This window comes from Phocoena phocoena, chromosome 13 (assembly GCF_963924675.1).
Source record: "Phocoena phocoena chromosome 13, mPhoPho1.1, whole genome shotgun sequence".
NCBI lineage: Eukaryota > Metazoa > Chordata > Mammalia > Artiodactyla > Phocoenidae > Phocoena > Phocoena phocoena.
Window position 1 is genome coordinate 88,780,108 of NC_089231.1, and position 72,089 is coordinate 88,852,196.

At 47.2% G+C, this 72,089-nt stretch overlaps 1 protein-coding gene across 1 annotated transcript; it reads right to left on the reverse strand.

Annotated features, from left to right (window-relative positions):
- Positions 1-30,813: 30,813 nt before the first annotated feature.
- STX2 (syntaxin 2) lies at positions 30,814-60,175 on the reverse strand. The gene is made up of 9 exons (XM_065889662.1): positions 60,107-60,175; positions 55,202-55,301; positions 43,546-43,620; positions 41,770-41,843; positions 41,011-41,119; positions 39,000-39,073; positions 38,498-38,635; positions 36,132-36,242; positions 30,814-30,891 (listed from the first exon to the last, which is right to left on the reverse strand). The coding sequence occupies exons 1-9, from the start codon at positions 60,125-60,127 to the stop codon at positions 30,814-30,816; spliced, it is 780 nt and encodes a 259-aa protein (XP_065745734.1). The 5' UTR covers positions 60,128-60,175.
- Positions 60,176-72,089: the final 11,914 nt, after the last annotated feature.

Sequence of the window (72,089 nt, forward strand, 5' to 3'; positions counted from 1 at the left end):
CCAGATACTTCAAGGGATGATTTCTCTAAGTGTGGGGTTTTTTTTTCAGTCACAAAATTTTAATCAGTTGCTAATTGGCACTGTGTACTTACTTTTTAATTTTTATTGGAGTACAGCTGATTTACAATGTTATGTCAGTTTCAGGTGTATAGCAAAGTGAATCAGTTATACATATACATGTATCCACTCTTCTTTAGATTCTTTTCCCTTATAGGTCATTACAGAGTATTGAGTAGAGTTCCCTGTGCTCTACAGTAGGTCCTTATTAGTTATCTATTTATATACAGTAGTGTGTCTATGTCCATCCCAATCTCCCAGTTTATCCCTCCCCCCTTCTTCCTTGGTAACCAGTTTATTTTCTACATCTGTGACTCTATTTCTGTTTTGTAAATAGGTTCATTCGTACCGTTTTTTTAGGTTCCACATATGAGCGATTATCATATGATACTTGTCTTTGTCTAAGTGTTTTTAAGGCCACATGAGCTGTGGTTGTGTGACACCCCTGGAAAGAAGCTCTTCTTACTCCCCAGGACAGTGGGATGGGCCCGCTCCTGGGGCACTGTTTTGAAATCCTGGAACAGGCCTTCCACGGGAATGCTCTGGTCAACGAGGATGGTCTGCAGGGGTTGTCACGAAGCTTCAATACTGAGATGAGCAACAAATGTGGAGCGTGACATGTCCTGTGATGGACCCTCCTGCAGAGGGGCAGCTCCGTGTTCTCCACGGGTCCAGTTTCAGCACCCCAGAAGCCTCTCCCGACTCCTCAGACACTGGCTAACCCAGCATCCTTCTTACATATGGGGAGACCGAGGCCCAGAGAAGAAAGCAGAGTCAAGAAAAGATACCATCATCAAAGCGACGGTGATGGGATGAAACGTGTCTCAGAATCTATGAAAACCGTTCAACCGACCTCAATCAAGCTCATTGACGGAGCAGGCAGTGAAAAAAGGCAGGTGATGTCATCTGAAACTGTGCTGTTCGAGACTCGTTTCTTTGAGGGGAAGCCTGGCATCTACCTGTTCAAATGAAAATACGTCCCCAGTAGGGTTTCAGCTCCGCAACAGCCAGGCCCCATCCCAGCTTCTCCCTCAATGGAGACACCTGGTCCTTCATCCCCGGTACTTGGTTGGTCCCCTGGTTCTGCCAGCGCTTCCTTGTAAACACCCCTGTGTCTGTCCTCTCCCCCGAAGCCCACGGCTCCACCCTTGGCAAGCCCCTGCCGCAGACTTCTGGAGAACCCCAGTTGCAGTCTCTACGGTTACAATTCGTATAGAGACATCACAGGGAAAAGCCATCACTGAGAAGGTCAGTGGCATTGTCCGGAAGAGGGCAACGTGGACGCCCCAGTGGGAGCCGGGCTCCCTCCACGACCCGTCACGTGAATGTCTCAGCTCCGCCCTCTGGGTTCTGTATAAGGTGTAGGGCCAAGTGTGAAATTTAGATGGGGAGCAGGAAAAGGTGCCGTTACAGACACTAACATAGGACACTGCCCCATCTGCGTGGTCTCGTTCTCGACCCCTTTGGTGGTTGTTTCTCTTTTATGAGTCTTTTAATTCATTATTATTTTTTTACTTGAAGTATAATGATTGACAATGCTGTGTTATTACTGCTTACAGCAGCGACTCAGTGCTACACATACTTACATTCTTTTCTTTATACTGTTTTCCATGATGGTTTATCACGAGATACTGAATACAGCTCTCCGTGCCATACAGTAGGACCTTGGTGTTTGTCATGGTGTCTTTATTTGCTACTTAATGTCATGCTTCCTGGGAGATGAAGATACTCTCGAGGTGAGAACAGACCTGCCCAGATTCTGGGGGTCCCGTCCCGTGACTCGGCACGCAGTCCACCCTCCAACAGCCACTGGACCCAGCAGGGCCACTAGACCCAGTCCCCTTCCCCAGGGACCCACTGACCCAGCCAACATTGGATGGTAACCCCCCCAAAAGCTGGCAACCTCCACGCCAGGATGCACTCGGTACCTGGGCTGGGGCAGGTGAGGTTTCACTGGCTGAGTCACCCGCCAGCCACTGCCAGGCCCTGCCTGAGACCCTGCAGCATGTGTGCGCCTGGCCCTGACCCCCTACGCTCAGCCCAGCCCCCGAGGAGGACGGAAGGCAGAAGGCTGCGTGTCACAGAGTGAGGGCGAACAGGGAGGGCCCAGGCATGCAGGGTGGCGGGGGTGAGGCCCGGGCGCCCGAGAACCCATCCCAGGAGGCAGAGGGAGCAGCGCCTGAGGGCACAGCCAGCCCCCCAGGGCAAAAGCTCCATTGTCCCATCGGACCCACAGACACCCGCTCAAAAACAAAAGGATTAAGAATTATAAGATGGCAAGTGTTATTGGCCGAACTGTCCCCTCCCCCCAAGCACCCAGGACCTCAGAATCTGATCTTAGTTGGAAATAGGGTCCTTGCAGATGGAATTGTTAAGATGAGGTCATCCTGGGGTTGAGTGAGCCCCTAACCCAGCAGGATTGGTGTCTTATGAAAAAGGGGGAATTCGGACACAGACCGGAGTGCAGAAAGAAGAGTGTGAAGACACAGGGGGGCACAGGGCTGCCTGCAGGCCAAGGAGAGACGCCTGGGATGGATTCTCCGGGCGGAAGGAGCCAGCCCTGCGGCACCTGCCCTGTGAGACGATTCATTCCTGCTGGTCAAGCCGTCTGCTCTGCAGTGCTTCGTCACGGCTGCCCCGGGACACTTACAAAGAGACTGCAGTGCGCTGAACCCCCAGCACAGGCCCTCCTGAGTATGGGGCCTCGTGTGACCACACCGGTCTCACCCAGGAGGCCGGCCTGCTGGCTTCCGAGTCCCACTCGCGGACGCCTCCTGATTTTGCCTTCTGAGCGTGCATTTCCCCTCTTCTGCTAATGGCACTCCGATTTGGGTGGGAGGCACCCCCAGCTCACCATGTGCATTCTTTGGGGGGGGTGCCCCAGCTCTGGGCACCAGGCTATCCAGGTGGCCATCACCGTCCCATCTCCCCGGCCACGCTTAGCAGACACAGGGATGGGAAAATGACCCGACCTGGACAGCGCCTGGGAGTTCTGCTTGATTCGAGGGGCAAACAATGAACTTGGAGATGGCCTGACCGAGAAAGAACTAACAGAGGGAGGCATTCTTAAGCTCTGACATGTTTCAGGATCATCTCGGGGGCTGAGTGACACGCATGGCTAAGCCGGTCCCCGAAGTCCGTGGGTCAGCAGTTCTGGGCTGGGACCAAGAATCCGCGTCTCCAGTGACCTCCCAGGCGATGCCGATGCTCCTGGCCCAGGACGCCCGCTTGGAGACCCATCAACAGAATGGAAAGCAGAGCCCAGAGTAAGGGCAGGAAGACCCGGCCGTGCCTGCAATCCATCCTCTCCCCGGGCTTTTATGAACGTGAGCTTCTCTCACACTCACGGGAGTGGGTGTTTTACCTCCTCCGTCAAGAGATTCTAACGGATGCCTTCTGAATGACCGGCCCACCCCTCCTGCCTCATTGCACGTCCTCCCCAGGATGCTGAGGAACTGCGCCGCTCCCTCCGAGCTCGCCCGTCATCCCTCCGACAGCTGTCACAGCCTCTCCTCCTGGAACCTTCTCCCCTCTCGGTCTGGCAGTCACATTCCCAGAATGTTCAAAAGCCCGGATCAAGCCATGTGACCTCAGAATTCACCAGTTCGGCTATGACTGTACCTTGATTGTCCCAGCAGAGCCGGGAAGTGCGGGGGCCTGGCTTTCTCCAACCCGAAAGGGATGTTTCTCCAAAGGTTTCCCGATTGCGGGCTGGCTCCGGGTGGCTGCTTTAGGCTGCGGGGCAGGATTGTGTTTCTGAGAAGCAGCTCGGCGTCGGGGAGGGGTGTGGTGACCGAGGGCATGGGGGCCGAAGCCGAGGGCTGTGGGCTCACATCCCACCTCTGGGACGTGACTCCCACGCTGAGCTCATAAAAGGGGATGCGGCTTCTGCCTGGTGCTGCGGACGTGCTCACTCAGATCCAGCCGCTGCCATGCTGTGCGGAAGCCCAGGACACACACAAAGGCCACGTGCGGGTGTCCGGCCACCACAGCCACCAGAGGTGAGGGGGAGGGAGCTTCCGCACTGCCCCGGGCATCGCCTGATGGCAGCTGCGGAGTGAGCAGGACGGGAACCCCGGCGGAGCCCTGTCAACCCCCAAATCGCGAGAGAGGATGAAGAGATGACTGCTGTGGTCTCAGGTGCCTGGTTTGGGGGTAAACTGTTACACAGTGATAATAACAGACACACAGGAAGGAGGGCACTAGGTGACGGCAAAGGGGGCCTGTGTGGCTTTCACTGCCCGACGTCTTAGTCCATTCAGACTTCTGTAACGAAGCACCACAGACGGGTGGCATTTCTACACGGTTTTCTCATGGTTCCGGAGGCTGGAAACCCAAGGTCAAGGTGTCTGGCGAGGACCAGCTTCCTGGTTCATAGTCTTCTCACTGTGTCCTCGCCTGGCAGGAGGGGCGAGAGCTCCCTGGGGTCTCTTTTATTTGCTTTGTTTTTTTGCGGTACGCGGGCCTCTCACTGCTGTGGCCTCTCCCGTTGCGGAGCACAGGCTCCGGACGCGCAGGCCCAGCGGCCACGGCTCACAGGCCCAGCTGCTCCGCGGCATGTGGGATCTTCCCGGACCGGGGCACGAACCCACGTCCCCTGCATCGGCAGGCGGACTCTCAACCACTGCGCCACCAGGGAAGCCCCCTGGGGTCTCTTTTAAAAAGGCACTCATCCCATTCACGAGGGCTTCCCGCTCACGACCTCATCCCTGAAGGCCCACCTCAAAACACCACCACAGTGGGATTACGCTTCAACGTGTCAATTGGAGCGGGACACAAACATTCCTTCTTTTGCAGCCAATATCCATTCTGCTTCCTTCTGGAAACAGCTTCCATCTTCCCTCTGAGAACCACCGCTGTCACCTTCCATCCATGAGCGCAGGGGGTGTCGACCCCATCCCCAGCTCCAGGGCTGAGCACATGACCCAGGCGGACAGAGCAGAGTCCCCTGGCCGCGGTGCTGTGTTCAGAGGTCTGACCGGGACTGAGTCTCAGTCCCTAGAACTCAAGGTGCAAGAGGTACCACAGTCACAGGGTGGCTCTCCCGACAGGACGCTAGCCTGGAGTCGTCGGTGCCCTTGGGAGGGGCTGCAGGAGCGAGGGGACCCAGACGGGTTGGGGGAGACGAAATCAGTGGCCAGAGTCGGGCCCTTCGGGGTCTGGCCATGTCTGAAACCAGGGCTCCCCTTCGGGCTTCTCAGTTACGTGAGCCAAAAAAATCCCCTTCTTCTGCTGACGCCGCTTTGACTCAACTATTTGGCCCGTGTAGAACTAAAAGATGCCCTGAGTGACACAGACCAAATCAGGGAGAGAGAATGTGGGCGACCGGGCACCGTCTGGGCGACTCATCTCGCGGCATCCACACCGCATCCCGCTCGCTCTGGGTTTCCAAGACGACGAACCAGACGCCAGCTGCCCCTTCCCGTTTCTACCGTGCCCTGTCATCCTCACCACTGGCAGGCCCAATATAAATGGAAGAGTGGCTGCAAGAGGTTTTAGGGCCACCGTAACAAAACACCCCAAACGGGGCTTAAATCACCAGCGATGTCTTCTCTCACAGCTCTGGAAGCAGGAGCCCAAGGTCAAGGTGTCGGGTGTCGGGTGTCAGCAGGGCAGTCCCTCCTGGGGGCTTGGGGGTGGAAGTTCCCTCTTCTCTCCGGCCTCCCGGGCTGCGGCATCCTCAGGCCCCTCAGCTTGTAGGTGCGTCACTACGGCCTCCGCCTCCACCCTCGCCCGGCCTCCTCCCCGCCTGTCTCCTCTATGCAGGCGCATCTGCGTCCAAGTTCCCCTTTCCTTTCTCTTACAAAGACACCACTCGTTGGACCAGGGCCCACCCTACTCCAGCGTGGCCTCCTCCAAACTTAACCATCTGCAAAGACCCTATTTCCAGATAAGACCACGTTCATGGCTACCAGGGGCTAAGATATAAACTTATCTTTTTAGGGGATGCAGTGAAACGTTCCACACTGGCTGTGAAATGCCCACCAGTCCATTTCTTCAACTTCCATCCATGCTTCCAGGAACAGAATGCTGTCCTGACTTCTCCCTTCTCATGCAAGTTTAAAGCTCAGCGAGGAAGACGCTCAGCTTGGACTGTGTCCAGCTCTACGGACACTAATGGCCTCCCCATGACTTCCCGTGTGAAACGGGGCCCAGGCCTGGGGTCACCAAGGTCCCAGGGACCCCGTCTCCCGGCCCCACCATCCTTAGCATGCAACCCCGTTTCCATGGTTACAAGAGGCTGCAGGAGGGAGTGTGGGAAGGGTGAAGGACAGAGAACAGAGCCAGGAGCTGAGCCTGCCCTCTGCGCTCTGCCCAGACCTTCCAGAAGCCCACCTGGCATCTCCTGCTCGCCTCTCGCTGGCCAGATGCGTCAGGTGGCTGACCCTGGCAGGAAGGAAGGCAGGGACGTGGCCTGCCCCCTCCAAGCAAACCAGCCCCATTAATACAAAGACGGCAAGGCTGGATTTGGGGAAGTCGACATCTTCTCAAGGGCTTTTCTGGGTCCACGGCCCTTGTCGTCCTGCCAGCCAGCAGCTGCTCCCCAACCCCCCAGAGCGCCCCAGGTCTAATCAGCTGGTCCCACCCGGAAGACAGACTGGGCAGACACAGCTCTCCTGCTTTTCTTGCTCTCTCCCTCCTCCTGTCCCCATCCGCCCACCCAACTAGTCATCCTGGCAAAAATAGAAAATGTTTAGATGGAGACGGGAAGGGAGGAAGCCTTAGGTCTGGTGGCCCAGAAACCCCAAGACCCTGGCCCCTCAGGAGATCAGGGCGCTTCTGGGGGCCAAGGAGACAGCAGGATGGGGAGAAGCCCTCTGTGTGAACAGTCGCTGTGCATTTTGTGTGTGCTTTCATTTGCTTAGCGTTTCTGCTCACACAGGATACAGTCTCCCTTTCTGGTACCCAGCGCCCTAACTTCCCACCTGCGACCTCCCCAAACCGTCTCTGGTCCATTTGAGTGGAGCTGATACCAGCCCCACCCGAAATCGTTATTTGGTGAATGAATTAACTAGTGAATGGCCCATCCGGGCTCTGGAGAAGTCGAGCACATCACTGCCGCCGCCCCGCCCCCCCCCCCCCCCCCCCCGCCCACGTTAAACAGAGACACGCCCCCCCCAGCTCGCTGTGGCCAGCGCCCTGCACACGCTCAGCATCTCCCCGCCCACAGCTCATCTTCGCCGCGCTGGCAGGTGTGAAGCACGGCATCCCGGCGCCGCCTCCCGCCAGCATGGTGCCTGGTGGGAAGCAGGTGGCCACAGGCATCTGTCGGACTGCTACATCAAGCCAGGTGCGCCCGCCCGACTAGAGACAGACCTGGAGTCCCCAGAGGGGTCTGGGGACCGGACGGGTCATTCACCCCGTTACTCGCACTTGCCTATTCATCAGCTGAGCAGTATTTCATTCACTTCACAGCTACGGAGAACCCACCAGGCACCAGGAGGTGGAGCCGGCCCAGGGACAGAAAGGTGGCACCTGCCCCTTCCTGGGGGTCCCGGCAGCCCTTGCTGCCAGGGTGGGACTGTTCCAACGGGGCAGTCACAGCCACACGCGGCCCCTGAGCACCTGCAGGGCGGCTGGCTCAACTGGGAAGCTGGTTCTTATTTTATTTTATTTTTATTCTAATAGCCACCTGTGGCTAGCAGCTTCCCTATTCGAGCAGATGTAGGAGGAAACAGACACAAAAACTAGAAAATGCAGTAGAGAAATTTCAGTGCTATTTCATTCCTTCTGTCTGTCCGTCCATCACAGATATTCCAGTGAGCACCAGCCCTGTTAAGAAGTACCGTGAACGAAACAGAAACAGCGCCCACCCTGGTGGAGGTTACATTCCAGAGGGAAAGGGAAGACAAGAAACTCGTGAACGAATAAAACAACTTCCCACAGAGACGAGCGCCGTGATGACAAACTGGGTGGAAGCGTCGGGGGCAGTGGCTGCTTTAGACGGGGTGGTGGGGAAGGCTGCCCTGAGGCGGTAACATTTAAGTGAGGCCCACGTGATGAGAAAGAAATGACCATGCAAAGACAGAAGGGAAGAGCATTGTAGGCACAGAGAACGGCAGGTGCAAAGGCCCTGAGGTCGGAGGAACAGACGGGAGTCCTAAGTAAGGCTGATGACGGTAGGAAATGAGGTCTGTGAGGAAGGCCGAGGTCAGACCACCAAACTGACCAGTGCACAGTCACGATGCTATTTTAAGAGCAGGCAGTTCCCGTGTGGTTGACCCAACGGATCGATGGACAGCTGTCCACTGGCCCAAAGGATGTGAAGTTCAGGGCCCAAGGCTGTGAAACTTATCTCTTCAGAGTCTGCTACACAAAGCAAGAGACAGTGCGATAAACTCCTTAAAAAGTGTTTTCAATTCTGGCCAGATATCCTCTGGCCAGGAGGTTTTTAAAAAAACTCACTGCTGGTCTATCCATACAATGGAAAATTATTCAGCCACAAAAAGGGACGAGTCACGGACACATGCTACCACATGCATGGACCTTGAGAACATCATGTTTAGGGAAAGAAGCCACACACAGAAAGACACATGTTGTATGATTTGAAACATCCAGAAGAGGCAAACCCACAGAGACAGAAGGTAGATTCGTAGTTGCCAGGGGCTGGGTGGGGAGGTGACCACCAGTGGGTTTCCTTTTGGGGTGAGGGTGCTGTGTTGGAATTAGACAGAGGTGTTGTAAATTACTAAATGCCACTGAATTACAGGCTTTAAATGGCTAATAAAATTACTAAAATGTTGAATTTATGTTTCATGAGTTTCACCTCAATAAAAATAAAGATTAAAAAAAAAGGCTGTGCAAGACAGAGAAGAACTCAAAGTAGAGTTGAAGACAGAACACTTATTGGGCGCCTACTGTTTGCACCCTTCAGGATGTTTCATACTCGCAAATTCAGTCCCCACTCTGCGAGGACGGTACTGTTATCATTAGCTCTGATTCCTGAATGGGGCGGCCTGAGGAAGGCCCACACTGCAGGACTCGGGCTGGCACGGGACAGGAGAGGAACAGGTCATCAAGCTCTGCTAACACTCTTTGCTGGAAAGTTCCATTCAAATTGATTTCCTAGCAGCTGCCTATTCTCTGCCGCTGGTCTCGTGGATTCTGCCACCAGTACTGCACCTGTTTTATGACTCTGTCGCACACAGTTCAACATTATTTATGGGAAGTCCTTCCTTATTATTCTTTTTTATCAAAAGTGTCCTCTTTATTCTTCCTAGATGAATTTGAAAATCAGTGGTTGACATTTTCAAAGATATTAGAGGAAACATTTTCCTCTTAAAATATGGAGTCTTTCTACCCAGAATTATGATGTTTATCCTCATTTATTTAAAAGTCCTTTTACATCCCTTGTAAGAGCTCAGTTTTCTTTAAACAAGCCACCAAACTTCTCTCCTTGCATATTAAAAAAAAACCCTTGTTATAACGTCAGAATTAAAGATACTAAATTTTTAGAAATGAACAATGATGAGAATTTAGATGAAAGAAGACAATTATATCTATGAAAATCTTGTGCCCTGTTAAATATAGATTCTTAGATTAAAAGAATAAGTAAATGAATCCGTTCTGTTTATCTTAGGGAAATGTATCATTTCTGATAGGTTTTTAAATATTCTGAAAAGGGTCCCTGACAATTCCCCTCCACCCACTCCTAGACCGCAGGTGGGGACCACTGCTCTGAGCCACCAAAACGTGGGGCTAGCTGTGGCCAGCCACTAGGGCCCTCCCCTCACTTACCCATCTCCCAGGCTCCTCCCCAAGACAGCGATGGGACCCGAACCCAAGCCTGGGGCCATCTGCCATCCCCGTCGCGGCCGACATGCAGCGTGCCCTGTAAGAAACCAAGAACACGCAGGTGAAACACACGAATCACTTTCAGGTCCTCCCAGGACCAGGAAAGGGCCCCAGAGAAGCCTCGGCCTCACTCACAGGACAGCCCTCCTCTGGACCAGGGGACGGATGCAGCACGGGAGGGGCCTGAGGGACACAGACCCTGGGCATGCTGACCACTGGCACCTCTTCTGACAAAGCGTCTTTAAACATTTGTTCTGTATTTAAGGGAAGGATGCGAGCCCATCCCCACTCCCAGCACATCCCACACGGCAAGGTCGAGCCCTCGGCTAACGAGATCCACTTTCCTTGGCAGGGATCTGGGAGGCGGCCTTTGTTGCTTTCCCATCGCACTTCTGTGATGGCTCAAAACGTCTTTACGGGGCCAGCCCCGGCGTCCAGCAGCAACCCTGGCAGGTGAGACGGCCTTCCTGAAAGGTCTGTGACCCTGACCTGCACAAGAGAATCCCCCGGGCCATCCTTCCAAAATACACACGCTCCACCCCAACCTTCTGAGTAGGAATCCTCCGGGTCAGGTACAGCATCTGTATTTGAAAAGCTGCCCCAAATGATTCCAGTGAGCCCCACTAATAAAGAACAACCCAGCCCTTCCCGGGCATCAGTGTAACTTCAGCTGCAACGAAGCACGAAGCCTTCACCTCCTCGGACCCTTGGGTTTCTCGCGCCAGACTGTCTGGGGGTCACATGTGGAAAGAAGATGTGATTTTCCCTTAATCCGTTTATAGACCAACCGCCCCTAGGCAAGCTCCAGACCTGGGCCTCTTTGATGGAACAATGAGATAATTCTCGTCCTGCAAGGATAGGTATGACTCACCCCGGAGGGTCATCTCCGTGATTTTTCAACAACTTTGGTTTTGCTCCATAGCTTTGATACGAAAGGAATTCCATGGGAGGAATTCACAGAACACTCAATTCCTACTACTGGAATTTTTTTCAGTATCACAGGCAAATAAGAAGTTAAAGCGAGATAAATATCTGAACTTTAAAAAATGTGGGGCCGTCATGTAAAACAGCAGAGTCTACAGTTTCGTCCTGATTAATCTGACAGAACCTTAAGTGTGAGTTTTTCATGGTGCTGATGTGTCTGGAGTGTGAATGGGGGGAGGCGGGGGGAGCACGAAACTGCCTTCTTCCTACCAGATGAGCATCTCCGTGCCGCGCGGGCTGCAAGGCCACCGAGCTGGGGTGCGCACCCCCGGAGATACGGGAACAAGGAATGTGGAGTGAGTGTTCAACGGGGACAGAGCCTCAGTTTGGGAAGATGGAAAGAGTGCTGGAGACGGGTGGGGGTGATGGTTGCACAACAGTGCGAATGTACTTCAGGCCCCTGAGCTATATGCTTAAAAGGCTTAAGACGGGAAACTTTATGTTATGTGTATTTTACCACAATTCTTTAAGATGCTTGGCTGCCAAAACCAGCTCTTCCCTGGGGGTCAGGATCCCCTTCCTTTTCTCTACTTTTCAGGAGTTAAAATTGATACCTAGGACTTCCCCGGCGGTCCAGAGGTTAAGACTCTGCATTTCTACTACAGGGGGCTCAGGTTCGATCCCTGGTCAGGGAACTAGATCTCACATGCAGCGTGGCACAGCCAAAAAATTAAAAAAAAAAAAAAAGAAGAAAGATCAAAGGTCACAGATTATCAATCCTCTCTGAGCTGGGAGATGGATTATTATTATGTGGCTCTGCCTAGAGGTTCAGAACTCCTTTTGGGGACCTCCCAGGTATCACAAGGGGTAAAGAGATGAGTAGGACGTGCTCCATTGAGGAGGCTGGGGACATACAGCCCAGGGACACCGCATGTCACGAGGGGTTCATGTTTATTCTAATTCAGATCATTCTTTCCTTCAGAATCCAAATATAAAGTCAGGCGTGATAAGTCTTAGAAAGAAACACATGAACTGTTCTGGGAGTCCAGAGAATGAAGAGCTTCTAGTGTAACCCATGTGGGCCCCAGGGCCCTGGTGGACCAGGCTGCATATAAGGAGATGCTCTTCATGAACCAGGCAGAATAAAGGGCGATTCCAATCTCTGTGCTTCTAGAAAAGATTTCAGGCATCTAATTCATAATCCATAGCCATCTTGTTAAATCTACTCTTTATTCCGGGAAGAGTTCTGGATTTGGAAACATTGGAGCCATTCCTCCGAGCATCTTATTTCCTTTGTCTCCAGTTCTCCACACTTGGAAACCTCTCACTGATTCCCCCCCATTAGCCCACTTCCCCCAGAAAAATACCCTTCCTAGCACCCAGCTTCCGGGAATTTTCAGTTCCTCTTTCTTGGTTTCCCCTCTTGTTCAACTACTGCGGCCTCTGGGTCTTTTTCTGTTTGATTTCTCTCCACTTCACCGGTCTCAGCCTCGTTTTCCCAACCCCCCACCCCGTGACAGAGACTGCTAGACCCGGGTCCGCACACAAGCCCCTCCCCTCTCATCCTCTCTTGTCTTTTCCCTTCCCGCCACCCACTGCCCTGACTCTGTCCTGCGCGTGAACAATGGGAGCCGCGAGGGAGGCAGGTGCTCACGGCAGGCAGAGGAAGCTGGCTGAGTCGGGCTCTCCCCGTGGGAGGGCTGGTGGGTGGTCAGGGATGTCTGGAAGCACTCACGTCGTGGTGGGTTGTGTCTGTTCACGGACAGCACCCGGTCTGGACAGCCCCGGAGGTGCCGACAGCTGGACAGATCATCCCGATTCTGCACCATCGCTGTCCCCGGAGCCAGACAGGGAAGCTCCGCAGCGAAGTCGGACTCTGCAGGAGACCTCTCCCCGGGGCAGGGGCTGTTTGCATGCTTGGTGTTTTTTCCGCTGAGATGTTGCCCAGGATACCCCGCTCACGACTCTGCTTTCCAATCTAACTGCTGAAGGAAGGGGTTCTGACGGGCGTCAAGTGGGTGTGCAGAAGCGTGAGTCACTGTGCTTCAAACACAGCAGCTGGGGTCACAGGAGGCCATCCACCGTGGGCACCAGCTTCCCGACTGGGGAGAGAAACCTCTCAGCCATCGCCCTTGAACCAAAAGCCTCAGAGCTGCTCTGGGTCTCCTGGGTCCCTTAGCAAGCACTTTATGTATCCAGGGATCTCCAAACAGTTTATATCAGACATGGCTTTCCTATAAAACAACACATGCATCTAAAAGAATCGCTACTAACAGGCATTTCTCTCAAGAAGACATACAGATGGCCAACAGGCACATGAAAACGATGCTCAGCTTCTCTAATTATCAGAGAAATGCAGATCGAAACTACAACGAGGTACCACCTCACACCGGTCAGAATGGCCATCATCAAAAAGTCTACAAATGACAAATGCCGGAGAGGGTGTGGAGAGAAGGGAACCCTCCTACACTGTTGGTGGGAATGTAAGTTGGTGCAGCTACTATGGAGAACAGTATGGAGGTTCCTCAAGAAACTAAAAAAAGAGCTACCATATGATCCAGCAATCCCACTCCTGGGCATATACGCAGACAAAACTCTAATTCAAAACGATCCATGCACCCCTATGTTCACTGCAGCACTATTCACAATAGCCAAGACATGGAAGCGACCTGAATGTCCATCGACAGAGGAGTGGATAAAGAAGATGTGGTACATATACACAATGGAATACTACTCAGCCATAAAAAAACGAAATAATGCCATCTGCAGCAACATGGATGGACCTAGATACTGTCATGCTGAGTGATGTAAGTCAGACAGAGACAAATATCATACGAGAGCACTTATAGGTGGAATCTAAAGTATGACACAAATGAACCTATCTACGAAACAGAAACAGACTCATGGAGAACAGACTTGGGGTTGCCGGGGGGGGCGGCAGGGATGAATTGGGAGTTTGGGATGAGCAAATACAAACTATTATATATAGAATGGATAAACAACAAGGCCCTACTGTATAGCACAGGGAACTCCATTCAATATCCTGGGAGAAACCACAATGGAAAAGAATATTTAAAAAAGAGAGAGAGAGAGAGAGAGAGAGAGAGAGAGAGAGAGAGAGAGAGTGTGTGTGTGTGTGTGTGTGTGTGTGTGTGTGTGTGTATAAAACAGAACCACTTTGCTATACAGTAGAAATTAACACAACACTGTAAATCAACGATACTTCAATAAAAATAATAAAAATAAACAATTTTAAATAAGCAAATAAATAAAAGACATCCCTACTCTATTCAATAAAAGACGCTTCACTAACCTAACTTGTCTTCCTCTATCCATCCTGTCCTGCTTTAGTATGTCTCACACAAGAGTCAAGGTGATGCCTCTAAGACAAATCAATTTCTGTACGCGTTCTTCCGTGGCTCCCATTTTTGTCATAGTGAAAGTCAAGTTCTTACAGTGGCCACAAGGTTCTGAGTGATCTGGTTCCCCACCCCCCAACCCACATGCGCACACACACACGCACACACGTACATGCACGCACACACACAGGCACACACACACACACTATCATCTCTCGTCTCACCTCCTGCCACCTCCTGCCGCCAGCCTTCAACACTCCAGGCATGCACCCACCTCAGGACCTTTGCACATGCTGCTTCCACAGCCTGGAAACTCTTGGCCCAGAAATCCAAACGGACCACACTCTGACCTGTTCCGTGTCATCACTCAGAGACCCCCTTTTTTTTTTTTGCGGTACGCGCGCCTCTCACTGTTGTGGCCTCTCCCGTTGTGGAGCACAGGCTCCAGACGCGCAGGCTCAGTGGCCACGGCTCACGGGCCCAGCCGCTCCGCAGCATGTGGGATCTTCCCGGACGGGGGCACGAACCCGCGTCCCCTGCATCGGCAGGCGGACTCTCAACCACTGCGCCACCAGGGAAGCTCAAGACCACCTTTTTGTCAGACCTTCTCTGGCCCTCCCACACCCCAGCACTCCTCTTCCTCTGAGATTTATTTTTCTCCAAAACTTTTCTCACACCTGGCGTAGATTTTACCTAATCATTTTGTTTATTGCCTGTCCTCTTCCTCTAGATTTTGCCCAGACGATTCACCACTGTATCCCCAGCACGTAAAATATTGCCTGGCATGCAGGTGTTCTACAAGTATTTGCTGAGCAAAACAGCTTCATGTTTTGTGAAATAAAAGAGATGGGGAGCGTGCACATTTCTTGTGGGAGGGCAGAATACTGCTATGTGTTTCCCACGTCAAGAGAATACAACCTAAGAGGCATAATGAAGGCAACCATACTAGGTGGAGGATGAGGGATCTGATGAAGGGTCTGAGTTGGCAGTTCTTGTGTTAGAGGCTCAGATGCAAACACACAGGAAACTCCTGAGCAGGGACCAGGAGCAAGTCGGGGGAGCGGAGGTTTCCTACCTTCCTTCTCTGCCTGGAACAGCAGGAGCCCTGCCCGCTCCGGAAGCTAGAGTCCCCCACCCCCTCCACCTGGAGCCCACTTGCCGCCCACACTCCCTTCTTGCAGTGGACAATTGTCCAGACACCAACTGCAGCTCAGAATCACAATGTCCCGGAATTTTCTCTCTAGAAAAGCAACTCCTAAAACTCCATCAAAGCCCGGGTAGGGTGGGAAGATGCCCAGATCCTTCCATGTGAAGAGTCTCCATCCTGCTGCCCGTCTTGAGCTGCCAGCTCCTCGTCCTCCGGGTTGTCTCGGCATCAGCCACCAGCTCTGGGCACACTCCTGGCGGCGGGCGGGGGGGGGGGTCCCAGTCCAGTGGGTGCATCGTCTACATTCCTGTGACAACTCCTCTGAGCAGAGACATGGAAAATTCCACCTCCCGCTGAATGGCTCTGATGCCAGAGTCAGGGCAAAGCAAACAAACCCTGTGTCTTACCGACAAATGAAACAAACCACAAAAATCTCCTCCTCCAGTTGGGATGGTGCCCAAAACTCTGCACAGCCGCCCAGAAGCAGCCACAAAGGATCCACAGTAATTTATTTTTCTAGTCATGAAGAATCCCCTTTAGGAATGCATCGTCGGAGGGAAGACTTTTGTTTCCAGTCTTTTCATAAGCCTTTTGGTTACATACAAAGGTAAAGCCAAAAGCCTAGTCCAGATTCAGAATGTTCAAAAAATCAATAATTAACACGTACACTGTGTGTCCGGTGTAAATCTAAGCACTGTACATTTGCCATTCACTTAATCCTTCTATCAACTCCATTTAACAGATGAGAAAGCCAAGGCACAGAGGGGCTAAGCAACTCGCCCAAGATCACACAGCAAGTAAGTGGCAGAGTCTGGATTCAAACCCAGAAAATCTGGCTCCAGAGTCTGAGACCTTCACACTGAATCACCTTTCTAGTTCCATAGAGTAAAAAGATCCTCTTCCTTGTGGGAAGAATGACCTCACTGGGGGTTATTACATGTCTGGGATTGGGGTGCCCAGATTATCGGGGCTGTGGTCAAGGGCACTTCCCTTGGGAACTGGTAAACTGGTCCCTACCAGGGCTTCCCTGGTGGCGCAGTGGTTGAGAGTCCGCCTGCCGATGCAGGGGACGTGGGTTCGTGCCCCGGTCCGGGAAGATCCCACATGCCGCGGAGCAGCTGGGCCTGTGAGCCATGGCCGCTGAGCCTGCGCGTCCGGAGCCTGTGCTCCGCAACGGGAGAGGCCACAACAGTGAGAGGCCCGCGTACCGCAAAACAAACAAACAAACAAACAAAAACTGGTCCCTACCAAATGCCGGCACACTGGGGAGCGAAGAGTAATAACCACATGAACCCAGTCACCCCATTAACACCTTCCCCCACTAGATGGCCATGGCCAGCTCCAGCATTTGCAAAATCCAGTACTACAAGGGCTGGCAGGACATGTACACGAGTGAAGTGGGAGAGGCGACAGGCAACAGAGAGGGGTGGAGAGGGTGGCAAACTGTAAAGTACCAACCTCCTCTGGGGCAACCATTTCTCAGCTCTCATGGTGGCTCCAGCATGGCCACATCTTCAAGTGTGTAAAGAGGGGCAGAAATCTGGCTCTTGATGTGAAAAGCTACCATTTCAAATGTTGGGGGCAAATTATTTTGAAAATGTACACACTGACTGATAACAGAATACATCAAGGGGGATGCACTGTGGAGGGCCCTAGTCATCCTTTGGGTATGACATCCATTTTCATTGACCGGTACCTGAGCACAGTCTGTTCTGATTGGTCAGTAACAGGTTGGCGCTCATTCTGATTGGTCAGCACTAAGTTGGAACATTCTAATTGGCCAGTGCCTGTACTCAAGGTAGTCCTATTAATTAAGTATATCTGAGCATTTTTTCCCTAAGGAGAAGGGCCATAGCTTTCAGTAGGTTCTCCGACTTGTCTGTGGCCCCTGAGGAGCTACGAACCATCTATTTAAACACCCTGTTTCCTTTATATGTTTTCATTTCTACTGTTTCTGAGCACTGATTATGCTTAATGCTGGCACACGTTTTACCTGTTCCCATGCCAGCTCACTCTTGTCAGATCACGATTTTGTATCAAGAGCTGGGAGCCAGCCCCCAAGGCTCAATTTTGCTTGATCAAAGCCGATCCTGGCCACTTCATTTCTCCTGTCCCATAACTGGCTTAGGAATGGGCCTGCCTTCCAATTCAGCTATTGAGATACTGGGGCAAGTTGGGCTGGGGGCAGAACTGGGGAGACTGGAACATTTATTTTTAAACAACACAGGAAAAATAACACTGTATTCTTTTCTGTTCTGTAGATATTTTGCGTCCATCTACGCGTGGATCTCTGGCAGCCATTTTGCAACCATGAGGAGAACTAGCTTGAGAGATGGAAAGGTCCTTGATGGTACAGACTCAGAAAATTAACTAGATCAGGAACCGCCCTGAGTCCAAATTTCTTAATATGTGGAATACTAAACTTTCCTTGTTGTTTAAAGCCATTTCAACTGGGTTTTCTAGTACTGCAGCCAAGAGCATCGCCTAAACGATATACTAATTCTAGCTATATGAATAATATATATTCTTAGACTACTAGCTATTTAAAGCATTTCAAGGGACCTTCCTGAGATTACCTGCTGTGTTATTAATCCCAATAACTGAGCTGGGGGGGACTTGGACACTTTGTTTTTTTGGACATCACCTTTTCTAATTCCCACCTTTTCAGATGACAAGCTGGACCATGAAGTTGGAATGTACTCATGATCACCAGCCAGGCAGTGGCAAGGGCATTCTGACTTGGTCTGGGCACTTCCTCCTGGACTAACCCAGTCTCAGATTTGCAAAGCGTCAGGCTCTCAACAATGTGTGTGCGACAAAAGGAAAGATAAGTGAAAACGGTAAGTTAAAATCTAAGCTGCCGTGCCCAGCTTTTTCCCAACACGTTTAGGCTCACGTCCCACGTGAAGGAAACTGGAAATGGGAGGTAACAGATTAGAGACTCAGGGAAGCAGAAAAGACCAAGGAATCTATAAGCAGACCCATAATCAAAGAAAAAGTTCGCCATTCCTTAAAAGCTTGGAAAGTGTGTGTACACTCACATCTTTTTAATTATTCATAGTCTGAGTGTATTATCTTTAATTATTCTTTTTTAGCAGTATTTTCTTTTGACTAACCCACCACCAGCCATCATCCTGTTGTACAGACGGGGCTCCTTCATTCCTGAAACGCGCTGCCGTCAAATGTGGAGAAATGATACCCAACCTGAGAAGGCAGCGTGTTCAAGAAAGCAGAGAACGGGACTTCCTTGGTGACGCAGTGGTTAAGAATCCGCCTGCCAATGCAGGGGACACGGGTTCGATCCCTGGTCTGGGAAGATCCCACATGCCGCAGAGCAGCTAAGCCCCTGAGCCACAACTACTGAAGCCCGCGCGCCTAGAGCCCATGCTCCGCAACAAGAGAAGCCACCTCAATGAGAAGCCCGCGCACCGCAATGAAGAGTAGCCCCTGCTCGCCGCAACTAGAGAAAGCCCACACGCAGCAACGAAGACCCAACGCAGCCAAAAATAAATAAATAAATAAATTTACATATAAAAAAAGAAAGCAGAGAAAGCCTCTCCTTGGAGGTGAGGCTGGTTCTTGCACAGAATGTAAAAATCACGTGGCTCTACGTGACCTGTCCGTGGTGCTGCCCCTTGTTTATGTATGTATGTATGTACGCATGCACGCATGCCTCGCTGTGCAGCGTGTGGGATCTTAGTTCCCCGACAACGGATCAAACCCACGTCTCTTGCAGTGGAAGCGCAGAGTCTTAACCACTGGACCGCCAGGGAGGCCCCTGTCTCTTGTTTACACGATCTGCCGTGCTCTGCAGTGCTGACCCCGGGGATGGACTCACCTTTGCTGGAGCTTGTCTAGGGAGGACAGGAGAATGGGAGGTGGGCTAGATCTTTGGGAGGAAAAGGGGAGGATTCACACCTGATGGCCTCAATTGATTCCGGGAAATAAGAGGTGAAGTCAGTCTGGGCAAAGAGCCCTGGGGAGAGCAGTGCCTGACGTAGGAACCTGTTCTTCCAAACATCACCCCCACACACACACCATGAGCATTGATGCCTGCACAAGGGCTCTACTCTCCTGTCCAGCCTAGGCGCTGCCCCTGCCACTCTCTGCTTCTGCCCCGGGTCCCACACCCTGAAGACCTTAATTGCTACAATTAACCCCTCTCTCTCTCGCATATCACTTCTCCTCTCTACATTCATTTCCCATTCAACACAGAACAAAACAAAACTCCATGGATCTACGTTCCCCCCCAGCTCTCCCCCAATTTCCCTGCTCTCTACATAACGAAGCTCCACGTCCCTGAAGCCCTTCACCAGCCATGTCCATGCTCCCTAAGCTCAGGGGTCTCCGCCCCCCATGCCTTCCCAGCAGCATTAACTCCCTCCTTCTTGAAGCACGTTCCTCCCAGGATTCTGGGCCGTCATGCTCTTTATTCTCTCACTGTCACCCCATCTCAGTCTCCAGGGCTGAATTCTCCTCCGTGTCCAATCCTCTCACTTGGAAACACCCTAGTTTTCATCCTTGGACCACTTCTCCACACCCTCTCCCTAGATGATCTCATGCCTACAGTTTAAGTACCATCAATACTCGGATGCCTTCCGAGTTTTAGATCACCAGCCCCTCATCTCTTGAGCTCTGGTCTCCCATATTCAGCTGCCAACTTAACTCCTTGACTTCCGTGTCTAACAGGCGCCCCAAACAAGCATCACCCTTGATTATCCGCTTCCAAACACACTGGCCTCCGAGCTCTCCTCCTCGTAGCCAACGGCCTCCCCATCCACCTGCTGGCCTGGACCGAAAACCTGGCTGCCATCCTTGCCTCCTCTCTTCTAGCCAGGGTCCCTCCAAGAAACAGATTTATGACAGATGGTTTAAATGAAGAGCGTTTACTGACAGGGCTACTTTCAGAGAAAGGTTGGGGGAGATACATGTACGACGGATGCTAAGGAGCCCAAAGACCTGTAAGAGGATAAAAAGAATTCTCAGAGGCCAGGAAAGCTGCATCCCTTCATGGTGAGAAGCATAATCAGGAAGTGTAACTGAGCAGGAACCCTCCCACATGTCCCCCACCTCTTGTTTGTAGCCAAGCTTTAGCCTCCCAGGCCTTCCCCCAGTTCCCAAGAGCAAATTTAATCAGAGAATGAGGAAGTGCAGAAACAAACAAAAGCAATCAAGCAAGACAAAACGAAAACCATTTAGCCATAAAACAAAATCAAGGGCCTTTAGTTCCTCCTCAAGGGCTATAGATAATACCCTGAGCCGCATCCTTGAGTTATTTTACAAACACTGAAACCCCTACCAGGATAAGAGCATGCTTCCCACAAGCATGCAGACCTCAGAAAGGTTGGAACCAGAAGGCTGAGGATGTTGACTCCCGATTACCCCCCCACCAACCAGGCAGAGGTATGGGCATGAGCTGATCACGTACCCTGTGACCCTCTCCCTCACGCTGTCTTTAAAAACACTTCCCTGACAGCCAAAGCCAAACTCAGAGGGTTTGGGTCCTTTGAATATGAACTGCCCATTCTCCTTGCTTGGTGCCTGCAATAAACACCACGTTTTCCTTCACCACAACCTGGTGTCAGTAGACTGGCTTAACTGCTCATGGCGCGTGGACACAAGTGTGGTTCTGTAACAAAACAACAAAGCTGCTGCTAAGGTCTGAATGTTTGTGTCCCCTCAAAATGTATATGTCGACATCCTAGTGCCCCAAGTGACGGTAGAGGGGCTTGGGAGGTGCTTAGGGTCATGAGGGTGGAGATAGGTCATGAGGGTGGAGCCCTCAGGGATGAGATTAGTGCCCTTATACGAGACCCCAAAGAGCTTCCAAAGGACACGGCGAGAAGCCTGTGACCTGGAAGAGGGCCTCACCCAACCTTGCAGGCACCCTGATGGTGGACCTCTAGCCCCCAAAACTGAGAAATAAATTTTCGTTTGTAAGCTACCCTGTCTGTGATATTTTGTTATTGCAGCTTGAGTGGGCTAAGACAACCAAGAGAGATGTGGTTCTGAAGAAAGGTGGGAGCAGTGAAGAAATACCCTAACCTTTTCCTCCTACTAGTGCTTCGCATTGGACAAACTAGTCAGAAATCAGAGAGTCAGAGGCTGGATGATGTGGTCCCAGGGGTCAGCCTCTGGGGGGTAGAGCAGGAGGAGGGCAGAGGAGGGACAGGGGTGGCACAGATAGAGAACAGCAGGCCCTGGTACCGACCTCAGAGGGCCCAGAAAGAAACAAAAGCTGAGGCCGACTTGAGAGCAGCCTGAACCGTGAACACACTGCCTGCTCTCCTACAGATCCATCGGCAGAAGATGAAGCCCTCCTGGATCAAGGTGGTCAATTACTGGATGACCACTAACCTATGCAGACAAAGGGACAACCCTCAGGAAAGTAGGCTTAAAATAAGGACAAGAATTCAGGGAAAGGGCTTCCCTGGTGGCGCAGTGGTTGAGAATCCGCCTGCCGATGCAGGAGACGCGGGTTCGTGCCCCGGTCCGGGAAGATCCCGCATGCCGTGGAGCGGCTGGGCCCGTGGGCCATGGCCGCTGAGCCTGCGCGTCCGGAGCCTGTGCTCCGCAGCGGGAGAGGCCACAGCGGTGAGAGGCCCGCGCACCGCAAAAAAAAAAAAAAAAAAAAAAAAAAAAGAATTCAGGGAAAAAAACTGATAGCCACACACCATAGAGTGAGACCTCACAGATTCAGCCTCCGCAAGTTACTCAGCAAAGAAGCAAAGAAATAAACAAACTCAGAGGCAGCAGCAACAGGCCTTACGTGGGGGATCAGGACGCGGTCAACAGGTAAATAATGCAGAGACAGGCCTTACGTGGGGGATCAGGACGCGGTCAACAGGTAAATAATGCAGAGACAGGCCTTACGTGGGGGATCAGGACGCGGTCAACAGGTAAATAATGCAGAGACAGGCCTTACGTGGGAGATCAGGACGCGGTCAACAGGTAAATAATGCAGAGACAGGCCTTACGTGGGAGATCAGGACGCGGTCAACAGGTAAATAATGCAGAGACAATAGAGTATCTAAAAGGTCCAGTTTGAGACAAAAAATGATGAGATGCAAAGAAACACGGAAATGGGATTCATACTCAGGAAAAAAGCAATCAATAGACCATGTCTCTCAGTGCCCCCAGATTTTCAATGTAGCAAAGATTACATAGCAACCATTATAAATCTGATCAAAGAACTAAAGGAAACTATGCTTAAAGAATTAAAAGTATGACAGCAATGAGTCAACAAATAGAGAGTCTCAAATGGACAGAAACTACATTTCTAAAAAAGACCCATTTGAAAAAATTATAGAGTTGAAAAGTATGATAACTGAGGTGAAGAAAAATATACTACAAGGGTTCCATAGTAGATTCAAGATGGTAGAAGAAAGAATCAGTGAACCTGAAGTTACAGCAGTAGAAATTACCCAATATGAAGAGCAGAAAGAAAAAATATAGTAGGTCCCCTACATATGAACCTTCAAGCTGCGAACTTTCGAAGATGCGTATGTGCCAGCCATCAACGTCCAGCGTGAGTGCAATTGCAGCTCGCCCTCCGTCTGCTATGGCTGACGGTCCTTCAGCTCTGCCATCTCCCACCTCCTCTCCCTCCTCCAGTCAGTAACTCTTCCTGCCTGTTCACGTGATGCTGGCCCCTGTGTGCCAGCTGTTGTATGGTACTACTGTACTTTTCAAGGTACTGTGATGTAAGATTAAAAATGTTTTTATTTTTTGTGTTTGTTCGTTTTTTTATGTATTATTTGTGTGAAAAGTATTATAAACCTATTACAGTACAGTACTATGTAGCCGACCGTGTTAGTTGGGTACCTTGGCTGACTTTGTTGGACTTGACGAATAAATTGGACTTACAAACGCACTCTCGGAATGGAGCTCGTTCACATGTAGGGGACTTACTGTGTTGAAGACAAATGAAGTGACCCTCAGAGACGTGGAGGAGGGCGTCAAGAACACCAATATACATGTAAGGGGAGTGCCAGGAGAAAAGAAGAGAAGGGGCTGGAGAAAATACTTGAAAAAATACTGGGCAAAAGCTCCCCAGAATATTCAGAGATCCATACCTGGACCCATCATAATCAAACTCCTGAAAGACAATAAGAAAACCCTGAAAGCAGCAAGAGAAAAACGACATCTGATACAGGGGAGCATCAATGCCATTAAAACCCAAACGATAACAGCTCAGTGAAACAACGGAGGACAGAAAGCAATGGGATGACATATTCAAAGAACTGAAATCAGGAAAGAACTGTGAACCAACAGGTCAACGTCCAGAGAACGAGCCCTTCAAAACTGAAGGTGAAATTAAGGCATTCCCAGATAAAGGAAGACTGAGAGAATTTGTTACTAGCAAACTGTCTTACAGAAATACTAAAGGAAGTCCTTTTAGCCGAAATAAAATGATTCCAGACAGTGATTTGAATCTGCAGGGAGAAATGAAAGGCACCAGAAATGTAAATATGTGTGTTAACATAAAAGGCGCTGCAAAGACAGCTTCCTCTTAACTTCTTTATGTCACAAGATTGTGTAAAACAATCATTTTACCCAGAATACACAAAGAACTCTTACAACTCAAAAATAAGACAGCCCAATTTTTAAAGTGTACAAAAGATACAACGGATCTTTCACTAAAAAAAATATATGAGTGGTTAACGAACACATGAAAGGATGTGCAGCGTCCTTAAACGGTGGAGAAATACACATTAAAACCACAGTGAGATAGCACTCCACACCCACAAGCACTGCTATAATAAAAAAGATAGTCGAGACCCAATGTCAGGACGCGGAGAATCTGGAATCCTTACCCATCACTGGGGCGCATGTTAAATGGCACAGCACTGGGGAAACAGTCTGGCAGCTTCACATAAACTTCCACATGACCAAGCAATACCACACCTAGGAACCTACCCGAGAGAAATGAAAACAGATGTCCACAGATATATGCACACAGAGGTTCACAGCAGCATTACTCGTAATAGCTAAAACGCTAAAACTGGAAATAATTCAAATGTCTGTGAACTGGGGAATGGATAAACCAAGTGTGGTCCACCATAAAAAGCAATAAAAAGGAACACACTACTGATTCAAGCTACAAAATGCATGGCCCTCCATTACATCATGCTAAGTGAAAGGACGCAGATATAAAAGACTACGTACTATACGATTCCAAGTATTCAATACATGAAGTGTCCAGAAAAGACAAATTTATAAAGAGAAAGCATGACCAGAGGCCCCTCGTGCTGGGACTGGGAGGCAAGGATTGGCAACAAGTGGACATTTTTGATGGAAATGTTCCGAAGCTGGAAGACGGTGATGGTCACACAAGTCTACAGATTCACTAAAAATCATAGAATTATGCAGTTATGATGGATGAATTCATGGTAAATTATACCTCAGAAAGCACTTAAGGGGCTTCCCTGGTGGCGCCGTGGGTAAGACCCTGCGCTCCCAGTGCAGGGGGCACAGGTTCGATCCCTGGTCGGGGAACTAGATCCCACATGCGCGCTGCAGCTGAGGACCCCACGTGCTGCAACCTAAGACCCGGTGCAACCGAATAAAAAAATAAATAAATGGCACTTTTAAAAAGATCAAGGTGTGGCAGGCAATACAGTCCTATCGCCCCAGGCCTTCGGCCTCTGCCCTTTAAGCAAATTGAGACCCTCCCCTCCCCCCCCCACCCCCCGCCTCACTGTACCCAGGCCTCCAGCACAAGCCAGGGGCTCAGAGTTCCACGTCTGGGGAAGCACAGAAAGACACGGGTGCCGGGAGCTACATGGACCAAGTCTTGGTCTTGCAACACCCAGCCCTACGACCCAAGGCCACCCCAGCTTGCAGACGGGGACTTCTGGGGGGCTTTGAGCCCAGGGGGAGCAGATCCCCTCTGAGCACATGGGAAGCAGGTGGAGAGCTGTGTCCACACGCAGCCATTATCCTCGGCCTCCCGCCTGCCTCCCTGGCCACACCCCATCACTCGTATCTTTGCTGCGGGGTGTCACGGTCCCCCATCTGGTCTACCTGTTACCTGTGCTCTGCACTTCAGGCAGCCTTTGCCGTCTGTCCGCCCGCCCCCCCCCTCCCCAGGTACATTGGACACTGAGACCCTCAGCTGGATCTCCGTCCACAGTCTCACCCGCTGCCTGGCCACCTGGCCTCCCGCTCGGCAGGCGGGACTGTGTCTGCAGCTGCTCCTCCAGGCTGTTTGCTATCACAGGCCTCCTTGCTGCTCCATCAACACTGAACCCAGTCATCTCAGATCGTCCCAAATCTACCCTTGGACGACAGGGCCTGGACCTGCCCAGGAAACTCCATGACGAGCTGGGAGCACGACTGGCACGGGGACATAGCAGCAGCACTACCGCCGTGCCAGCCGCTGTCTCCATAGGGGTTTCTGCCCTGGGGCGTTTTCCACAGTCTCCTTCCAGAAGGACCAGGTTAGGTGAGGTAACCGTAAACCTCAACTACAGTCCGGGAAGGCTCTCCAGGACTCCCACCCTCCGTTCCGCAGAGGAGGGGACCGAGGTGTGGGGAAAGAATATTGCCTGCAGCCTATGTTCACAGCAAAACCATTCACAACAGGCAAGACATGAAAGCAACCTAAATGTCCATTAACAGAGGAATGGATAAAGATGTGTGTGTGTGTACACACACACACACACACACACACACACACAATGGAATACTACTCAGCCATAAAAAAGAACAAAGTAATGCCATTTGTAGCAACATGGGTGCAGCTAGAGACCATCATATTAAGTGAAGTGAGTCAGACAAGTACATTTGTCATAATACTTATACGTGGAATCTAAAATATGACACAAATGAACATATCTACAGAAACAGATTCACACACATAGAGAACAGACTTGTGGTTGCCAAGGGGGAGGGGGTGGGGGAGGGAAGGACTGGGAGTTTGGAATTAGCAGAGACAAACTAGTATATATAGAATGGATCAACAACAGGGTTCTACTGTAGAGCACAGGGAACGACGTTCGAGAGCCTGCTATAAACCAAACTGGAGAAGAATATCTGCAGAAGTGGACATTTATGTGTAACCGAATCACTTTGCTACACAGCAGAGATTAACAGAACACTGTAAATCAACTAGACTTCAACTGAAAATACACACATCGCCAGCCATTTCAGTAAACAGTGAATGCTGGCCACTCTCAAGCCATCACCACTGCGGCCGCCCTGACCGGGCACCCTGAGGGGATTCAGGATGGAGAAAAGCAGCACCCTGGCCCGAGACAGCTAAGGTACGCGTCAAAGGTATCACTTCAATGGGCCCAGACTCTGCATCTCCCATACATAGAAAAGCACTAAAACCATTACGCGGAGATGTGCCTGTTTTTGTGATTGGCAACAATCTCCTGATATTCGACTACTTGTTTTGTTTTTTGTTTTTTTCCAACAAAAACTCCTGTGCATCCTGGCTACTCCCCGACCTCTTTGGAGCGGCCCCTCGGAGCGACCGGAGAGGCCGTACCCCGGGCTTACAGCCTCAATAAAGACACCAAATAAAACATCTCCACTTTTAGGCTGTGCGTTTTTCTGCAGTCGACAGGGGTCACAGGCCCGCCGGCTGAACCTGCCGACCCACTGCCCTCGCTCGCCCGGACCACGCTGCCTCTTCTGGAACTTACCCCTTTCTCACAGGCCGGCCCTTAACCGTTTTCCTGGTTTAGAAACCTGCTCGTTCGAGGAAGGCAAGACCGGAAATGACGACCGGATGTTGCCCCAGCGTCAGACGAAACGACGGCCGTCTACGGCCGTAGACGTACGTACACGGCGTCCTCTCCGGAGGCGCAGGTGCGTCTTCAGCCCGCCGGCAGCTCGGACGCGGGACGCCTGCGCAGAGCGCGCCGTCCCGTCCACACCACACCCTGCGCCCAGTCTTAAGCAAGGCGGCCCAGGCGCTGGAGGAAGCAACAGCGGTGCGGCGTGCGCTGCGCTCTGGAAACCAGGCGGAGACGCCCCCAGGCCTTGCTCGGCTGCCCTCCAGAGGCCGGGCTTCGCCCTCGTCTCCCTCTGGGGTCCGTTCTCCCTGAGGCTCACCGTCATGGCCCAGGGAAGCGTGCTGCGTGTTAGCCGAAACAGTAGCCTCAGTTGTCACAGGGGTCCTCGCCAACCACACGAGTCACAGCCAGGAGAAGATGCAGACTGACCCCCGGCCTGCTCCCCGACCCTGACCCCTGAACCCCCCACCCTTTAAACCTGTGGAAGGATGTGGGCTTCGCTTTAGGGAAGAAATTAACAATTCGTTGGAAGAGCTCCCGGAAAGGACGCGACCGCTGGTTGACCCGCAAGCCGGCCCCCGCCCCGTCCCCCGGATGTCCGCTCCACCCTCCGGGGCCACCGTCGACAGAGCAGGTGTGGAGACCCTGGCGCAGCGTGGGTGCCTGAACCCTGGGAAGGCGTGTCTCTCTGAGCTCTGAGATGCGGCCGGCGGGCGGTGACCTTGCCCCGCAGTGCCCCAGACAGAGCCTCCAAAGGAAGCTGAACCGCCACCTCCCACCCGGAGGGGCTGCTTCCCCGCCCTCTGGGTACCTTTCCACCCGGAAATGCCCAAGGGTGCGAACCCGAAAACTCCATTCAGGCGATAAGCTTCGTATTCTTGAAGAAGCATAGACAAAGGCACTGAATTACTGAATGTGCACATCAAGACTACAGCTTGAAAGTGAAGTCCGTGCGAAATAGAGGAAAAGGCAGTTACAGGTCACGTGTCGGGGTCCCCCCTGCATGGACTGATGTGCACTGATGTGCTCCAGGACTAGCTTATTTGTCTTTTTTTTTTTTTTTTTTTTTTTTTTGCGGTACGCGGGCCTCTCACTGCCGTGGCCTCTCCCGTTGCAGAGCACAGGCTCCGGACGCGCAGGCTCAGCGGCCATGGCTCACGGGCCCAGCCTCTCCGCGGCACGTGGGATCTTCCCGGACCGGGGCACGAACCCGTGTCCCTTGCATCGGCAGGCGGACTCTCAACCACTGCGCCACCAGGGAAGCCCCTCTTTCTTTTTTTTATATTCTGGATTTTGAACATCACTTTCCAACATGGTTAGAATTCAGTAAGGGTTATGGATTAAGGAAATTTCACCTAATAAGAAAACTGAAAGAGGATTAAGGAAAGTATAGAGGCTAAATAACTCAAAATATGGGGGGAAGGGGTCGCCCTGTTAATAAATGTTCATGAGAACCTGTCAAATTGGCAGAAGCGTTCAAAGCCAAAACCCCTGGATTGGCAGTTGTCGTCAATAGCAAGAATTCAGGTGGGTTCCTTAGTATGTCCTGCTGATATCTGAGACACGAACCACAGAAGCTTGTAATAATAACAACAGTAATAAATAAAACAATCAAAAATTTATCAAAAACACCTAAAATTATTAACTCACATTATATCATTACACATAATGGCCACAGGTGATTTTCATAGTAGAATTTATTAATGGATATAAAATATCTCCGCAAAAATCTTTACAGAAATGAACACGAGGCAGAAAGTAAATATTCCTTTTTTGGTTCTCTGAGATTTTTTTTAATGTAAACATGAAATATTTGAAGAAATGATAAAAAGTAACAAATGAACCTGTATATGTATTTTTAAAAATCTGATTTCAAATAGGTACATGAGGCTTAGACATACAAAATGTGTTACCTGATGGATGACTTAAACACCTAAGTACAAATCAGAAAGCACTTCCATATCTTCAACTATAAAACACAGATTCAGTAAGTACTTCAAATCCAGAAAGAATGTCTTGAAAAAATACAGTAAGAATTATTATGAGAGGTGGGGACTAAAAAGACTTAACTTGAAGGGAAAAGTGGGACACAGGGGGAGCACAAAGTTCCTTCGCACAGGGACATAATCATACAGACAAATGTTTGGATGTACACAAGTTACATTAATACAAGCATGAGCTCTAGATATTTAAATATCCTTCAGGACAAGTCACACCTTCAACTTAAGCACAAATCAGGGAGCGTGTCCCACTGACAGGCTTTTTAAAGATTTAATAAATATATATGCTAGAGCCAGGATACTCCTATAGGAATTCGGACTACACAGTGATGACCGGCAAGTAAAAAGAATGCATAAATATAGACTTAAGCCTAAGCTAAGCAGTTAGATGTATAAAGTATGAACGAGTGAAATTCGTAATTGTACTGAATAAGGAACACAGCTTCTAAACGGTCCAATATAATTCACACTTACGGTTTGCAGTCAAGCGTATCTACATCAGTTTTCAAGCCAATGTTAAATACAGTCTTGTGCTTACACAATCACATACAGAACTAACAAGAGTTAACTATATTTTGAGTATCCTTCACATATTCATTTAAAATTTTGACGAGATGCTATCTTATAGATGTCCACTCACTAGTAAGATTTCAGACATTTTACAGTCTAAAAATAAAGCACATTATACTAAAAATAATGAGTAATAAAAATGTTAATTATCAAAGATTCCTGTAAACTTTGGGAATTAACTTTTAAAGTTCAGCAGAAGAGTAGGTACTGAACAAGAACATTTAGGTGGTCTGTACAATGGTTGAAATTTAAAAGAATTACGTAATGTCTGGGAATAATCCCCTTGAGTTTAAAATTTGGTTTTATCACCATCTTAAACTGAGACTTTATTAGTGTTAAACAGGGAATCACAAACTTTATTTTGTAATGAGTAAAGAAGAGATCATTGTCTTTACGGTGCAGTAACTAATTTATTATCTTGGGTAATGACACAGCTGGAAATGGAGCTGAGTACAATAATCGAGCTTTTCCCGCAGGGTGCTGGGCGCGTTTAAACCTTATAAATCAATTTTAACAGAAGGCACTACAGAGGCTTTTGGGGGAACCTTGCAACCAATGTCTTCTAGGCCGATTGCAAACTTTGTAAACAACTGTGCAAAAATGGCTCTAATATCATGAACCTTCCTATTTCTTTCAAAAGGCAATAGTTAATATATAAAATTGGAGTAAATTAAGATGTTAATATATTAAACAATTTATAAACATTTAAAATTATAGATATCTTACAAAACAGCTCTGTGATAATAAAAATAATTTTTGCAAACATAAACAAACACAAACACAGTACAAAAACGTCTCAATCAGCATGTTAGCTGGGAGAGGGAAGAAAGTCTTAGACCTCACATCTAATAGCTTCATAACATTAAGACATTCCTAATTAAACCTCACATACATTTTTAACACTGAAATATAAAAAAAATTGAAAATTTCAAAAATTCCTTATTTTAAGGCCATTGAAACCAGTTTCAAATTGTTAATTTTTTGTGGTGTGTTATGTAGAGTCCGAGGATGTTTGGGTTAACTCATCACATCCATTCTGCTTTTCTCACCAAACAATACATTCTGTTGCGTTTTCTCCTTGAATTCACTAACAGAAAGTCGGCACTCAATGCCACGTGTCACAATGTCTAGGATTCATTCATGAAATGGGAGGAGGCTCATTTGCTGCAGATGTGGTCTGACTCCAAGGATAAACGGCTCTTGGGACATGGTTGCTATGACAATGTTGTTGCTAGGATAATTCCAAGGATCACAAGCAAAATAACTACGCAAATAAGAATGAACATCATTTTCTGCAAGATAAAGAAAAACATTTATTAATTTGCAAGATACCAAAGGAAAGAAATCACTAACGTCATTTCCTAACAAAATTCTCCTGGAATTTGAGATGTTTTTAAAATACAAGCCCATCAACAAGAAAGAACCCCTACAGGTCATAGAAAAGGGAGGGGTGGGGAAGGAAAGTTCCAGAGGCAAAGCACTAAGTTATAGACACATGTATATTAAATGAATTTAATAACTTAAAATACGTATTATTAAGACAACAACTATTTACTCCTGGAGGTAAAAGGCAATGTCTACTTGACACCATGTGGGGTCTTCATAAACACGTTCTATTGATCACAAGAAAATCCCAAACAGTTATTTCTTGGATGCATTGTACATCTTTTTAAAACTTTAAATGGATTTATTTCTCACTTGCTGAAAAAAATCTTATTTATACATTTTTTTACATTGAGGTATGATGCAAGGAAGAAATCAACAAGCCATTAACTCGGTCTCCTGCTGCATCCAGGGCCCAGAGCAAGGCAGTATTAACAGTAACTTTTTGCTGTCTATTAACAAGCCCTCGCACAGCTGAAAAGCTAAACAACCTTTGGCTTAAGAAATCTAGCCTCTCCGGGAAGCCCATCTGGTCTGCGGGAGAACAGGAGGAATTCACGAAGATGAAAGGCACACCACACTGTCTGACTTCCAGTTCTCTTTGTAAACAGCAGAGATTCATCATTTTAAATTACAGTTACCGAACTCATGGCACACTTTCATCTGAGAAATCACAGCTGCTCAAACTGGTCAGCTCTGCATCGGTATTAACCTGCCAAGAGCGCCATCGATTACTGCATGAAGGTGAGCACAGCCGGGCCCCTTGGTAAACCTTCACATCCACTGTGCAGAACCCCGGGACCACTGCCTTCAGGACATCATGCCCTCAAACTTCCTGTTGCTTGTTAACGTTACGTGCATTTCCTGGAAAGCGAGGACGTGGTCCCGACCATGCTCGCATCGTCCTCACGTGTCTCTCGGGGAGCCTCTCTCAGCACCTTTCTAGACACGCCTTTTTCCTTCAGCCTATCACCCCTCCTTTCCCACTGGCATCGCCCTTCAGCTCCAGAACCCGCTCCATATGCCCCTGTCAACCTCACTGCACCCAACCACCTTAGAGAACCAGGAGACTCTGACTCTCACTGCCGAGTCTCTGGGTAGCACGTATGTATGTGCGTGCTTGCTTCCACATCTGGCTTTCAGAGGTGCTCTCCTGACTTCCACGATAGCTGAGCTCCTGAACTCTCAATGCCATAGATTTAATGACCATTCTTGCCCAATAACCTGCTCACAACTCACGCCAAATGCCTGGACTTCTCCTTGGTGGCCCACGCACACCCCTGGGAGTCAAGCCACCACCTACTACACGTAAATCCTGGGCCACGTGTCCTCTTAGCAGTGTCGTTGGGCAGAAAACCGGGCACCCTGGCCTCGCTGCAGGGCTCCAGGGAGTAGGAGTCCCTCCACACAGGCCTACAGGCCCCGAGGAGGGCTGTGCCGAACTATCTGCTGCAAGAATAGTTTTTCCAAAGTATAATTAAAGACGCCGACCACTGCGTTTGTATTAAAAAAAACAGACCTGTTGGTGTGCTCTCTGATGTGCTTCTTATCAGTGAGCATGGTTTTGTGTTCATTCGTGCTTAAAGGCATGAAGGTACACCACCGGGCCAGGCCCAGGGCACAGAGCAAAGCCCAGGCTCCCAGGGAACCCTGCTGGGAGGAGCCTGCCCTCGGTTCTACCGCCATCACCACAGCATCCAATCTAAAATTGAGTTTATCTTCAGTGGAAGCACATCCAACTAGCCATATTATGGCCACTAGGAAAAGCTAAGAAAATACATAGTTCATAAAAAATTAGAAAAATAGTTTTTAAATACCATCATTATTAATGAAGGGAAATCACATATACCGCTTTTTCAGCAGACGTAATAGGAAAGCATGGAAGGATACATGAACATCCTGCCTGATGAAAACAGAGAGCCTTCCTTCCTTCTGCCTTCTGAAAAAGTGGATCGCTAACAAACTCAACATCCCAGAGCTTCTAACGGGAACTACCTCGAGTGCAAGGTGGTGGCTTATGTGAACGCTGGGACAGTAACTGCAAGGGCCTCTCGCCTGTGGCGGGTCCTCAGTGCACAGAGGCTCACACTGAGAAACTCCTCGTCTTCGCTTTAAGAAAGTGCCAAGTGTCTACCAAGCCAGCAGTTGCTTTCACGATAAAATAATGAATTCATCAAGGACCACTTGTCACCATCTAGATATAATTTTAATCACAATGATCACGCCAAACAAACGTTTTAAGATAAATAACTGGTACATCCAAATTTAATACACCAGGCAGCATTCTAACTTAAGAGTTAATGCAAGAAGGATGATTCCAAATGCATAAAAAAAAACGGAGGAAAAACACAAAATCTACTGAAGTTTGGAGAGGGGTGATACTCACACAGAAAACAAAAATAAAGATACTCTAAATAAAGAACTGAATATCTTCTGTATTCTGAATCCTTAAGAATTAGCAGGCATGCTCACTTAGCACAAGGTTTCTCTTTAATGCGGCCACATTTACAACAAACTAGACGCTGACAAATGGAAACAAGTGAGACGAAGTCTTTTAATTCCACTGAGTGTTCTTCACAGCTCTCGTTCCATTCCCTCTAATTCCACAGTAAAATGATGAGTAAATAAATAGAGTTCACAGAGCAACTTTCGGCTGTTGCACTTATTGAAGAGTTAAAACTTAAGAGATAAATTAAACATTACATTTTAGTTTTTTAATTGAGAATTAATCCTCACTGCTAAGGTTATTCCACTAATGAAGGGCTCCTTTAAGAAGGGAGCATCCTCCCGGACCAAAAACAGAAGACTGGAGAGTCAGGGGCTGCCGCCCGCGCCGTCGCATTTAGTAACAGAGGCAAACCCAGCCGAGGCTTCGAAACCAACAGGGAGACGACCCTGGTTTAGAGGTGAGCGGCCACCCGGCCTAAGCTGGCTCTCGGCACAGAAGCCAGGCAAACGCTCCACTGGCAGCCTTTCATTGCTTTCCAGTATTTGTCAATTGGGCAAAGCACCCCTATTAGCTAATTGGGCGAGGGAATAAGCAGATTAGTTGATTAGTTACTTACTGCCCATGCACGCTGACGTCAGCCACCACATCACGTGCCAACTGATAAGCCAATGATTAGAGCGATCACAGCCACCAGAGCAAGTGACACAGCAACAAGTACCCACTTCTTCTGTCAAAGGAAAGCAAGCGATTATATCGTGGTTAATTCCACACCGCCGTGTTAGAAGACATCATGCATTTAAAATCAAAGACTATTGGAATTCGTTTTAAAATCTAAGTTATGGGACGTCGATTAATTCTGCTCGACAACTTTCAGTTCTCATAAAGACGGGTTTTTAATTTAATGAGGTCAGACTACTTGGAGATAAACTGTTACAGAACTCGAAATATTAGGTGTCATCAATGAGAAAGCTGCATGACCACATTCTTTTAGTAAATTTCCGATGGACTGAGACATACAGCTGATTGTTTTTCACGTATACAGAGCTATGTAGCCAGGTCAGTGAACTCAGAAATCAGTTATCTATGTAATAAGCCCCTACACTCTTTTCTTTCTTGTTTGTTTGTAACTGGCCATTAAGTCCTTCACTGCCCCTGCCGCACCATGTAAAACAAACCACACTCCACTAGTGCCGTCTGGTCTCTCAGGGGCTAACTCAGCTGCCCCGGGAATGGAACCAGGACACCAGGAGAGGGGAGGGATGGCCAACATCTCAACAACCACGCACCTAACAGCAGAGGGAGAAGCTGAGCAAGCTGTGTGTGGTTTCAGATGCCAGGCCTTGAGTCAGAGAGACGGTGATAATTTTTGAAACAAAACATCACGTTCTGACCAGTGGCCACTCCGGGTAACGCACTGCTCCCAGCCACCTGCCAGAACGAGGCTTGCTCTGCCGGTTCAGGATAAGATGTATCCCCCAACCACCTTTTATCTCTGTAAAACCAGGGAACTTCTCATGGAAATTTTCGTTGGACTGACGTGCTGTTTAGGTCATGGAGAAAGGAAGGGAACTGCCCTTTTTTAATGATTTTTTTTAAGTGAAAGTCCATTTTGTGCCTGGACCAGCCAAAGCACTTCACATGCAGACCTCATCACCTCACTTTACTTTAAAGGTCAATATTTCAAAAGGTGGTAACACAGAATTATGTAAGAAACCATGTCTTATGTCTCAGAGATAATTAACACTCAGATATCCCCAAGAAAAAGCAGGGTGAGATGCTTTGCAGGCTGACATTAAAGCCCAGACGTGCATCTTATTTGAGAACGTCCATGGGCCATCGTTACAGGTAAATCCGCGCTCAAAATCTGACTGTTTCCTGAACGTTTTGAAACTAACTCTTTACAAGGAGTTTTTGAAACTCCCTTTTTTGCCATCACGTTGGAAACCTCCCCCTGACTGGCACTGAGACAGCCGTCTTCCAGCAGGTGGGAGGGCGACAGGCCCTGAAAGCACGGGTTTGGTGCTTCGTGTTGCTCCTTTCCACACTGGAGAGAAAGGAACCAAGAAGTAATGGGTGAGGTCACACAGTGAGACACACGGTTTTCCAGTCCCTGAATCAGAACTTAATTCTGTGGTTTCGCTGTTTTCTTAGAAGAGCTTTCACTCACACACGACACACGTTAAGATTCAGATAAAGATACTAAAACTCGTTTACAAAGCTTCAACGTGAGTGCTACATAACGTCTATGGTCCACGGTCTCAAATAATTCTCTTCTTTCCTCCAAACCAAAGGATTAGCAAATAACGTAAACAAAGAATAAAGTGTTCACTGCATAAGATGTGTAACCAATGGTTTTTAGAACTTCCAGTCCCATGAGTTTTGTTATGTCCCTCCACATAATGACCCAAGACACAGAGAACTCTGGAATTGGAACCCATGCAACTGAGAAAAGCAGAGAGACCGACTTTGGCTGCAAAGGGTTTTCATTACTTAAAACCAACAGGGTTCACAGTCAACATAACTTATCTGATAAACTTCAAATGTTTTAGCAAAAAGAATGACTTCAGTTTTCAAATGAAACATTAATGTAAGAAGTTTTCATTTCTTGGAATACCTTTTAAGTGGGCTTGCATCGACGTATGCACACTCAAAACCAAATCCAGAGAAAAATGCCCTTTAATTGTTAAGGACCAAACTCACCCTTCTTGCTTTGCTTTGATATTTAATAGCTTTTTTCGTTTCTTCTTTAGCATGTTCTACATAGTCTGTGGCATTCATAACGTTTTTTTCTATGTTGTTGATCATTTCACCCTTAAAACAGAAAGTTTCAAACTTAGGAGATACTTTCAAATGACTTAATTGTGTATCTTAAGACAGCCACAGAGCAGCAGTAAAGTTTCCACAGGAACATAATGTGCATGAAATGGACACCGAATTTTTTTTCACATTCACGAAAAGATGAGACCATTATAAATGTACAATATGCAGAATAATCAAAATCCAACTTATAAAAAGAACTAAAAGGGATGGGCAACGATGCTGATAACTGAAGGCGTATCATGTAGACTTTGAGATATGCTTTAACATGAGAACACTCTTTAAAGATGGGCGCAGTGAACGGGAGGCGGCAGGCTTTAGGCTAAGCGAATATTTACTATTATGCACGTACATACAGTGGACGAAGAATGACATCTTTTCTAATGGGTAGAATATTGCTGCAATTTCTTCAAAATACAGTAAACCCAGAATAGCTTACGGTGGCCACTAAGTTGGCTAAATTAATGAGCGAAAACGTAAAGTGAGGTGCATCCAGTGAAATGTGAGGTGACAGAACACATTACCTGGTCTTCTGTCCACCAGCAGACGCAATCTGCAGCAGTGAGCGGTAAAGCATTGAAGAATGACGCACAGTTAACTTACTCACTCACACATGTAAACTTACTAGTAAGCTTTGATTAAACGCACATGTTGAATTAGACGAGCCAATATAATGCGGCACTAACAGACTTCTAAAAGGAAACAATGGAACAAAAGCTAAGAACACATCGATTTTTCTAATGGCGACTAATACATCTGACATCGAACAAGCCTAATTAAAAGTCCAAGGCACTCTAAAATCTTCAGTAATAACAAAACTAATCACTGATTGTCTAATTGTCTAACTGGTTTCCTTCCTGAAAACAAGAAGCTGGTGGCAGCCAGACTCCCAGCTCTCCCCCTTCTGCACGGTGAGTGGCGCACCGGCCCTCCCAGCAGAAGGGGTGAGCTTGCCCCGTCCCCGCACCGTGAGTGGCGCACCGGCCCTCCCAGCAGAAGGGGTGAGCTTGCCCCGTCCCCACACCGTGAGTGGCGCACCGGCCCTCCCAGCAGAAGGGGTGAGCTTGCCCCGTCCCCGCCCTACACTGCAAATGCACCGCACCGCAGCTCTGCACACATTTTTATGACAAGGTTCCTCAAAGTAAACACTGTTCTTCAAATGTTAGTGGCGATGTGGAGGATGAACCTGGCACCTGGATGGACTTCTCAGTGATCCTTACATAACCCAGGCAATGAGAAATAGGCCAGTCAGACTCGAACCTTCTTAGAGGACACAAGAGATCCTGAAACCAGCCTCCGCGGGAGCGAGGACGTGAGTGTGACGTGAATCCTAAGATGACTCGGTACGAATGCTCCGCCTCCACGGGGCGGTCAGCTGAACTCAATGGCCCACTGATCAGTGAGTGACCGAGGGCGAGCCTCACGCGCTTGCAAAGTCACAGAGGACCTTATTCAGCATCACGAGAGGAAGCGCAAGCACAGCCACAAACCTAACTGGAACCACCGGCTTGTGCTTCACACTGAATTTTGTTTTCAAAAATCTGTATCAACTTCCTCAGTTCCTCACAGGGTCTCCTCACACCCCCATCACCCCGTGCCGGTGGTACTAGCCACCGCGTAGCAAGTATAAGCTTCTAGTTACGTCACGGTGTATCCCCTTTGGGGCTTATTCTTTCATACATTTCTCCCAATTGTTACTCTAGTATATGGTCCTTACAGAAAACTTGAAAATACATGTATTTTAGAGAAGAAGACTAAAATTCCCATAGTCCCACTGTTATTATACTGCTTGGTATACTTCTTTCCTTCTGTGAGTACTGTTTCATGCAGCTGAGTTCATGCCATATATACATACACACAGGCGTAGAAGGGCGTGTGTTGTATACATATTCACGTTTATACATACACGTGTAAGGTTCAGTATCTCCCTCTTATGTCAACTTGAAATTCTGGCACATAACGTTTATATATTTCATTAAAAGTCCTCCATGAACAAAGACGATGTTGCCTATGGCTGCCTAACAGGCTGTCCTACGGACAAACCACACATAACTTAAGTAAACCAGTCCCCCACTGTTGAAAGGTGAAGCTGTTTACAGCGTTTCAGTCTCACATGGCAATAACACTACAACTGCTGAATTACGAGACTGCATCCAGAATACAGGCTTTCTCAGGTATACTGGAAGCAAACGTAAGATTTTACAGAAAACAGCTCTCTGTCTCAGAGAAGCAGAGACGTGTGTGACTACCTGAGTCTCAACGAGCACGGCCATGTCCACGAACAGCTCGTGCAGCTCTCGGATGCTGGTCTCCAGCCTCATAATGTCTTTATGACGTGACTCAATTTCATTGAGAGCCTGTCTAGTAATCTGTGAATCCGATATAATCTTTGAAAAACAAAAACAGAAGAGAAATACTAATGAACTTACGATTGCTCTGGAAGTTAAAGAAAAAAAATCAGGGGGCTTCCCTGGTGGCGCAGTGGTTGAGAGTCCACCTGCCGATGCAGGGGACACGGGTTCGTGCCCTGGTCTGGGAAGATCCCACATGCCGCGGAGCGGCTGGGCCGTGAGCCATGGCTGCTGAGCCTGCGCGTCCGGAGCCTGTGCTCCGCAACGGGAGAGGCCACATCAGTGAGAGGCCCACGTACCACAAAAAAAAAAAAAAAAAAAAAAAGGAAAAAAAAAAAAGAAAAAAAATCATCTGTATGTATACAAACACACAAGGCCACAAAGCCACCTGCATACTCACGTCCGACGTGAAAATGGAGGGATTCCCACTTTCCAGCATCTCTTCTAGTTCATCATCAGTGGTAGTTTTTCCAGCTAAAATATTAACAATTAAAAACTCCATTCAGAATGCAGCAATATTTAAAAATGACTTTTGCACCCATAAGTTAGCAACTAAAATCTGAGTTGTTAATATTTTCAACCAATGTTTTTCTAACCTCTCCAATGTATTTTCTTAGGCAAATATAACGATGAGAGAAATTAACATAAGCCTAAGAAGTAGGAAGAACTGGAAAACACTCATGAAAAACCTTATAATTGGAATGATCAATGAAATCCAATTTTAGTCTGAATAAGGAACAACTATAAAAACGAAACTGATAATACATTCTGGCGTATCAGTTTTCCTACAAGTTTAACTCTGGCTTATAGGAAACGGGGGTAAACTAGATCCAGCATATGCTAAATGCACATAATAAAGACTGCAAAATTAACATCAGAGGCTCTAATACTTTCTGTAGGTCGGGCGTTAATACTTTTTCCTTGAGTTAAATGTAGTAATGCTGTGCATGAAGAGGTTCACAGAATTTTGGGAAAACCCAATTGAAACATCGTAATAATTAAAAGATCATTTCATGTGAATATTCACAGCAGCATTATTCACAATCACCAAAAAGTGGAAACAACCCAAATGTCCATCACCTCATGGATGGACAGTGTTAATGCGGTCCAGCCACACAATGGAACGTGATGCAGTCGTAAAAAAGGGATAAAACACTGGTGTTTGCTGGAGTATGGCTGAACCTTGAAAAAACTGTGCTAAGTGAAAGAGACCAGTCACAAGAGACCACATGTTGTACGATTCCATTCATATGGATGCCCAAAATGGGCAAAATTACAGAGACAGGAGAATAAACTGGCAGTAGCCTAGGGCTCAGGGGAGAAATGGGAAGTGCCCAGCAACGGGCACCAAGTTTCCTTTTGGAGTGATTAAAACGGTCTAAAATTGATTGTGCTAATACACTAAAAACCACTAGACTGTACAATTTGAGTATCATTCACATGGTACATCAACTATATCTCAAAAAAGATGTTAAAATGTCATTATTTATTTTGGGGGGCTGCGTTGGGTCTTCGTTGCTGCGTGTGGGCTTTCTCTAGTTGCGGCGAGCGGGAGCCACTCTTTATTGAGGTGCACGGGCCTCTCATCACGGTGAGAAGGCGTGTGGGCTCAGTAGTTGCAGCACGCAGGCTCAGTAGTTGTGGCGCGCAGGCTCAGCAGTTGTGGCACACGGGCTTAGCTGCTCCGCGGCATGTGGGATCTTCCTGGACCAGGGATCGAACCCGTGTCCCCTGCATTGGCAGGCGGATTCTTAACCACTGCACCACCAGGGAGGTCCTAAAATGTCATTTAATGAGGTTCACGTTTACGGCTGCTCCCCCCTCGCCAAGCCCGTGGGAGACGCAGAGCAGCCCCAGCGGAAGGTGCACCCACAGGGGGCTTGTACCACAGCTGAGGAACCCTATCTTCCATAGTGGGGAGTAAGCAAAGCTGCCTAACCTTTATTCAGCAAGCAAACTGCCTTCTGCCCAGAGGGAACCACGAGCTGCATCTTCTAAGGCTGCCTGTCACACAGACAGACACCCACGGGAGAAAGCCTGGAGCAAAAAGGCAGCGAGTGTCTGCTCACCAGACATGCAGAACCGCGAGACCCACAAGAACTGTCCCCTGAGACGGGGCAGGAAGGGTTAGGGGACACAAAAAATACAGGAAGAGATGACGGTTGAGAGTCTTCCAGGTCTCATTAACGCTCTACAAGTAATCTAAAGTCCACTCACCTAGAACTTTCTGAAGGATTTAAATAAATAATAGGTTGGTTGATTCAATGAACAGGAAGCCATGAAAGCACTTTAGGCTTACATTATTGACCAAAACAGAGATGGAATTACTTTTTTGAAGTTACATACTTTCATGTCAGACCCTAAGGAAGAAAAATATGTTTTTAACAAAAATAGCACGTTCACTGACTCACTTATTTCTAGCTGACGCTGTATCCGGCCTTTGCTTCGCTCCCGAAATAGAGTCTGTGCTTCGTTATACTCTGTCATAACTTCCACAAACTGTCGAGATAGCACTGAATGCTTTTAACATAAAAAAAAAAAAAAAGATCAATACACACTGGTCGTTTCTTCTAGTAAAAGTGATAAATAAAAACATCACATTATAGAGATTCAAACTAATATGCCACTTACTTAATAAGATTAACAGCAGCTTACCGTATAACAGAATCTATGCCAAGAACTTTACACGCATTATGTTATTTGACTTTCACAGTAACCTTACTATACTATTACTATCCCTCATTCTGTAAAAGTGAAACCGTCATTTCAAGAAGTCAATTAGCCCATAGCTACAGGCTGACTGGGTCAGGCTGGCACCCAGGCAGACTGTCCCCAGAGCCCGAGCACATAACCCCATTTGTCAAGTAGAGTTCAGTGGACTAAATTCCACTGTGCTGTACCATAAACCTATAAAAGGAGAGGATTTTACCACGAACACGACAATGACTGGGATAATTCTTTGCTCTTCAGAACAGAATTCTGCTGTTGGGCTGAACACACTTTTTTTCTTCATAATCTAGAGAGGGAGTCTATAAATACGATGCCTTTTTTATGCAGAAATGCTGAGAGAATTAATGTGATGGTAAAGATGAAATTATTCTGAATTTGAAAGAAGTATAAAGACCTATTCTTCAGCATCGCTTCAATCGAGACAAGACCAATAATCAAACCTGGGTTCTGCGTATCCGAAGATCCACTGACGTTCGGTTCCCACTCTCATCCTGATCAAAACTTTGTTCAATAGCTAGAAACAAACAGGAAAGAGTTTTTTGGTGTTTTTTTTTGCGGTACGCGGGCCTCCCACCGCCGCGGCCCCTCCCACTGCGGAGCACAGGCTCCAGACGCGCAGGCCCAGCGGCCATGGCCCACGGGCCCAGCCGCTCCGCGGCACGTGGGATCCTCCCGGACCAGGGCATGAACCCGCGTCCCCTGCATCGGCAGGCGGACTCTCAACCACTGCGCCACCAGGGAAGCCCAAGAGTTATCTTTTAAACTAAAAAATGAAAGGTCTTCAAGCCTAACCTCAAATGTATTTTCTTATCTTTTCAACTCCTAGTAAATTTATGAGTTTTGGTAATTGTCAGTTGCTGATGATATCAGAAAATAAAACCAGATGTTACAGCTTCACATTTCAAAGCAGGCAACATGAATCTGATCAAGTTTGGAGAATTTAACTGTCAATCCACAGGAAATACAGAGCACAGTGTAACCTGTTAAGTGACATTAAAGGGGTGAAATCAGCAAAACTCTGCAACATGGCAACATATCAACCAATCACAGAATACGGTCCAAATAAGGAACCCAATTCAAACAAACTATTAAAAAAAATTTTTAAATAAAACAATAAAAAGATCACTGGGGAAGTGTGAATTCTGACTGGATATTTTATAATAAATAATAGTAATTAATGTGACTTAGATATAATAGTAGTATTATAGGGCTTCCCTGGTGGCACAGTGGTTGAGAATCCGCCTGCCGATGCAGGGGACGCGGGTTCGCGCCCCGGTCCGGGAGGATCCCACGTGCCGCGGAGCGGCTGGGCCCGTGAGCCATGGCCACTGAGCCTGCGCGTCTGGAGCCTGTGCTCCGCAACGGGAGAGGCCACAACAGTGAGAGGCCCATGTACCACAAAAAAAAAAAAAGAAAAAAGAAAAAAAAAATAGTAGTATTATAGTTGTACTTGGGGGAGAAAAATCCTTCTCTTAGAAATACACACAGAAAACTATATGCTGATGAAGACCCAGATGTCTGGGATTGGTTGTGAAACCAGCTGGGCTGAGTGAGGGCCGCTGGGACCTGCAGAGCTCAAGGGCATGGACATGGGGCTTGTGGTGGTGACCCCCTCCCCCGACATACGTCTGAAATTCTCCTTAATAAAGGTTCATTTTGATCTTCAGAAATATTCTTGATTTGAATGTCATTTTGTAAAAATTAAATACAGTCTGTCTTTCTACCACACGGAGAAAACCCACATCTGTTTCAGTCCCACAGGGAAGCTGTGGACCTCCACCCGGCACCGTCAGCCGAGATGAATCTACGAAAGGTTCAAAGGAGCTCACCGAGTACAAGGGCATTCAAGAAGAACCCAGCACTTCATGTCAAAGGCTAGTCGCCTTCTCAAACATCTGCAGTTTAGCCCCAAATGTCATAAAATAGAACAGATTAACAATTTATAAGCAAGTGCTAACTCCTGCTGGGCACGAATTAGTGCTTCACTCTGAAATTTAAGGGTTAACAGCCCTTAGGTTTAGCTCCTCGTTTAAGAATTCTAGAATAATGAGGAACTTAAACAAGACTTGCTATTCCAAGTACATACAACTTATTTTAAAGCGGTCACAATCTTAACTTTTGAAAATGTAAAAGAATAAAAAGTTATAAAGAAGAAAATAATAATTACCCACATTCCTACCGTCAATGATTACATGTAATCAAAACTTTACACTCACATTTTAACTTGGTCCGAATTTTATTAGCAGTTTTCTTGATTTCTTTGTTCAGATCTTCAAGTTCTTCTTTTATTTCTACAAAATTAAAAAAAAAAAGACGTGAGTTATAATATCCAACATCAGTGTTCAACAAACTTAAACAGAACAATATTCTTGGTAGTCATTTGTTTGTTTCTTGAGAAAAACTACTGATCACCCCAGTGGTTCTCAAAGTGTGGGTCCCGGACCAGCAGCTTCCCTTATCAGGTGGGCGTTTAGTAGAAATGAAAATTCTTGGACTCCACCCCTGACCTACTCACAGGAACTTCACTAGATGGGCCAGGACTGTGACTTAACAAGCCCTCCAGGCGGCTCTGGTGCACACCTAAGTTTCAGGATACCTGGTTTATACCAATTAATTGATGAAACAGTTCCTTGAACCCAGTGCTGACACCTAGACCTGAAAAAGGAAAGCAGAAATTTAACCATATTCTGGGAGGAAAAAAGCCTCCACGTGTTTGACTTCTTTCCTGCTGTCCTCTCTCTCATCAAAGCGGGCTCCTGGCAGGAGCGTGGGTTCCTGCACCGGGGAAGGCTGAACTCACACCCCCAGAGGCCCCGCCTCCGCGTGCGGGGAAGGAGGGTCAGGGAAGGGGTCCAAGGGGAAGTGCGTGTGGAGCAGGTCTGTGCGGGGTCCACCCAGCTGAGGACACGATGCACCAGTCGGGACAGCCGGGGACGCTGACCAGCCGCAGACACATGACTGAGGACTGAGAGTGCGGGGGACATTCCAAGGGCTCACCTCTCTGGATAAGAAAGCCCCAGGGTTGGGGGTCACTCAGGACTGAACTACTGGACCTTCCTGCTAACACAGGTGCGCAGGGGCTCAAGCATTAATCACAGAAATACAAAAGGCGTTACGACGCTTAACCCTTCAAGCTACAGAAGCTGGCCATGAGGTTATATTTGATAACGGCAGGATTTCAAATCTCTGAAAACAAGGGCAATATTGGGAACTAGGTCATTCCTATGAGTCCTCCTGCTGAGAACAAGCAGAAGAGCTGGACGTCATCAACCTATAAAGGCAGCAAAGAAGACTCAAAAGAAGGAAACCCAGAGAAATGAGCCCAGCGAGGGAGCTGCTTGAGCCCAGAGGCAGCCGAAGCCTTGAGAAGCCAAGAAAAGGCTGAGCTGAAGCTAAAAACCACATGCTGGAGAAAGGGGAGCCGCAGGCCCAGAACGCCGGTGCACACGGCCAACCAGCAGAAACGTTTAAGAATCATCTCGTAAAAAAGAAAATATTATCGAGAGCAACAGTCAGCTCTACCCACCACCAGTCCCTCCCACCAGGAAGCCTGCCCAAGCCTCTTAGATAGCCTCATCCACCAGAGGGCAGACAGCAGAAGCAAGAACTACAATCCTGCAGCCTGTGGAACAAAAACCACATTCACAGAAAGACAGACAAGATGAAAAGGCAGAGGGCTATATACCAGACGAAGGAACAAGATAAAACCCCAGAAAAGCAACTAAATGAAGTGGAGATAGGCAACCTTCCAGAAAAAGAATTCAGAATAATGATAGTGAAGATGATCCAGGACCTCGGAGAAAGAATGGAGGCAAAGATCGAGAAGATGCAAGAAATGTTTAAAAAGACCTAGAAGAGTTAAAGAACAAACAAACAAAAATGACAATACAATTACTGAAATGAAAACTACACTAGAAGGAATCAATAACAGAATAACTGAGGCAGAAGAAGGGGTAAGTGACCAGGAAGACAGAATGGTGGAATTCACTGCCGTGGAACACAATAAAGAAAAAAGAATGAAAAGAAATGAAGACAGCCTAAGAGACCTCTGGGACAACATTAGACGCAACAACATTCACATTATAGGGGTCCCAGAAGGAGAAGACAGAGAGAGAGGACCCCAGAAAATATGTGAAGAGATTATAGTCGAAAACTTCCCTAACATGATAAAGGAAATAGCCACCCAATTCCAGGAAGCGAACAGAGTCCCAGGCAGGAAAAACCCAACGAGAAAGACGCTGAGACACATAGTAATCAAATTGACAAAAATCAAAGACAAATAAAAATTATTGAAAGCAACAAGGGAAAAATGACAAATAACATACAAGGGAACTCCCATAAAGTTAACAGCTGATTTCTCAGAAGAAACTCTACAAGCCAGAAGGGAGTGGCACAATATATCTAAAGTGATGAAAGGGAAGAACGTACAACCAAGATTACTCAACCCGGCAAGGATCTCATTCAGACTCGATGAAGAAATCAAAAGCTTTACAGACAAGACAAAAGCTAAGAGAATTCAGCACCATCAAACCAGCTCTACAACAAATGCTAAAGGAACTTCTCTAAGTGGGAAAAACAAGAGAAGAAAAGGACCTGCAAAAACAAACCCATAACAATTAAGAAAATGGTAATAGGAACATACATATCGATAATTACCTTCAACGTGAACGGATTAAATGCTCCAACCAAAAGACACAGGCTTGCTGAATGGATACAAAAATAAGACCCATATATATATATGCTGCCTACAAGAGACCCACTTCAGACCTAGGGACACATTCAGACTGAAAGTGACGGGGTGGAAAAAGGTATTCCATGCAAATGGAAATCAAAAGAAAGCTGGAGTAGCAATGCTCATATCAGATAAAGTGGACTTTAAAATAAAGAATGTTACAAGAGACAAGGAAGGACACTACATAATGATCAAGGGATCAATCCAAGGAGAAGATATAACAATTATAAATACATATGCACTCAACATAGGAGCACCTCAATACATAAGGCAACTGCTCACAGCTATAAAAGAGGAAATCGACAGTAACACAATAATAGTGGGGGACTTTAACACCTCACTTACACCAATGGACAGATCATCCAGACAGAAAATGAATAAGGAAGGACAAGCTTTAAATGACACAACAGACCAGATAGATTTAATTAATGTTTATGGGACATTCCATCCAAAAACAGCAGATTACACTTTCTTCTCAACTGTGCACGGAACACTCTTCAGGATAGATCACATCTTGGGTCACAAACCAAGCCTCAGTAAAGTTAAGAAAATTGAAATCATATCAAGCATCTTTTCTGACCACAATGCTATGAGATTAGAATCAATTACAGGGAAAAAAATGTAAGAAACACAAACACATGGAGGCTAAAAAATACGTTACTGAATAACCAAGGGATCACTGAAGAAATCAAGGAGGAAATCAAAAAATACCTTGAGACAAATGACAACAAAAACACGATGATCCAAAACCTATGGGATGCAGCAAAAGCAGTTCTAAGAGGGAAGTTTAGAGTAATAGAAGCCTACCTCAGGAAGCAAGAAAAATCTCAGATAAACAGTCTAACCCTTACACCTAAAGGAACTAGAGAAAGAAGAACAAAAAAAAGCCCAAAATTAGCAGAAGGAAAGAAATCATAAAGGTCAGAGCAGAAATAAATGAAATAGAAACCAAGAAAACAATAGCAAAGATCAATAAAACTAAAAGCTGGCTCTTTGAGAAGATAAACAAAATTGATAAACCATTAGCCAGAGTCATCAAGAAAAAGAGGGAGAGGACTCAAATCAATAAAATTAGAAATGAACAAGGAGAAGTTACAACAGACACCACAGGAATACAAAGCAACCTAAGAGACTACTACAAGCAACTCTATGCCAATAAAATGGACAACCTAGAAGAAATGGACAAATTCTTAGAAAGGTATAACCTTCCAAGACTGAACCAGGAAGAAGTAGAAAATACGAACAGACCAATCACAAGTAATGAAATTGAAACTGTGATTAAAAAGCTTCCAACAAACAAAAGTCCAGGACCAGATGGCTTCACAGGTGAATTCTATCAAACATTTAGAGAAGAGCTAACACCCATCCATCTCAAACTCTTCTAAAGAACTGCAGAGGAAGGAACACTCCCAAACTCACTCTATGAGGCCACCATCACCCTGATACCAAAACCAGATAAAGACACTACAAAAAAGGAAAATTACAGACCACTATCACTGATGAATATAGATGCAAAAACCCTCAACAAAATACTAGCAAACAGAATCCAACAGCACATTAAAAGATCATACACCATGATCCAGTGGGTTTTATCCCAGGTCACTCAATGTGATATGCCATATTAACAAACTGAAGAATAAAAACCATATGATCATCTGAATAGATGCAGAAAAAGCTTTTGACAAAATTCAACACCCATTTATGATAAAACCTCTCTAGAAAGTAGGCACAGAGGGAACCTACCTCAACATAATAATGGCCATATACAACAAACCCACAGCAATCATCATTCTCAATGGTGAAAAACTGAAAGCATTTCCTCTAAGATCTGGAAAAAGACAAGGATGTCCACTCTCGCCACTATTATTCAACATAGTTTTGGAAGTCCTAGCCATGGCACTCAGAGAAGGAAAAGAAATAAAAGAATACAAATTGGCAAAGAAGAAGTAAAACTGTCACTGTTTGCAGATGACATGATACTGTACATAGAGAAACCTAAAGATGCCACCAGAAAACTACTATAGCTAATCAATGAATTTGGTAAAGTAGCAGGATGCAAAATTAATGCACAGAAATCTCCTGCATTCCTATACACTAATGATGAAAAATCTGTTAGAGAAATTAAGGAAACACTCCCATTTACCACTGCAACAAAAAGAATAAAATACCTAGGAATAAACCTACCTAGGGAGACAAAAGACCTGTATGCAGAAAACTACAAGACACTGATGAAAGAAATTAAAGATAATATCAACAGATGGGGAGATATACCATGTTCTTGGATTGGAAGAATCAACAGTGTGAAAATGACTGTACTACCCAAAGCAATCTACAGATTCAATGCAATCCCTATCAAATTACCAGTGGCATTTTTTACAGAACTAGGACAAAAAATCTTAAAATTTGTACGGAGACACAAAAGACCCCCAATAGCCAAAGCAGTCTTGAGGGAAAAAAACGGAGCTGGAGGAGTCAGACTCCCTGACTTCAGACTACACCACAAAGCTATAGTAATCAAGACAATATGTTACTGGCACAAAAACAGAAATATAGATCAATGGAACAGGATAGAAAGCCCAGAGATAAACCCACGCACCTATGGTCAACTAATCTATGACAAAGGAGGCAAGAATATATAATGGCAAAACGACAGTCTCTTCAATAAGTGGTGCTGGGAACATGGACAGCTACATGTAAAAGAATGAAATTAGAACACTCCCTACACAAAAATAAACTCAAAATGGATTAGAGACCTAAATGTAAGCCTGGACACTATAAAACTCTTAAGAGGAAAATACAGGAAGAACACTCTTTGACATAAATCACAGCAAGATCTTTTTTGATCCACCTCCCGGAGTAATGGAAATAAAAACAAAAATAAACAAATGGGACCTAATGAAACGTAAAAGCTTTTGCAAAGCAAAGGAAACTACAAAGAAGACAAAAAGACAACCCTCAGAATGGGAGAAAATATCTGCAAACGAATCAATGGACAAAGGATTAATCTCTAAAATATATAAACAGCTCATGCAGCTCAATATTAAAAAAACAAACATTGCAATCAAAAAATGAGCAGAAAACCTAAACAGACATTTCTCCAAAGAAGACATACAGATGGCCAAGAAGCACATGAAAGGATGCTCAACATCACTAATTATTAGAGAAATGCAAATCAAAACTACAATGAGGTGCCACCTCACATCAGTTAGACTGGGAATCGTCAGAAAATCTGCAAACAACAAATGCTGGAGAGGGTGTGGAGAAAAGGGAACCCTCTTGCACTGTTGGTGGGAATGTAAACTGATACAACCACTCTGGAGAACAGTATGGAGGTTCCTTAAAAAACTAAAAACAGAATAACCACATGATCCAGCAATCCTACTGGGCATATACCCAGCGAAAACCATAAAAAACCTTAAAAAACTAAAAACAGAATAACCATATGACCCAGCAATCCCACTGGGCATATACCCAGAGGAAACCATAATTCAAAAAGACACATGCACCCCAATCTTCACTGCAGCACTATTTACAATACCCAGGTCATGGAAGAAACCTAAATGCCCATCAACAGACGAATGGATAAAGAAGATGTGGTACATATATACAATGGAATATCAGCCATAAAAACGAACGAAATTGGGTCATTTGTAGAGATGTGGATGGATCTAGGGATTGTCATACAGAGTGAAGTAAGTCAAAAAGAGAAAAACATATATTGTATATTAACGCATACATGTGGAACCTAGAAAAATGGTACAGATGAACCGGTTTGCAGGGCAGAAACAGAGACAAAGATGCAGAGAACAAACATATGGACACCAAGGGGGGAAGCGGGGTGGTGGTGGTGGTGGGAAGAATTGGGCGATTGGAACTGACATGTATACACTGATGTGTATAAAATGGATGACTAATAAGAACCTGCTGTATAAAAACATAAATAAAATAAAATTCAAAAAAAAGAAAATACTATCCTAAGACTCATACTATGGCCACAAGCCTTCATATACCAAGCCCAGGTCTCAATCAAAAATAACCAGGAGGGTTTCCCTGGTGGCGCAGTGGTTGAGAGTCCGCCTGCCAATGAGGGGACATGGGTTCGTGCCCCGGTCCGGGAAGATCCCACGTGCCGCGGAGTGGCTGGGCCCGTGAGCCATGGCCGCTGAGCCTGTGCGTCCGAAGCCTGTGCTCCGCAGCGGGAGAGGCCACAACAGTGAGAGGCCCGTGTACAGCAAAAAAAAAAAACATCCCACACGGAGCAACGGAGAGCCCAAGTGCCGCAACAAAGACCCAGTGCAGGCAAATAAATAAAGAAATAAGTAAATAAAAATAAAGGCATTTGTGTCTAGGCTTTATCTGCCTAGGTGTCTGGATCAGACCCTGGAAAGAAGGTAAAACAGCTATAAAGGCTACCAACGTGATGATTTTTGACTGAGAATATGGACTGTGGATTAGACAGCGTTTTTATCAACATCAAATGTTCTGAATTAGATAATTACAAGAGAACCTCCTCCTTAGGAGATGAACACTGGCGTACTCAGGGGTGGATGGTCACAAGGCCTGCAACTCACTCTAAAATGAGTCAGCAAAAATAACATGTGTGTGTATGTATGCGTGTGCATACATGTGCAATGTGTGTGTACACGCACACATATGCATACACATACACACACATACACAAAGAGAAAGAAATCAAACGTGGCGAAATGTTAACAATTGGTGAATCTCAGTGAAGGGAACGTGAAGTTTCACTGTACCATAATTGCAACTCTCCCATAATTAGAAAAGTTTCAAACTAAAAACATGAAAAGAACATTTAATGGGACGAGCCCCTCGATGTAGCACGTGTTCCCAGGAATGCTGGCCCGAGGGGCGAGCTGACAAGTACTCAAGGACACACAGGTAGGCGAGGAGGCCCGGGCGGAGTGGTCTGTGACGTGAAACCCGGACGCGGGGTGGGCCCGTGGCTCCGCCTGGTGCTGCCTGCGGTTCAGGACAGCAGCGGGGACGGCAGAGCCGGCTGAGTCCCAGGGCGCTCGAGACTCTGCACTAACTGCTCACCCTCTCCAACCCCCAACATCCTCGGCTCTCGGACACACCCGAGGGGAGCACCGGCCTCGCGAGGCCAGCGCAAGGAGTGAACGGGCCTCCACCCGTCCAGTGTTCAGCCTGGTCCCTGCTGCTCTACGCAGCAGCAAGTCTAAGTTAAGAATCATATATGACACTACAACGATGCGAGGTCCCGGCAATACCCGCCACACACTGGGAGCAAGCTATCTGTAAACAATAAAAGGCACACTGCCATCCGGCCCCAGGCCATTCCGCTCCCACAGAAACGGCCGACGCTGACCAGCAGGCAGCCATCACAAAAAGGGTCCTGGAACGCTCTGCTCAGGTACACTGTACAGCCACAGGCACCGGCTGCTCCAAACCCTACACTTCTTTAAAGATGTTTTTTTTCTTTTGATGTGGACCGTTTTTAAAGTCTTTACTGAATTTGTTACAATTTTGCTTCTTCTTATGTGTTTTGGTTTTTCGGCTGCGAGGCATGTGGGATCCTAGCTCCCTGACCAGGGATCGAACCCGTACCCACGACACTGGAAGGCGAAGTTCTAACCATTTTACGCCAGGAAAGTCCAGTACACTTCTTTAAAAGTGTATGTTTTATACATATTTTTTGCTAGAAAAATATTTACCGAAACGTTAACGGTGTTTATCACCACGGGACAGGTTACAAACGTTGTTTTTTTTTTTCCTTCCTTTCTGCTTTCTTCCAAAATGCCCACGATAAAGCACATAATTAACTCTGATAACGTAAAACAGGTTAACTTTAAAAGATGAAGAGGATGAGGGCGGGGCGGGGGAGCCAGTCAGCAGGGCTGGACGCTAAGGAGGGAGGACAAGGGCCAGGGCTGAGGCTGCCGGCAGGACCTGCAGCGCAGCCGGGGTGAGGGGAGGCCCACGAGACCCCTCTCGGGAAGCAACAGCCGCCGCGGGGCGAGGCAGGGCTGCAGGCAGGCATGCTTGGACGGGCAGACGGGCGGCCTTCCGGCCCAGGAGCCCGGACGGAAGTACAGCGAGAGGTGGCTCAAGGCCACATACCACAGTTGCCCTTAAAAAGGAGACACACACCTCTCACGCGGAAGCAGGAGGAAGGATGGGATGGAACAAGGTGATGAGGGGGAAACACACTGATGACAGTAGCAGTGGGCATTTACACGGAATGGTGCGCGATCTGTCCATGGTCAACAGTGAATTCACGGTGGAACTGGGGTTTGAACCCACCGCTCACCTGAGAAGAGGCTTTCTACACTAAGTGGTGACCACACAGTTCTCAAGCGAGTCTGAAATGTGTACTCCAGCAGAAAAGCACAAAATGCACAAAGGAGGAGGATTTAGAGACGGGAGGCAACCAGATGTAAGCGTCGTAGCTCAGAGACGAGAGGCCAGCCCAGGAGCGTTACAACGCAGACAGAGAAGAAGGGTAGATAAAATGTTAGCAACAGGTTGTGACTGTTTAGGACGCCCATACCTAAAACATGGGATGAAAAGAAGGGCTCTGACTCCTGATTCAAAGGAACTACAAGACGTGTTACTGATGAGTAAAATCCCCTCCATTCTGATGGTGATGTCAGCCGTAACACTATCACCAGCAAGACCCAGAAAGTTGAATAACACACATTTCAGGCTCCCACCAGGTGGGTCCATGTTTTGGAGGGCCTGAAACTTACACATTTTCAGTGGCCCTCTTAAAAAAAGGAAGTACAGGGCTTCCCTGGTGGCGCAGTGGTTGAGAGTCCGCCTGCCGATGCAGGGGACACGGGTTCGTGCCCCGGTCCGGGAAGATCCCACATGCCGCGGAGAGGCTAGGCCCGTGAGCCATGGCTGCTGAGCCTGTGCTCCGCAACGGGAGAGGCCACAACAGTGAGAGGCCCGCGTACCGCAAAAAAAAAACAAAACAAAACCAAAAAAAAAAAAGAAAGTACAGAAATGTAAAGTCAATAAAAGTGAGAGTAACCCTTTACTAATACCCTCTATTAGCTTCTCAGGCAAATCTTTCTCTGGGATCTTGTCACTGAGGTTAATGAAACAATCTGGCCAGCCAGCCAGCCCTGCCTCTGCAGCAGAAGCCAACAGGCCAGGGCCCGGCCATGGGGTGGCGCCACCCGGTGGCCACTGTGCTCTGGAACCCCTTTCTGCGGGCCCACCCAGGAGCCCAGGCAGGGAGGGCACCGGCACCGAAGAGCTGGAGCTCCACCTTGCCCCTCCCCACCCACCAGGACAAAGGGCTGGGGGGACAGCAGCCCACTGCCCACTGCCCCACCCTGGGCACTTCCTAGGGCCCAGCATTGTGGGGCAGGAGTAACCGCGTTGCTCTTTACAGAGAGCAACTCAGGGAGCAGCGAGACATCACTTCTTACGCTCTGGTTCACACCCTGCTGTGAAACAGAGACAGGAAGCAACAGTCTTATTCAGAGCCCAAAGGGACTACTGCGAAGCGTTAAGAGCCCCAACTTCACTCCAACATTGTTGAAGCTGCTGTAACTTGGCAGCAAAAGTTTTTTGGAGGTAAACTTCTCGAAAGAAAAAAAATACAGTAATATGTATTCAAATTCAGCTTCCCCGAGAGTTGAGCAAGATGTTAACAGGTGTTACACAAAAAGTTCTGTGAGCAAATACATTTGTGAAACACTCCACTAAGAAAAGGTTTCTTCATTGCAGGACTTCTCAGAGCCTTTATTACTCTGCAACCTTCCAAGTGGGGATGTGGTGTGAAAAGGACTCCAAATGCATTTGGCCACAGAAGTCTTGTTTCACATACTAGCTACTGAGATTCATGCTCCAGGAACACACTTTGGAAAATATCCTTCTAAATAGCCTTCTATCCAGGGCATCTACAGACGCCCAGAGCGTTATTTTACGAGACATGCAAAATCTTCAAAATGAGTTTTTTCAATTTAATACCAAGTTAATTTTTCAATGTAAGGCCACACCAAATAACCTAACAAAGTTGCTTTCAACTTTCCTCCAAGACTGAGAATAAGCGTGTTCCCATCACCACTTCTATTCAATGCTGTACGGAAAGTCAGTGAAATAAGTCAACTGAAAATAAAAAGCATAAGAACTGAGGGACAACTGTGATTATTCACAGGTGTCATGACTGGGTGCAGAAAAAAACTAACAGAATCCACAAACAAATTATTAAAATTAATTAATTAGGCAAGATAATGGGATACAAGGTCAACATACAAAACCCACCGTATTTCCATATATGGAAACAAGTAGAAAACAAAATTTACAGCAGATACTGTTCACATTAAAACCGAAAGCATCACCTGCCATGAAAGGTGTGTGAGACCTCTACAGAGAGCCCTACAGAACATCACTGAGAGCAATTACAGAAGATGTAAGTAAAGGGACAGACCAGTTTCACGGATTAAAAGACTCAGTATTGTGAGGATATCAATTATCCCCCCAAATGATGTATGGATTCCAATTTGCAGTCTCCAGCTTATCCAGATCCATCTTACCTTTCAAGTTTTCAAAATTTGTCACTGTAGATCAAGGAAACACTTCCTTATAACTAACAATGCCCTGATGTCCAGTTAATGTTAAATCACTTGCTCACATGCTGCCCTCAACAGACACTACGAACAGCACACTCCATACAAAAGCCTTTGCTGAAGACTTAAGATCACTTTAGTCTGTTCTTCATCTTTAAATCTGCTCTAACAAGTACTGTTTTCCAAATCAACCTCTTATTAACTTTCATCTAAACACAAAATTCTATCACTCCTGTTTAACTGTGGACATCATACAGATCTAAGGCCCAGTCACTGACGTGACCCCAAAGTTCTGCAAGGCCACATCCATGTATGCTCGTGGATATCACAAATCAGTGGTCCTCACCCCAGCTGAACACCAGATCCCGCAGAAGCTGTAGAAAACCACACTGATGCCTTGGTTCATCCAGACCAGAGGCATGAGGATCCCGAGGGGTGGCCCACCAGCCTCCGGCACTTTTTACAAGCTCCCAGCTCAATCTCACGTGTTTCCAGGCTAAGGCCTGTGCTGTGGACAGCAAGAGGGCCAGGCACACAGATAGACAGACACACTCCTTTTTAAAACCAGCAACTTACTTCCTTCTGGGTTTGGTGCAGAAAGAATGATGCTGTGGTTTTTCTTTACTTCTTCAACATACTGAGCTATTTTAGCTATACTGTTTCTGATCTCCTCAACCTAGGAGAGAGAGAGAAAGTCATCACCACTGCGGCAAATTCACATTTGCGACCACTTTCCATTACCTAAAAAGAGAAGGATAGAAGAGGAAGAAAATAAGTGAATAATTACCACATAAAGAAACAACAACCTTTTCCCGTTCATTTAATTTAAAAAATAAAGGGAAATGCGCCATATTAAAATATCTACCTTTATGGCTAAGGCAATATCAGCCACCAGGAAAACCTTGTTGGTTGTAAGAAGTTTTACAGTCAAGACCCAGTATCACCACAGATGATGGCAGCCAGAGGCATCTACTACCAACGCCAGTCTCCGTGCAATCAAGAAGGGAGCTCACCCTGCAGCAGAGGCCGACCACCATATTCTCGTGTGGGGAGGTACTGACAGCTGATAAGGCCAAGCCTTCCTAGTCATTGTTTTTTGCCTCTGATAGTCTAAAGTATTCACTACTTGTCTCAAAATGTAACGTATTCATTAGCAAGATCTGTCCAGATGGATTCATACCAAGTGTGGCAGGCTGAATACTGTCCCCCAAAATGTCCAGGTCCTGGCCCCCGGGACCTTGGATGGTTACCTTATACGGCAAAGGGAACTGCAGATGTGACAGAAACAAAGGGTCTTGAGATGGGGAGATACAATCCCGGATCCCCTGGTGGGCCCTCAGTATGACCCCAAGGGTACTTGTAAGAGGGAAGTGGATGGAGACGGGACGACAGAAGGCGGCCACGCGACACTGGTGAAGCACAATGGTCTGCTGCCGGCCTGGCAGGCGGAGGGGCGCCAGGGCTGCAGCTCAAGAGGTGGGGAAGGCAGGGCAGCGGGCTCTGCCCGGAGCTCCTGGGGCGTGCGGTCCTGCTGGCGATGCGGCTTCATCCCGGTGGGACCAGCCTGGACTTCCGGCTTCCAGAGATGAAGACGGTAAATCTGTGCTGTTTGAAGCCGCTCAGTTTGTGCGGCCCTAGGAAACTAAGCACAACTTCTCTATTTGAACGATGAGGAAAACCCTAAAGCCCAGCAGCAGGGGACTTGTTAGGTTACATTACGGAACTCTACCAAAAGATATGAAAACACCTCGAGGATATATTACCAAGTTAAAAACACGCCGAAAAAAAAAAAAAATACCCACAAGGTGCAGAACGACACGTATACATGTTAGCAACGATGCAAGAAAGAGGTCAAGATAGGCAGAGATTAACCTGCAGATGTTAACATTTACACGAAGAAACACTGGGATGTCTAAATAAGAAACTAAGAAAAGGGTCACCTTCCGAGGGGACAGGTGAGGAAACCAGCAGATGAAGACAGGAGTGCGGGCAAGGCTTCTCGTGCCAGTGCATCCTCTCCCATCGTCCTGATTTCTGAGCAACGGGGATGTGAGATGCCAGCGTGAGGAGCCCTACCAACTAGAGCGGCTCTCGCGTGTTTGGTCTCAGCGCCTCTTTAATCCTGAAAGTTACGGAAGGCCCCAAAGAGCTTTGGCTCACGTAGGCTGTAGCTCGCTTCGGATAATTCCCATAGTGGAGAAACAGCTTCGACATGCGTTAATTCACTGAAGACAGTTAATTACAAGACCACAGCATGCCATGGTGGACGTCCACGTTCTCATCTCAGAATGTCACCTACGGGGCAAAAGCCACCTTGCAGGTGTGATGCGTTAAGAGTCGAGATGGGAGATTACCCTGGATTATCTGGGTTGTTCCAGTGTAACCACAAGAGTCCTTATAAAACAGAAGCCAACAGGACCAAACTTAGAAAAAAGCGACGTTACAGTAGAAGCAGAGGCTGCGGTGAGGTGCCCGACGCTGGGGAAAAGGGCCCCGAGCCAAGGACGCAGGTGCCCCCAGAAGCTGGAGAAGGCAGGACGCAGCCTCTCCCCGCCGGGCCTGCAGGAGGGCGCGGCCCTGCCGGCACCTTGACGGGAGCCCCAGTGGCTCGTTTCAGCTTCGGACCTCTGCAGCTGTCAGGCTCTAAGTGTATGTTGGGTTTAGCCACTACGGTTGTGGTAATTTGTTACACCAGCAGTAGGAAATTAATACAGATGTTAATACCAATAACCTATTTTTATGGAAAAAGCAGAATCCCCCCCCCCCCAAATCAGTGAAAGTACGAGCATTGATCTACATTTTTCTGCAAATCTAACTTCTAGCTTAATGGAAGGCATCTTGATTCTGATACCTGCTTCTGTGTTTAGCCTGTTGCCGTATCACACACTTGATGTAGCCTCTGGGAAACTCCCCCATTGTCCATTCGTGACAGAGTGAGAGGAAAGAGGTAAACATCTTGGTATTTTTATGAAAATCGTTACCAGCCACACAAACTCATTGGAAAGGCCTTAGGGACCCCAGGGACACTGGGACCAAGCCCCACAGCACATTTTGAAAACCAAAGTTTTAGAGGAGAGTTGAACACAGAATTCTACTTGCATAGAGCAGTGAACGGCTATTTCATTAGGCCTGGGTGTTATTTCCATTTATTTACAGTCAATTTCTACAGAACTTCATATACTTCACATACTTATAATTTAATTAATCATGTAAAAACAGTACACAGAATTAAAACGGAATCTTTTAAAATTTTTGCTACTTTATCATGCAGGCTTCAACACAAATAACGACTTTGGGGTTTTAGTGCACAGATCTACATTTCAACGAGGCATCATTAAAGCAGCATTTCTGAAGTAAGTTCAGTAGCATGCATCTGTCCCAAAGTAGGAGAGACACTGTTTTACCTCTTGGAGGGTTCTGCAGTACACATGCCACCAGTATCTGTGCAGGAGAAGTCCCAGCGTGGTCCAAAAAGAAAACTGCTGGACCACCGCCTCGGGACCAGGAGGGAAGCGCCACCGTCGCTGTGGTGCCAGGTCCATTTACATCTACGAAGCACACCACACAAGCCCCCCCCACCCCCACCCCCTGCCCCGTCAACTACAAACCACCTTCGCAGAGAGGAGATTCCTGGCCGCTCATTACAGCACTACGCTAGTCTTCAGCAAACACTGGTCACGTGCAGAATTCCCACCTTTTGCAAAGTCCTATGTGACATGTAAGACCTGAATGCCATTTTCTAAGAAAGAGTTTGTATTAACAAACATCATTTGCTTCTCTATCTGTCTGTCTAAGAAGTCATTTCACAGAAATTAACTGTAAAATAAATCAACCATTTAACAAATGAAACTGGAACTTACGTTACAATCGATGGCTCTCAAACCTCCCTAACACGAGGAGTCACCCGTTTCTGTCTGCAGCTCTGAGACGCCCACAGCCGGAATGGGTTAGCGCTAAGTTATTACAGCTTAATGACTCTGAGTGATTTACATAAGTCTTCTATAAAGTACAACGACAACATTTAATGCTGGGAGATTCTTAAAATGAGAAATGTTTTTCCGGAGAACTGGTATGGAAGAATTAAGCATCTAGGTAAAGGGGGTAAAATCAGAGAATTAATGATTTTACAAAGTGGGTAGGTAAGCTCAAGACAGTAAAAAGAGTCTCATTTCCAAAGTGAAAGCCGGAAATCCACCATCTTAACTCTTTTGTACCTTAAAGTAAGTTCCTGTAGCTAACAATTTAATTTCATGTTTTTTCCATTAGATAAGATTAAGAACTAACATAAATGCTTGAAACCCAATGAATAGGTTCTTACTCTAGGTATTCAATAAATTCTGACTGGATCTGGAACACTGATAACTTCTAAAGTTATCTTAGATAACTTCTAAGATATTTTTTATTAACATATTACATATTTTCAGATCCACGTATTGATAGACCGGTTTAGACTGTCAACAGATTTGAGTTAACTGAAACTTGTAGACGAGATTCAACATAATCAAAACAAGTCCTGCAAATGAAGCTTTCATCATTAAAAAATTACACTGAACCCGTTTCTTTTCTTCATATGTAACAAAGTCAAAATATTTGTTCTCTGACTCAATTTCAAAAATTTTAAATTATGCAAAATTTGATCAGCTATGACTTAGGGTTAACAATTTAAACATGACGCCAGCCTAGAAACAGCCCTGGGGGGCTAAGAGGCAGAGGGAAAGGCCTCGCAGGGAAGCCCGAAGGAACGGACAGGTGTGAGGTCAGATCCAAGGGCGCGGGCCCACACGCGGACAGCCCAGAAAAGGCCGTGCTGCCTGACAGCAATGGCAGAGCAGAGCTGCCACAATCGTATCTTTGCTTACGGATAAGACCTCTCAGGAGAGAAGTTCATATGACCTAGAGACCGGTATTCTGAAACGTGGAAAACTTCTCAGGAGAGGAATTTAAAATTCAATCAAAGATTTTAGGAAATACACAACGTGAGCTCTTTGATATGTGGGACTCACTGCCATTCTGCAGGAGGAAAGCAAGGGAAGCCTCGCTGTGTGTACCGTGCACACCTGACCACCAGCTGAGGGGCAGCACTGCCCCCAGGCCTTCCCCTCCCCGGGACCAAACCACCCCGAGTCTGGAGAACACCGCTGGCCATGGGTGCAGCAGCATCTCCCCGGGGCCTTCCCGTGCTCGGAGGACGCGCCTTCCCCCAGCACAGCCCCGCCGGGCCAGCACCCCAGCCTGCGGGCATCAGTCTCTGCATGTGCCCTCCACACTCACGATCACCATTCTCAACCCCCCCCCCCACCAAGTCCATCAGCAAGAAGAATGTTTTCCTAGCACTAAAAAGTCTAGAGAACGTTTGCAATTCAAACACCAACTTTTTAAAATATTAGGGTATTATTTCAAATATGACAAGAGCACAGTTACATTAGTTTAACTATGTTTAAAGAAAACAAGTCCGTGTGGGTTTCATTAAACGGCTCTTACCTGATGGAAGAAATCATCCATAAAATGGTCCTTTTCAATAACAACAGTTGTGTCTCCATCATCATTTTTCCTACACTAAAATGGAAAAATATAAAATGTAAAATTCTGGTTTTAAAAAATTTCACGTAGACACAAACAGTGAACTGAAAGACAAGAGCAGTTCGGTACCTACAGGATCCCAACTCACTAAGAGCACCAAAGTGTAACGACTCCGAAGTGTGCCAGAGGCGCACCAGGCCACAGTCAAGGCGGGCAGACCGGGCTGCATGCCTCGAGAAGCAGCCACGTCCTGGGGAAACAATGGCTAGATCTCTCAGAACTGAGCGACGGAGAATCACCCATGCTGAGCACGTCCATTTAACACAGGTCAGGTTTATCCTCGACAAGTGAGACTGCTTACCTTGCACACTCCCTATAAAGATTGAAAATACTGATACCACCAGTTCACTTTTCAAGACTATGTAATAATTTCCAAGGAACTATCACATATGTTAGCTGGTGCTCATCAATCTTCCCTACGTGAGTAACTCCCAGTCACGGCCACACTCATAATCAAGGAACACTTTACTAAGGAAAGACTCAGTAGCGAAGACCTGAGTAAGTAACACGGAGGAAGAAAGCAACTGACCGCTGGGAAGACCCAGGATAACACCGTACTTTACAAGTCATCCATAAAAGGGTCCTATTCAGCAACAACAGTTGTGTCTCCATCATCATTTTTCCTACACTAAAATGGAAAAATATAAAACGTAAAATTCTGGTTTTAAAATTTTTCATGTAGACACAAACAGGTACCACCAGTTTAAAATAACACTGAAGAGTAAAGAATGAGGAGATGTTATTCTAGACCAATGGGTCTCCAACTTGAGGGGCATCAGCTCTGCCTAGAGGGCTGGGTCTCTGACTCAGCGGGGCTGGGGTGAGGCAGTCCACACACTCGTGACTGTCCTAGAACGTCGGGAACATCGTCACATTCTAAGTTCCAAGTGATGCTGCCGGGCTGGGTTCCCCACCCCTCGAGGGAGGCAGAATCTAACGGGGGAAAGTCTCTCCTGGGAAGAAAGCGACCTCCGTCTACAGCCACGGGGGACAGGAGACGTCAGAACCCAGGACCTGGTACCGGAATCACACAGTGTTTGTCAAGGACGTGTGACACAGCATCCACCAGCGAGAGCCGGGGACTCGGGAGGAAAAAGGAAATACACCTGCCAGAATACAGAGGAGGGAGCTATTAGGAACTGTCTCCCCAAGGACACGCAGGGTGAGTCAGCTCAGCTCAAACCCTGCGAGAGCCGAGGCGGCCAGATTTCGGGGATTCTCTCAACCCTCGTGAAATCAGTCTTTAACCACGGAAAGTCTGAAGTGTGGCTCTACTGATCTACAACCCAGAAATAACGTGGAAACAAAATTCCACTAAATTTAGCTAGGAAAACATGTACAAAATTTAATAAATGTGTCAAGAAAGCACAATGCAGCCTCCCTCTGCACCCATCCAGGGCCCTCACTAAGGCAAATCGATTTGGCCTAAAAATCAACAATAATCTCTCACCACCCCAGGGAAGGCTTCGGCACCTGCCTTACCCCAAGGCCTCCTCGATGAGACAATCCAGGACGGCAAGGGAGAAGAGGCGTGCTCCTCTACGGGAGGCGCGAGCTCCCTCACACAAGGGGCTTTTACGAGAGGACTGTGAACACGGGTTATCACCAGGAGACACCTCGCGCTGGGACAGCCGTGGGGCAGTCTCGGAGGGAAAAGCAGAGACCCACCTACGCAGGACTCCGGCAGAAGCTCCCTCAGCTGTGGGCCGGAGGATCCCCGGCACCTCTCAGAGCTGGGGGACCCTGCTCTCACAGGCGCCAGCTGCGGGGAAAGATGCCTGCAGTCAGGCAGCACTGCCACTGCAAACGTCTTATGTGAGCTCCGCTAACAGGACGAGCACTATGGGTTCAACTGTGCCCCCTAAACACAGATGTTGCAAACCCCTAGGACCTCAGCCTGGGACCCGTATTTGGAAAAAGGGTCAGTGAAGATGCAGTCAGTCAAGATGAGGTCGTGCTGGAGCAGCGTGGGCCCTTAACCCAACGTGACTCGCGTCCTTATGAGAAGAGACAGAGACGCACGGGGGAGGCGGCCCGTGATGACCGCGATGCACCTACAAGCCGAGGACCCCTGAGGACCGCTGCCCGCACGGGAAGGTGAGAGGCAAGGCAGGGCTTTGGCGCAGGTTCGGGGAGCGTGCGGCCCCGCGACACCCTGGCTTCTGGCCTCCAGAGCCGGGAGGGCACATCTCCCTGGGTCAGGCCCCAGTCTGCGGGCCCGCGGCACGAGAGTCCAAGGACGCGCACGCACCAGTACGGGCTGAAGCACGCTCACGCCATCCTTTCTCCAATCAAGCGTGCTAACCGAGACACCCCTCTCAACTCTGCAGCCTGTGAACAGCGCTGTCCGGAGGAAAAAACCCTGTACCTACCGGGAGTCGCAGATGTGGGTTCTAACCGGCGACGAGGCGGGGACAACGGCCATCCCGTCCCCGCCCCCAGAGGCGGGGCTATGGGTTTCAGAAGGGCGTTATTTTCCCAGGGCATGCATACCCCAATAAAGGCTCTTAAAATCACTTCTGGTCCATGCTCTTAATTCCGAGCAAAAAAGCACTTAAAGGCAGATGGGCAATCGGCTAACAAGCGACAGAAAGTTATGTGCAGACCCGCCCACCAACTCCACAGTGCTTTTCTCCGGGCTCCCACGGCACCTGAAGTGAAAGACGGCTGCTCCTGGGTACCGCGCGCGCCAGGGCACGGGTCGCGCGCTGTCTCACCGGTCCTCCAGCGCCGCCCGAGGCCTGCGAGCATCCCCACTTCACGCACACAGCACCCCATGGACGGCTGAGCACCCAGCCTCTTTGGGCACCAGGTGGGTTCGACCTCACAGATCCCACACTGCGCTCACTCCCCAACCGCAAGAGCTGCCCTCGCCTGGCTCAGTCACCGGGCGACGTAACTTACCTCCCACACCCGCTCGCGCGCCACTCCACGACCCGCCCTCTGCCACGAGGGGCCGCCCTGCCCCTCTGACTCCAGCCCACGCCCTTGCTCTCGCTCTTAACCCCGCCCCCCGCCCCGCCCCCGCCCTCCACCCGGAAGAAAGGGCTTCAGGAGGGTCCTCCAGGCGAAGCGGGCCTCCCAGCTCTCTTCCGAGCTCCGGGCCGGGCGGCCTCGCGCGGGCCTTCGACACCACGCGCCTCTCGAGTGGCCCCGCACGTCACTGCCTCCCCGCGCCCCACCCAGTCGCTTCTCAGCTGGGGCGCTCATAGGGCTCAAGAGACTGAACTGTAAGTAGCCAACTCCCTACAGATTCAACGGGGGAGGGGAGAGAGTGAAGGTGAACGTGGCCTAGCAGGGCTGGGATTCCCCGGGGCCGGGGGCGCACGTCTCACCCCGCTGACAGCCGCTCGCGGTTCTCAGAGGCCTCGGCGTTCGGCCCGTTTCACTTTCTGCCGTGGAAAATGACAAACACGCACAAAAGTGGAAGGAATGACATACTGGGCCCTCGATGGGTCCATCGCAGGGGTTCAACGACGATCAATCCACACCTGTCTTGCTTCACCTGCACGCCCCCAGCCCCACCCCTGACCCCCGCGGCACTAGACCACCTCGAGGCGAAGCCCACACGAAGATGCCTGTTGTGTGTGTGACACGGTCGCGAACCTAAGCCCGCTACACCTGCTCCGGGAGAGACACTCACTCATTTCCAGGCTCAGGAGAACGGTTTCCAACATGACACTCTCCCTATGGGCAGTCGGTCATTTTACTATCACATCACACACAGACCACACTCCGTGCAGGAGGCGGTGAACAAACAGTTACCAAAGAAACTCAATTCTTCCTCGCCGCTGAAGCCCACGTGTCATGCGTGACCTTTATTCAGTCATTCGCTTGCTGGTAAATCATGCGTTTCTGTACCTGCAGACCAAGAGGGAGCCAATGACTTGGAATCTGTTTCCTCTAATGTCTTCTTTTTTCCTTCTCATTTTTAACCCATTACTTGTATTTCTTAGTTCTATCTGGAATTCTCAGAATTACCTGACATTAGGAAATAGACCTAGTAATGCTGTCTTAGCTTTTCCATTAATGAAAAAAGAAACAAAGAAGTGACTACCAAAACAATGCTCTTTAGGGACTCCCCTGGCGGTCCACTGCAGGGGGCCAGGGTTCGATTCCTGGTCAAGGAACTAAAATCCCACATGCCGCACGATGTGGCCAAAAAAAGAAGAAGAAGAAGAAGACGCTGTTTAAGCTGCTGCACGATCGCCCCGTCTTCAGTGAAGCCCACGGTGTGATCCCCGTACAGTAGCTGCTGTTTACGACAGTGTACTTATCGCGTAGAACAAAACGATTTGTGGCAAAGCGTTTACTATAAGCAGTGGGAATACCCTCCAACTTGATTTCTAAAGTGTCAAAGTGCAAGATAAACATCCAAATATCAACTTTCCGTTTCTGTTAAATTTTAAAACAATTCTCCTTAAAAGCAGCATTATGTTAAAATACAATTCTCTCTGTAAAAACTGTTCTGAGGAAGAGACATCAAGTAGCTTCCATGTTTAGAGACTATTTAACAGAGATGAATCATTTGTCACTGGAATGCCGTTTAGATAATTCAGAAGCTGAATTATCACAAATTAGTAGAATCCAAAGTTGGATAAAACACTGGATTTTTCTCCAGGTTGTTCTCCAAATACAAATGATAATTGTGAGGAAATAATTATCTTCAAATATGTACAATGGTTGTAGTAGCTTTGCTGCTACAAAACATTAATTTCAAAATTACATTACTTCAGTAAAAAACGAATACTTGTAATTAAAACTAGGTAGAAGCTGACTGTTGGCCAGGTGGTAATTGTGCCGTCGAATGTCAGTAGCATTTCTTTCCCATGTATTTATGTAATCCGTCGTAGTTTCATGCCCTAGGTAGGATATTACACTGTTTCATGTTTTATATTTCTACTTCATATTAGTCTCCATTATTAATATTACATAAATACTGCAGGTACTTAACACTTTACATAAATAACACTGTATCGCACAAATGCTTCTGTTTTTCTCCTCTCGAAGGTATGTTTAAAGATTTCTCCTCATCTCTCATGTTTTGCTCACCACTGACACACTCACCACCTTCCTGTCCTTCACACCAACCTGTGCCCACAGCAGAGCCCTGGGGCTGGCCGTGCCTTCTGCCCAGCGCCCACCTCCCAGACCTGTGCCCGGCTGGATCCTTCTCATTCAGATCTCAGCTCAGAGACCTCCCCCGATCAGAGACCCCTGATGGCCCAGCCCAAAACAGCCACGCCCACACCCACTCCCCCTGTTTCATCTCCTCCCCAGCAGTTGCCGGGAAAGGCATTTTATCGCTCATTGACTTAGCTGTTTCCTGTCCCCTCCCCCATGACACGTTTCAGGGGAGTAAGGACTTCAAGGGTCTTGTCATAACTCACGCCTGAAACAGTGCCTGGCACGTAGCAGCCACTCAGTAGAGATCAGCTGCAGGAATGAATGAAGAGCAGAGAGATGAGACAGAGATGGGGGTGGAGCGGAGAGAAAGCACACACAGGACAGAGAAACCAGGAAACAAAGACACAGACACACACAGTGAGAAGCAGCACGGCAGACGAAAGTCAAGGACAGAGGCGGGCTTGGTTGCTCGCTGGCCCTGGTTCCATCTCCTCGTGAGGTCTCACGGCACAGCCCGCCCTGAGTCTGAGGCCCCATTCTACCCTTTCATCAATCTCCCTTTTCTGTTTTAGCTAAGGGGTTTCTGTCCCTTGCAACCCAAAGAGCCTTGAAGACAACAGAGCCCACTGTCAGCTGCATCTCCCCAACCCTGTGCATTTTCAACAGCAAACACACGACTCAGTACACACCTAGCACGTGCTTTGTGCAGAATCACGAGGCTTCAGAGCAAACCTGACAGCACACACCTGCCCTGGCGACGGTGCGGAGTCTGGGGGAGGGCGCAGGAAGAAAACAGGACCTCGTGTGTGTTCAGAGGCACAGACACGAAGATCTCTGGGGACCCAAGGGGGAAGGAGGGCGGGAAGACTTCATAGCAGAGAGGAACACTCCCAAAGGTGGCGCGGTGGTTGGGGGTCCGCCTGCTGGTGCAGGGGACACGGGTTCGTGCCCTGGTCCAGGAGGATCCCGCATGCCGCAGAGCAGCTGGGCCCATGAGCCATGGCTGCTAAGCCTGGGCGTCCGGAGCCTGTGCTCCGCAACGGGACAGGCCACAACAGTGAGAGGCCCGTGTACCACAAAGGAAAAAAAAAAAAAACCAAAAGAAGGGGTGGGGCCAGCAGAGAAAGGGGGAGAGAGACACACACATGGAGCAGCGTGTGCAAGGGCCGGAGCGGAAGGGCACGTGGGAACAGCAGAGACTGGAACAAGGCGATCTGCGGGAGTGAGGGTGCTGGTTATCGCTTAGGTTCTCTATTCCTTACATTCAGAATGAACAGACTTGAAGTTAAAAACCAGAAGTAATTAACCTGTGGAAATGTACAGGCTTTGCTCTTTTATTTTGTATACAAACGGATATTTATTATACTTCCTGGAGAAACTATATAGATTCCAACTGTGGGAACTGTCTGTATGATGATACAGGATTTAGTAAATTATGAAATTCTAAACCATAAACATATTCAAAGTTATAGATATATTCATATATTAAATTATACATGTATTATGAAATTCTCAGTATTTTAAGTTTCAGTGAAGTACTTAGAAAAAAATGTTTTTATTTTATAAATTGGAACCTGAAACTTTATTACATAACAATCTGCACTCTGCGTGCAATCTGAGCTGCCAAAAAAGATCCTTAAAAATATCTGGGCAGTTTTTCCTGCCACTTAAAAAGTTATACTTGTGGGACTTCCCTGGTGGCGCAGTGGTTAAGAATCCGCCTGCCAGCGCAGGGGACAAGGGTTCGATCCCTGGTCTGGGAAGATCACACATGCTGCACAGCAACTAAGCCCGTGTGCCACAACTACCGAGCCTGCGTTCTAGAGCCCGCGAGCCACAACTACTGAAGCCCACATGCCTAGAGCCCACAACAAGAGAAGCCACTGCAATGAGAAGCCCCCGCTCGCTGCAACTAGAGAAAAGCCCACGCGCAGCAACGAAAACCCAGTGTAGCCAAAAATAAATACATATATACACACACATACATAAATTATACTTGCAATTCATCACCATGAACTCAGGTATTAAAAATAGTAATTTTCTACCTAGAAACAAATGACAATGGAGACACGATGACCCAAAACCTATGGGATGCAGCAAAAGCAGTTCTAAGAGGGAAGTTTATAGCAATACAATCCTACCTTAAGAAACAGGAAACATCTCAAATAAGCAACCTAACTTTGCACCTAAAGCAATTAGAGAAAGAACAAAAAAAACCCAAATTTAGCAGAAGGAAAGAAATCATAAAGATCAGATCAGAAATAAATGAAAAAGAAATGAAGGAAACAATAGCAAAGATCAATAAAACTAAAAGCTGGTTCTTTGAGAAGATAAACAAAATTGATAAACCATTAGCCAGACTCATGAAGAAAAAAAGGGAGAAGACTCAAATCAATAGAATTAGAAATTAAAAAGGAGAAGTAAAAACTGACACTGCAGAAATACAAGAGATCATGAGAGATTACTACAAGCAACTCTATGCCAATAAAATAGACAACCTGGAAGAAATGGACAAATTCTTAGAAATGCACAACCTGCCGAGACTGAACCAGGAAGAAACAGAAAATATGAACAGACCAATCACCAGCACTGAAGTTGAAACTGTGATTTAAAATCTTCCAACAAACAAAAGCCCAGGACCAGATGGCTTCACAGGCGAATTCTATCAAACATTTAGAGAAGAGCTAACACCTATCCTTCTCAAACTCTTCCAAAATACAGCAGAGAGGAACACTCCCAAACTCATTCTATGAGGCCACCATCACCCAGATAGCAAAACCAGACAAAGATGTCACAAAGAAAGAAAACTACAGGCCAATATCACTGATGAACATAGATGCAAACATCCTCAACAAAATACTAGCAAACAGTATCCAACAGCACACTAAAAGGATCATACACCATGATCAAGTGGGGTTTATTCCAGGAATGCAAGGATTCTTCAATATATGCAAATCAATCAATGTGATACACCATATTAACAAATTGAAGGAGAAAAACCATATGATCATCTCAATAGATGCAGAGAAAGCTTTCAACAAAATTCAACACCCATTTATGATAAAAACCCTGCAGAAAGTAGGCATAGAGAGAACTTTCCTCAACATAATAAAGGCCATATATGACAAACCCACAGCCAACATAGTCCTCAATGGTGAAAAACTGAAACCATTTCCACTAAGATCAGGAACAAGACAAGGTTGCCCACTCTCACCACTCTTATTCAACATAGTTTTGGAAGTTCTAGCCACAGCAATCAGAGAAGAAAAAGAAATAAAAGGAATCCAAATCAGAAAAGAAGTAAAGCTGTCACTTTGCAGATGACATGATACTATACAGAGAATCCTAAAGATGCTACCAGAAAACTACTAGAGCTAATCAAAGAATTTGGCAAAGTAGCAGGATACAAAATTAATGCACAGAAATCTCTGGCATTCTTTTTTTTTTTTTTTTTTTTTGTTTCTGCGGTACACAGGCCTCTCACTGTTGTGGCCTCTCCCGTTGTGGAGCACAGGCTCCGGACTTGCAGGCTCAGCGGCCATGGCTCACGAGCCTAGCCGCTCCGCAGCATGTGGGATCTTCCCGGACCAGGGCACGAACCCGTGTCCCCTGCATTGGCAGGCGGACTCTCAACCACTGCACCACCAGGGAAGCCCTCTGGCATTCTTATACACTAATGATGAAAAATCTGAAAGTGAAATTAAGAAAACACTCCCATTTACCACTGCAACAAAAAGAATAAAATATCTAGGAATAAACCTACCTAAGGAGACAAAAGACCTGTATGCAGAAAATCATAAGACACTGATGAAAGAAATTAAAGATGATACAAATAAATGGAGAGATATACCATGTTCTTGGATTGGAAGAATCAACATTGTGAAAATGACTCTACTACCCAAAGCAATCTACAGATTCAATGCAATCCCTATCAAACTACCACTGGCATTTTTCACAGAACTAGAACAAAACATTTCACAATTTGTATGGAAACACAAAAGACCCTGAATAGCCAAAGCAATCTTGAGAACGAAAAATGGAGCTGGAGGAATCAGGCTCCCTGACTTCAGACTATACCACAAAGCTACAGTAATCAAGACAGTATGGTACTGGCACAAAAACAGAAATATAGATCAATGGAACAGAATAGAAAGCCCAGAGATAAACCCACACACATACGGTCACCTTATCTTTGATAAAGGAGGCAAGAAAATACAGTGGAGAAAAGACAGCCTCTTCAATAAGTGGTGCTGGGAAAACTGGACAGGTACATGTAAAAGTATAAAATTAGAACACTCCCTAATACCATAGATAAAAATACACTCAAAATGGATTAAAGACCTAAATGTAAGGCCAGACACTATCAAACTCTTAGAGGAAAACATAGGCAGAACACTTTATGACATAAATCACAGCAAGATCCTTTTTGACCCACCTCCTAGAGAAATGGAAATAAAAACAAAAATAAACAAATGGGACCTAATGAAACTTAAAAGCTTTTGCACAGCAAAGGAAACCATAAACAAGACAAAAAGACAACCCTCAGAATGGGAGAAAATATTTGCAAATGAAGCAACTGACAAAGGATTAATCTCCAAAATTTACAAGCAGCTCATGTAGCTCAATAACAAAAAAACAAACAACCCAATCCAGAAATGGGCAGAAGACCTAACTAGACATTTCTCCAAAGAAGATATACAGATTGTCAACAAACACATGAAAAGATGCTCAACATCACTAATCATGAGAGAAATGCAAATCAAAACTACAATAAGATATCATCTCACACCGGTCAGAATGGCCATCATCAAAAAATCTAGAAACAATAAATGCTGGAGAGGGTGTGGAGAAAAGGTAACACTCTTGCACTGTTGGTGGGAATGTAAATTGATACAGCCACTATGGAGAACAGTATGGAGGTTCCTTAAAAAACTACAAATAGAACTATCATACGACCCAGCAATCCCACTCCTGGGCATATACCCTGAGAAAACCATAATTCAAAAAGAGTCATGTACCACAATGTTCATTGCAGCTCTATTTACAATAGCCAGGACATGGAAGCAACCTAAATGTCCATCAACAGATGAATGGATAAAGAAGATGTGGCACATATATACAATGGAATATTACTCAGCCATAAAAAGAAACGAGGGCTTCCCTGGTGGCGCAGAGGTTGAGAGCCGCCTGCCAATGCAGGGGACACGGGTTCGTGTCCCGGTCCGGGAGGATCCCACATGCCGCAGAGCGGCGAGGCCCATGAGCCGTGGCCACTGAGCCTGCGCGTCCAGAGCCTGTGCTCCGCAACGGGAGGGGCCACAACAGTGAGAAGCCCGCGTACCGCAAAAACAAACAAAAAAACAAACAAAAACAAAAAAAAAGAAACGAAATTGAGTTATTTGTAGTGAGGTGGATAGACCTAGAGTCTGTCATACAGAGTGAAGTAAGTCAGAAGGAGAAAAACAAATACCGTATGCTAACACATATATATGGAATCTAAGAAAAAAAAAATGTCATGAAGAACCTAGGGGTAAGACAGGAATAAAGACACAGACCTACTAGAGAATGGACTTGAGGATATGGGGAAGGGTAAGCTGTGACAAAGTGAGAGAGTGGCATGGACATATATACACTACCAAACGTAAGAGAGACAGCTAGTGGGAAGCAGCCGCATAGCACAGGGAGATGAGCTAGGTGGTTTGTGACCACCTAGAGGGGTGGGATAGGGAGGGTGGGAGGGAGGGAGACGCAAGAGGGAAGAGATATGGGAACATATGTATATGTATAGCTGATTCACTTTGTTATAAAGCAGAAACTAATACACCATTGTAAAGTAATTATACTCCAATAAAGATGTTAAAAAAAATAGTAATTTTCTCAACAGACAACAGGGTCCTACTGTACAGCACAGGGAACTATATTCAACATCCTGTGATAAACCATAATGGGAAAGAATATATATATGTATAACTAAGTCACTTTGCTGTACAGCAGAAATTAAACACAACATTGTAAATCAACTATACTTCAATAAAATGTTTTTAAAAAGGTAATTTTCTCATACATCTACTAATGAATACCACATAGCTACTGTGTGTTTATGTTTATTACCCTGCAAATTCCCACAGTTGAAATTTGCAATTTTTCTATTTTTAACTATAATAAATATAGCCATTTGCATTTGCAAACTTTTCTTAAAGGTAATCAAAATATATTTGGGGTCATTATCTTACAGGACAGCAATTCCATTCTGATTGACTTATTTCCTAAACAGTATTTCCTTCTGCTTCTTCACTCTTCCTTCCCCGGGCTGTGCACACCCACCGCACACACGCAGTTCATTTCTGTGTCCCCTGCACCTAGCACATTACCTCGTAGAGCACTGGTACTCAAGCGCCTGCCGAATGGGTCGTCCTTTTATTTTTTTATAAACCAGAAACATCTTTCTGGATTTAGAGTTCAGGAAATCCTGGGCAAGTCACTTAATCTTTCTGCACCCAGATGAACTGGCTGCTCAAAAGGAGAATCACTGCTTAGAAGCAGCTAACTCTATATTTGACAAACTGTATTAGACAAACTAACTTTTAGGTCCTTTCTGAGTAGTTATCAGTGGGAATCTTTTTCTCAGGAGGAATCCTTAGCAGCTAATAAAGAAATCTTTAGAAGGCATCACAAATATTTTGTCAATGTGGACATCACAGTCATTTTAACTACCAAAATTAAATATTAAACTTTACCTAGGAAAAAACACCAGCCA

Excerpts from the sequence above, each read along its gene's own strand:
- STX2 (XM_065889662.1), bottom strand. The coding sequence starts at position 60,127 with ATGGATGATTTCTTCCATCAG. Across the intron at positions 43,621-55,201 it reads TGCACCAAACCCAGAAGGAA|AAATAAAAGAAGAACTTGAA; the intron begins GTAAGTTGCTGG and ends TTAATTTTGTAG. Across the intron at positions 38,636-38,999 it reads CCTCCATTTTCACGTCGGAC|ATTATATCGGATTCACAGAT; the intron begins GTGAGTATGCAG and ends TGTTTTTCAAAG.